General features: G+C 50.1%; 3 protein-coding genes across 5 annotated transcripts; 1 reads left to right on the top strand and 2 right to left on the bottom strand.

The window, feature by feature from the left end:
• Positions 1-4,947: 4,947 nt before the first annotated feature.
• Vgf (VGF nerve growth factor inducible) lies at positions 4,948-8,125 on the top strand. Of its 3 annotated transcripts, none has more exons than XM_004666201.2 (2): positions 4,948-5,135; positions 5,695-8,125. In XM_004666201.2, the coding sequence occupies exon 2, from the start codon at positions 5,715-5,717 to the stop codon at positions 7,590-7,592; it is 1,878 nt and encodes a 625-aa protein (XP_004666258.1). In that variant the 5' UTR covers positions 4,948-5,135; positions 5,695-5,714; the 3' UTR covers positions 7,593-8,125. The 3 variants fall into 3 exon arrangements, with proteins under 3 accessions (XP_004666258.1, XP_045000065.1, XP_045000066.1); XM_045144130.1 differs by having other exon boundaries at positions 4,948-5,208; XM_045144131.1 differs by lacking the exon at positions 4,948-5,135 and adding an exon at positions 5,404-5,543.
• Positions 8,126-9,516: 1,391 nt separating this feature from the next.
• On the bottom strand, positions 9,517-23,057 carry Ap1s1 (adaptor related protein complex 1 subunit sigma 1). Its single transcript, XM_045142529.1, has 5 exons — positions 22,969-23,057; positions 18,809-18,987; positions 17,277-17,385; positions 11,762-11,899; positions 9,517-10,274 (listed from the first exon to the last, which is right to left on the bottom strand). The coding sequence occupies exons 1-5, from the start codon at positions 22,969-22,971 to the stop codon at positions 10,227-10,229; spliced, it is 477 nt and encodes a 158-aa protein (XP_044998464.1). The 5' UTR covers positions 22,972-23,057; the 3' UTR covers positions 9,517-10,226.
• A 26,363-nt stretch (positions 23,058-49,420) lies between these two features.
• Serpine1 (serpin family E member 1) lies at positions 49,421-62,100 on the bottom strand. The gene is made up of 9 exons (XM_004666293.2): positions 62,043-62,100; positions 60,427-60,692; positions 57,831-58,064; positions 55,177-55,371; positions 53,929-54,127; positions 51,623-51,723; positions 51,423-51,509; positions 50,060-50,143; positions 49,421-49,525 (listed from the first exon to the last, which is right to left on the bottom strand). The coding sequence occupies exons 2-9, from the start codon at positions 60,689-60,691 to the stop codon at positions 49,488-49,490; spliced, it is 1,203 nt and encodes a 400-aa protein (XP_004666350.2). The 5' UTR covers position 60,692; positions 62,043-62,100; the 3' UTR covers positions 49,421-49,487.
• Positions 62,101-69,484: the final 7,384 nt, after the last annotated feature.

Raw genomic sequence — 69,484 nt, 5'->3', positions numbered from 1 at the left:
TGGGTGGACAGCGCGTGACAGCAGGAGGAGGAGGTGGTGGAAGGAACCTGGGTACCGCCCCTCTTCTCTTCCCCCCCGCCCCCAAACACACACACACACACACACACACACACACACACACACACACACACACACGGAACGGAGCTCAGGGGAGCCGGAGATTGCGATTCCGAAAAGTAACACAAGGGGGCGCCAGAACGAGCGCGGACGCGGGCGAGGCAGCGCAAGGTGGTTTTCATCCGTGTGAGTGCGCCCTTGGGTATCTTTGTGTGTCTGCGTTTCTGTACATGTATGTGCCAGTCACAGGGGTGCCTGGGAGGGGAAGTATTCGAGACAACATGCCTGGTGCAACCCCTCCCCCCCCCCAGAAACAGGTACCCTCAAGTGGCTTTTTTGATGAGGACGATGTTTATGTTACTGGGTGCGTGTGGATGGGGAAGCAGGAGACTTGTGTGTATGGCCGCGTGTGAGCGGTGCAGATGAGTCTCTGAAACCGCGTCTTGATCTTTGAAGTCGCTTTCCTTGAGGGTTTTTATCTCTCTCTCTCTCTCTCTCACACACACACACACACACTATCTTGCAAAAGGAAGGGGGGTCCCCAATGTAGATCTCTGTCGCCCCACACGCAACACATCCTTGACACAACAAGTATAGGTGGCTGCTAAGTGTGACATTGTGCTTGTCAAGTGGGTGTGTCTGAGTCTTACTGTAACTGCCATAGCGTGTTGTGTGACAGGTGGATTTTTTGGCTGGGGCAGGAATGTGAAAGCACACAATTTCTTTTCTCTTGCTAGGTTCTGTGTGCAACCTTCATGTGTATGTGAGTGTATGTTCCTCTTTCTAGAGCTCTCCAGTAGCTATCTCTCTGTGGGTCTCTCTCATCTCTGTCTCTTTTTTCCTCTTTCCTTTTCTTGGTGACTCATCTTTGCGGCACTGGCCTCCCCCAGCTGCCTGGGTCTCCCCTCCCCCACTCAGAAGTGGGTGTGTATGGGGGGTTCTGACAGAATAGGGCCCTGGGAGTAAGGACCCCTCACTCCCATCATTCATCATTCTGGACCCTCCAAGTACCCCCCCCCAACCTTCTCCCCAGTCCCTTTCCCAGAACTTCCCAGCCCTGGGGTGGCTTGGGGGTTAAGCAACAATGTGTTCTAAACGGGCCATTTCCAAGGGTCCTCAGCACTTTCTTTTCGTTCCAAGTGGAGACCCCTGCCCCTCTCATAAAGCGCCCCCTCTCTGCCTGTCCCCCCCCCCCAAGGCTGACGCAATGAATGGCTGCAGAGGTGAGTCACCAGATGGGGGAGGGGAGCAGAAGAAAGGGACTGGTGAGCTGCGGGGCTGGGGGGGGGCGGCCCAGGGCTCTGCCGCCCTTTCTGGCTCACGTCTTCTCATGAAGTGACCCAATGCCCTACGCCCCCTCCCAGCTTTGCCAACCCTTCAACTCAAATCACAGCTCTGCCAAACCACACCTGCTTCTCCTGCCACTCTCCTAGAGAGTATGGGAGATTTCCAAATAAAGCCCAAGGGGGATGGGTGGGTTGATGCCAGCAACTCAGGGCAAACACCGGGTGTTCACCCTCAGGCCCCCACCCCAGGTCTCTCTCTCTCTCTCTCTCCATGTGGCTCTCTCTCTCCTACCATCACTCTCCTCTCCCCAACCCAGGAGCCTGTCCTTTCCTGTTCCTTCTACATCTTTTCTTGAGTTGAGGCAGCAGGGTCAAGAGATGACTTATGAAGGACATGGGTCATCCCTGGGAAGGGGAATGGCATGTGAGTGAGCTGAGAGGAAACGGAGAGAGAGAGAGAGAGAGAGGAGAGGCTGAAGCAGACCCACAGTCCTAACCCACAAAGACAGAAGGGGTCCAGACCCATGGGATGGAATCACTGTGCGGCTGCTGGTCTTCAGGTGTCCAGGCTCCCATTTTGCCCTACCCCTGTCCCCATGATGACTGAGGCTCTTGGGGTGTGACTTTCTCAGAAATTCCTTGGGCTTTTGTGTATAAGTGGAAGGGTGGGGAGCTGGAGGGGTGATTGAGGAAGAAATGAGGAGTACCCTAAAAACAAGGGGCAAGCAACTAGAACCCGAGGGGTGCCGGTGAGTAGCTCTGATTCTGAGAATTTGTTGCGCAGAGATCTGTAAGTTGACTAGGAAGGGCGCCTGGTCAAGGAAGATCAAGACACATTAGCCAGTTGTGGTGGCACATGCCTTAAATCCCAGCACTCGGGAGGCAGAGGTAGGAGGATCGCCATGAGTTCGAGACCAGCCAGAGACTACATAGTGAACTCCAGGTCAGTCTGAGCTAGAGTGGTGGGGTGGAAACAAAAGGACACATTAGACGTCAGGAAGACCACCCATGTCTGGGAGAAGGCAGGGAAGGACCCAGAGATGCACCACATTGTTGTACAAGTACTGCCAAGCCAAGCACACGCCTGAGAAGTCAGAGCTGGATGCTCGCAAAGACCCTGAACGGACAAGGTGCTGACGCTGATAAGAGATCGCCTGCAAACAGACGCAAAAGCAGTCAAATAGGAAGAGATCTCCTACGTCACTTGGAAACTCTACCGTCCACTCTCAACTTGATTAATTTGCTTCTACCTACTTCCTTTCTCTTCCCTGCTTGCGTCTCTTTAATCTCTGTGCATGCACACACACACACACACACACACACACACACACACACACGGACAGGCACACATGGGTGCCTGTTCGTGGATACAAGCCCACAGGTCCATCTTTTCTCCAGATGTCTGTCTCTCTAAACCTCATGTCATACTTGAACTCTGATCTCCATCAATCAGGCCCCCTTGGCACTGGGGGTACGGGTGGGGGCGGGCTTTACTTTCTCCCCGCTCCCAAGTGCCTTCCCCTCCCCCTTTCCAGATGTCTGAGCCACTGCTCTCTGATTCATCCTCCTCAGAAAGGTAACGTGACCCCCTCTCCATCCCACTGCTCTCAGGAAAGGGAGGTGAGGAGGGGGAAGGGAGCAAAGGGGGCTCTGGAGGTAGGCGCTGGGGGGGGGGGGCTTGGATAAGTGCTGTGTGGGGGAATGTAAGGTGAATTACCTCTGGGGTCTCTAGGCCCCTCTTTCCTCTCCTTTCTTTGAAACCTCTCCTGTCACCTTGGTTAACGTTCTCAGCCCTCATCATTCCTCTTTTAGCCCGCTCCTTCCACCTGCTTCAGTCTTCCCTCCTTCCCTTCCCCTGCCCGCATCTCTTCTTTTTTCCCCCTCTCCATTCCTCCCCACCTCCTTCTCCGCAGCGCAGATGGGTTTTCTTCTGGGAAAGTCAAGCTCCCGATGGAAGGGAGAGAAACCTCAGCTGGTTATAGAGGGGGAAGCACGTGAGCGTGAGTGTGTGGTGTGTGTGTTTAGGGGCTTAAAATGAGGGTCATTTCCAGAATGAGATGAGGAGTCGGGGGGGGGGGTTAGGACTGACTCTCCGCCCCAACAGCTAACCCTATGCTGATTTCCAGAGTGTCAGGGTGCGGGGTGCCCTGCTGTGTTCACGAGCACCCCTGTGTCCGCAGTTCTTGTGTGTCCGGTGTATGTCATTGTCAACCCCCCTTTCCCCCGCCCCCGCACTGATCTCCGCCGGCTCCGCAGCCCCCTCCGGCCTCCCTCCCTCTCCTTCATTCCTGCAGTGTTTTTTTTTCCCTCGGCCACCTTCCCTTCTCCTCTACCCCCTCCCCATTTCCGTCCTCCCCCCCCCCCCGCCCACGTCTGGTCTCCCTTCACCGGACCCGGCTGGCTGATGGCTTCTCTGCGCAATCTATGCGTCATCGCCCCCCACTCCCGGGACCTCTAGCTGTCTGAGCCCCCAGCCCCAACCTCTCTGGCAGGAGATACGGTCCAAAGGTCTGATAGCTGAAAGGGTCCATCTCTGATGCTGCAGCGCCACCCCTCCCATCTCGTTCAGACCTCCCCTTTAAGAGGTAGAGAGAGCTGGAATTGAGTCCCCCCCACCTGCTCAACCCCCTCCCCACCTGGTCTGGTCTCGCCCTCTAAATGTCCTTGGGTGAGGGGAGTCGTGGGGGGGGGGAGAAGGAAAGAAGCTGGAGGACGGTGAGGAGAGATGGATTGAAAAGGGGCACAGCGGGGGACCCCCAACATGCAAGGCCGAGTCAGCTGGGCGGAAGGACAGACACACCTTTTTCTCCAGACACGACCCGGCCGTGAACAGACACGGCCCAGAGGCATACACAGAGCCAATCTTTCCCATTTCTCTTCCGACTGGGACCCTGTCCAATGTGATTACCCGAACCGCAAGATCCACCCATCTGCCGCGGCCCTGAGCGGGCACCCCGAGCAGCAGATCCACCCCTCTATCAGCTTCACGCCGTCCTTGGGCGTGCTCCCCATAAACTGTGCTCTCAGGGTCGGGAGCTGGGCCCCTTCCCCAGCTTCCAAACCCTATCATCCTCCCCCGCCCCCACCTCACTACTGATTTCCTACTGGTGCCCAGTTAGACGCTGGCGGTGCCCCCTTCCAATTCCGCTCAGCAACGCGTGGCTCCGCAGCTCCAAGTTGCATTGTAACTCACCCTCCCGCCTTCCAGCGCCTCGGCACCCACCCTTCCCATTCATCCTCCCATTCATTCATTCATCCTTTTTCTCTGCGTCCCTCCTTCATTCATTCATAGCCCCCTGCCCCGCCCGCCTCAGCATTTCATTCATTCATTCACTCATTCATTCATTTCCCGGAGCTCGGCATAGCGCACGCCCCCCCCCCTCCCGCCGAGGACACCCCCCCTCCTCCTCCCCATTACGCAGGCGCAGGCCGGGGAGAGCCGAGCATCCTCCAATCGCCGGCCGCCCTTCATCCACCCGGCGCCCGCCCGCTTCCCCCATGAATGAACATTGACGTCAATGGGGCGGGGCGATCCCACGTGACCCCCGCGCCGTCCCCTTTATAAGGAGGTGGAGGCGCGGGCGCTGTCCAGCGTGCTGAAGCCGGAGCGAGCGAGCCGCCGGGAGCTGCGCGGACCCAGCTGAGCCCAGCTCGCAGGACGCCAGACCTCGACCGTCGCTCCTACTCCAGCCACCGCTAGCAAGAGCCCAGGCGGACGGGGGGGAGGTCCCGATCTTTCCCCCTGTCCCCACCCTCCCCTCCTCGCTCCACCTCCGGAGTCGTGACAGGCTGGTAAATACTCCGCTGTCTCTCCTTGAAACCTTCAGCAGCCGTGGGTGTGAAGGAGGCTCCTCTCTCCTCCAAGGTGGGGGTGTTGGAAACATAGTGGGGTGCCCCTGGGGAGGGTCCCCGGTAAAGTGCGTGTGTGTCTGTGTCGGCGGGGGGGAGTCGCAGCTTTTTCTCTTGCTGCTGAAGTCGCCCACGCACCATCCGGGAAGTCCTGTAGGGAGGGAGTAGGGATTTTTCTCTCCCCCCTCCCAACGCCCCGCTTATCACTGCCGTTTAGTACGTGGGCGCTGGCTGGGAGATGGCTTAGGGGAAGGGGGTGAGCGAGGGTTGCGGGTGTCCTTTTCCCGTTTACACGGCGACTCCAGAGACCGACACTGATTCCTTGCTCGCTCCTAAGCGTCCCTTCTCTGGGTAAGGTTAGAAGACTGAGGGAAGCCCCAGTTTTCCTGCTTAAAGGTGGGGGAAGGGAATGCAGAAATAGAGGGGGAATTCTTGCAAGAAAAAAATATAGAGGGGACTTCTTAGAGGAATCCCCTTTTCTCTGGTTCCTTCTGTTTTTCAGTTCCTGGCAGCCCCTTGGTCATGAACACCCTCAGGTGGCCGACATCCGTCCTCTTCTGTCTCTTTCTACTGGTCAAGGGGTTAGGAGCAGCACCCCCCGGGCGCCCCGGGGCGCAGCCTCCTCCCCTCAGCTCTGAGCATGAAGAGCCGCTAGCTGGGGATGCAGTGCCCAGGCCAAAGGTGGACAGCGTCCCAGAGATCCGAGCTGCTCGGAATTCCGAGCCGCAGGACCAGGGAGAGCTGTTCCAGGGCGTGGATCCCCGGGCGCTGGCCGCGGTGCTGTTGCAGGCATTGGACCACCCGGCCTCGCCTTCCGCGCCCGCAGGCTCCCAGCAGGGGCCGGCGGAAGAAACCGCCGAAGCTCTGTTGACCGAGTCCGTCCGCAGCCAGACCCACAGCCTCCCGGCGCCTGAGATCCCAGCGCCCGCGGCTCCGCCTCGACCTCAGACTCAGGAGACCGGTCCCGAGCCCGAGGACCGCTCGGAGGAGCTCGAGGCATTGGCATCCCTCCTCCAAGAACTTCGAGATTTCAGCCCGAGCAGCGCCAAGCGCCAGCAAGAGACGGCGGCGGCAGAGACGGAAACCCGCACACACACGCTGACCCGAGTCAATCTGGAGAGCCCCGGGCCCGAGCGCGTGTGGCGCGCATCCTGGGGAGAGTTCCAGGCACGAGTCCCGGAGCGCGCGCCTCTGCCTCCGGGGGCCCCTTCGCAATTCCAAGCGCGCCTGCCCGAGAGCGCACCCCTTCCCGAAACCCATCAGTTCGGGGATGGAGTGTCTTCCCCTAAGACACACTTGGGCGAGACTTTGGCACCCTTATCCAAGGCGTACCAAGCCCTGAGTGTCCCTTTCCCTAAGGGGCGCCGGCCGGAGAGCTCACTTCTGGGCGGCTCCGAGGCGGGGGAACGCCTACTACAGCAAGGGCTGGCGCAGGTCGAGGCTGGGCGGCGGCAGGCCGAGGCTACCCGGCAGGCCGCGGCGCAAGAGGAGAGGTTGGCCGATCTCGCCTCGGACCTGCTGCTCCAGTATTTGCTGCAGGGCGGAGCCCGGCAACGCAGCCTGGGGGGTCGGGGGCTGCCGGAGACGCAGCAGGAGCGAGAGGGCGAGAGGGAGGAGGTGGAGGCGGAGCAGGAGAGACGCGGAGGAGAGGAGAGGGTGGGGGACGAGGATGAGGAGGCGGCGGAGGCGGAGGCAGAGGCGGAGGAGGCGGAGAGGGCGCGGCAGAACGCGCTGCTGTTTGCCGAGGAGGAGGAGGAGGACGGAGAAGCCGGAGCCGAGGACAAGCGCTCCCAGGAGGAGACGCCAGGCCATCGGCGGAAGGATGCCGAAGGGGCCGAGGAGGGCGGGGAGGAGGAGGAGGAGGACAACGATGACGACGACGATGAAGAGATGGACCCGCAGACCATCGATAGCCTCATCGAACTGTCCACCAAACTCCACCTGCCAGCCGACGATGTGGTCAGCATCATCGAAGAGGTGGAGGAGAAACGGAAACGGAAGAAGAACGCCCCTCCCGAGCCGGTGCCACCTCCCCGGGCCGCCCCCGTCCCCACCCACGTCCGCTCCCCGCAGCCCCCACCTCCCGCCCCGGCTCCAGCTCGAGAGGAGCTGCCGGACTGGAACGAAGTGCTCCCGCCCTGGGATCGGGAGGAGAACGAGGTGTTTCCCCCGGGGCCCTATCACCCTTTCCCCAACTACATCCGGCCGCGGACGCTGCAGCCGCCGGCCTCCTCCCGCCGCCGCCACTTCCACCACGCCCTGCCGCCTTCGCGCCACTCTCCGGACCTGGAGGCCCAGGCGCGGCGCGCGCAGGAGGAGGCGGAGGCCGAGGAGCGCCGGCTGCAGGAGCAGGAGGAGCTGGAGAATTACATCGAGCACGTGCTGCTCCGGCGCCCGTGACCCGCCCCCCGCGCGCCCCCCTCCGTGTCGCTCCTCCCCCTCGGTGTTTGCATGCGCCCTGGCTCCGCCCCCTCGGCTGCCGCCCCGCCCTCCCCAACCCCGGGCCGTGGCCGGGACCTGCCAGACTTCTTCCCGGTCCAAAGCCCGAACACCCCCCCCCCCAAAAAAAAAACTCACTCAGTGGGCGACTCGGGGCTGGCCCAGGCGGGCGGGTGGTTTGTACGAGTTCCCTTCCTCTCCCCCACTCGAGGGGACCCCCCCGCCTTCCCTCATCCCCAGCTGGTTTCTTTCGGGATGTCCCCGTCCGAAACGGGATTGTGGGAGGCAGGGGGCTTGCGGGGAAGAAAGCAGTTGTAAGTAAATTGCGTGCAAGTGTGTCTGTCGTCCGACCTTGGGGCCTCCCCGGAGCCTCTTTTCCCTTTCCCCAAAGCGCTGTGAACTCAACCCCTTCTTCCCCTCTCTCTCTCTGTTGTAAATAACCCTCACGGAGGAAATAGTTTTGCTAAGAAATAAAAGTGACTATTTTATTAGGACTTTGTTCTCCTTCATTCACCCGTCCCCTTGGGCCTGCGAGGTCCTTCCCAAGGGGCGGTGAGGGATGCGTCAACCACAATGCCATCGCCTGCTTCTTAGCCCTGGACCAGGGCGAGGAGCGAGTGTGGGCAAGACGGGAAACCATCTTTGGGGACGAGGGGCAATAAGGTTCCACCTTTTAAGAAACCCTACTTTCCACTTCTAGCATTGTGCAAGGAGTTCAAAGTCCTACCTCCCTAGGTCTTGATGAGAGAGTGGAATTTAACAAGAGCCAGGTGTTGGGGAGCAGTCCAACAAGTTTCCACAACTTAAAGCATACATAAGACAGCCCCTCCCTCTGGCACCTGGATGTTTGTTTTTTTTTAAGGGTTTCTGTGTGTGTGTGCGTGTGTGTGTGTGTGTGTGTGTGTGTGTTGGGGGGGGTGCTGTTCACTCAGTGGAGCCAGGCTCCACCTCGCCCATCCCCCCCTTAACTGCTCTCTAAACTTCCAGCAATATGGAAAGGGTTGGCAGCCCTCCAAACACACTGCATTTAGCTCATTTCTCAATCCTTTGAAGAATTAAACAGAAATACCTTTGAACTCACAATCACTTCCCCAAATACAACTAAAACCGAGCAAGTGAAATCTTCCACAAAGAAGTCTTAGAAAATTCTTGTGTCCTCAGGATTTGTCCCTACCTTGGTACAGACGGCAGTCATGGGCATAGTGTGTGTAAATCTGTTGGGGCAAGACTGCCAGGTAAAATACAAGATACATTTTTGTTGTTTTTCAAGGTAGGGCCTCCCTCTAGCCCACAGTGACCTAGAACTCTAGAGTTTCAGGCTGGCCTCGAACTCACACTCCTCCTCCTCTCTCTCTGCCTCCCAAGTGCTGGGATTAAAGGTGTGCGCCACCTCGCCCCGCAAGGATGCTTTTTGATTTTATTTTATTTATTTATTTATTTATTTTTTGGTTTAACACAGTATCTCTAATCTTGTATGGGGTATACTTGGTAAGAGTTCATTGGTTGGAGCTATAGGTATGGTTCAGGGATGGGGGCGCTTTCATACAGGAGGCCCCAGATTCAATCCCTGGCTAGATCACCCTGGAGTTCAAGGTCAGCCTGGTTTAAACAGTGACTTTCAGGGCTCAGAAAAGAGGAGCAGGAGTGGGGAACGGAGGATGTAGCTTAGTTGATTGAACACCTGCCGAGCGGGCAGTCTTGGGTTCCACCCCCAGAATAGCCAATAACAGGAATAATCTCTTGTCTGACGGGCAAATTTACTCAGGGCCCTTTTCTTTTTCGCCCCCTCTTAAGGATGACGCCCGTAGTCCCAGGAGAAGCCATCTGGCAGGGTTCCCTTGGCTTCCAGAACAGTCTTCCTTCATAGAACCACAGGCAAGCCAAGTCCAGAAACACTTTTTTTTCCTTTTATTTCAGAAGAAAGGAAGTAAAGGCAAAATGCTTGGCCCATGCCCCCTCCCCGCCCCCCCCCCCGGAGAGGGGCAGGACTAGGGTCCCAGAAAGCAGGCCCTTCCCCCAACCCTTCCTTCCCTCTAAGTGGCAAGGTTAGAAAAAAATTAACTCCGTGGTTCCTTCCCTGGCTTTCGGCTGGACGCAGGAGCCAAGGAGGAAGTCGGGACCGGAGAGGGAAACGCGCCCCCCCTCCCGGGCAGAGAAACTGCCCTGGCTGGCTAGGGGGAGGGGTGGAGGTAGGTTTTGGGGGCAGAGGGGAAAGAAGAGCCCTGAAAACCTTTTCCCTTTAACCTGACATATTTATATATTTACAGTGATCAACAAGGGGCAGGCGGGGAGGACGGAGACCGACTGGGGCAACCTTGCTTCCCCAAAGGCAGGGAACGCAAGCCAAATAGCACCCCATCCAGGTCACAGTGTCCTGCTCCTAAAACCTCGGGTGGGAAGAGTCGAGGGCGGAGGGAGGGAATGTTTGGAGGGCCAGAGCCCGCAGCTCCCCACAAAGAATGGTGAGGAAAGGCAGCCGGGTCCCATCAAGAGAAGGTCGGGGTGAAGGTGGGGAACGTAAGAGAAGCAGCCACCCGAAGTACTGCCTCTCCCCTGGCACCCCCCTGTCCACAGGGCCCGGCTGGCTGGCGGGGGCTATGCCAGGCCCATCTCCTCCAGGACGCTGCGCGGCGACTCATCCTCCTGAGGCACACAGACAAGGGTGACGCAGAGACACCAGGAGGGGCAGACGGGTGGGCACGAAGACAGTCACGGGGAAAGGAGGCAGAGGCGGGGCGGCACAGAGACACACAGGGTGGGGGGAGAAGCTGCCATGAGCCCAAGGCCGGAGTGCTGCGAGCCGCAGCAGGGTAGCTCTTGGGTCCCCAACATCACCCACACAGCCCACAGTGGCAAGGAGGGGGTGGGTGGGTGGAAGTCAAGTCCCATCACCACCCAAAGCCCAGAGCTAAGGGAGCCAGCCGACACACAGCCTCCGGGGACCGCGAAGCTGAGATGAGGTGGGAGCAGAGGAAAATCTGCTTTCCAGTAGACTGCGGGTGTAGATACTTGGGTACTGCTTTTCCCAGAGGGGAAAGGGGGAGGCAGGAAGAGATCAGCACCAGGCACCCAGGGAGGGTGAGCTGGACTTCAGAGATGAGTCATGAGGGTCTCAGCAGAACACCACTCACGGGGTGGCGCGAGTGTGTGTGTGTGTGTGTGTGTGTGCGTGTGTGTGCGCACACATGCACAAGGACCAGTGGGGTGGTGGGTTCAGATCTCCTATGAGGGTGACTCGCCCTGTGACCCCCATCTCTCCCCTTCCTCAGAGCCAGCTCAGGCCGGCTTCCTCGTCACTGCAGACGCTGCTGACTCATCTCCCTGCACCAAGGCTCAGCCGAAACATGACAAGAGAGGGGGCAGGTAGGAGTGGGGTGACGCTGGGGGTGTCAGAGCACACAGCAGGGACAGCCAACACCCAGAGGCTCTCCATTCCAGTTCCAAATCCCCACAGCTGCTTTGAGCTCCAGAGAAACAGAGGTGGTGTGTGTGTGTGTGTGTTTAAAAAGTAGGGATCAGGGCTGGGGGAGGGGAGGGGTTGCAGCTCAGTGACAGAGTGCTTGCCTGTCATACACAGAAGGATAAAATCATGGAGAGTCAAAAAAAAAAAAACAAAAAAAAAAACCCCAAAAAATAGCCGGGCATGGTGGTGCACACCTTTAATCCTAGTACTCGGGAGGCAGAGGTAGGAGGACTGTCGTGAGTTCGAGGCCAGCCTGATAATAGAGTGAATTCCAGGTCAGCCTGGGCTAGAGTGAGACCCTATCTTGAAAAAAAAAAAAATCTACCATGAGCCCTTCCTCCAATTCTCTGAGCAATTCCTAATGTCAAGAGAAGTGTTACGTCAAAGGAGTTACGGCCAGGATAAGACAGACACCTTGGGTCTTTGGAAGAGAACTTTGAATGAGGGAAGAAGGGATAACTGGTAAATGGAGGCAAGGGGCACCCTCCCTCCCACCTCTCACCCCTAGGGGTCAGGGCTTGAGGGTAGGTCGGAGAGCTGGGCGTGATGGTGGCCAGACGCCGCAAGGAGGGGGCCCCGCTCGGCGGTGACCGGCAGGGTGTCCGGGGAAGGGAGGGTCCCCTTGGCCACAGCACTCTTCCTCCTCCTCACTGTCCCTGGACCGTACCTCCTGCAGCAGGTCTGCCTGTTCAATGGCCTTGAGCACACTCTTCTTGGAGGTGTCCTGGACATCGCCGCCCATCAGGAATTCATCCAGGATGAAGTAGGCCTTCTCAAAGTTGAAAATGATATCCAGCTCACATACCTGGGAAGAAAGGTGGAGAGATGGTTTAGCGGATAAGGTGCTTGCCTGCAAAGCCTAAGGACCCAGGTTCAATTCCCTAGGACCCATGTAAGCCAGATGCACATGGTGGTGCATGTGTCTGCAGTTCATCTGCAGGGGTTGGAAGCCTGGCATGCCTAGTCTCTGTATATGCATCTCTCTCTCTCTCTCTCTCTCTGTGTGTCTCCCTCTCTCTCAAATAAATTAATAAAATATTTAAAAAAAAGAGAAGGTGGTACTGAGGGTCATGGTGCACCCTACTTTCTTATCACCTGATTCTTGCTATAGGTCCTGGACCTTCCCAATCCCCAGGCCTCAGTGATGTGACTTAGATTTTTATTTCCCCAGGCTAGCTTGGAACTCCTGATCATCCTGTCTCAGCCTCCTAAGCACCAAAATTATAGGCATATGCCATTTTGCCCAGACATCTTTCCTTTTTATTTATTTATTTGTTTTTGTGGTAGTATCTTACTGCAGCCCAAGCTGACCTGAAACTCACTCTGTAGCTCTGGGCTGGCTTTGAACTCATAGTGATCCTCCTACTTCTGCCTTTAGAGTACTGGGACTAAGGGCATGCATCACCATGCATGACTTCTTCCTCTTTATTTTATTTATTTGCAAGCAGAGAGCAATAGAGAGAACAGAGACAGAGAGAAATGGGTACACCAGGGCCTCCAGCCACTGCAATCAAACTTCACATGCATGTGCTGCTTTTTTTTTTTTCCTTGTCTTTTTGAGGTAGGGTCTCACTGTTGCTCAGGCTGATCTAGAATTCACTGCGTAATCTCAGGGTGGCCTCAAACTCACGGCGATCTTCCTACCTCTGCCTCCCGAGTGCTGAGATTGAAGGCATGCGCCACCACGCCTGGCTGCATGTGTCCCTTTTTGCATCTGGATTTACATGGTTGCTGGGGAATTGAACCTGGGTGCTGGAGAGATGGTTTAATGGCTAAGGCGCTTGCCAGCAAAGCTAAAAGACCCAGGTTCAATTCCCCAGGACCCACCTGAGCCAGATGCACAACAGGGCACTCGCATCTGGAGTTCGTTTGCAGTGGCTGGAGGCCCTGATGCGACCATATTCTCTCTGTCTCCCTGCCTATTTCTGTATCTCTCTCTCAAATAAATAATTAAAAATAAAATATTTTTTGAAAAAAGAAAGCAGCCGGGCATGGTGGTGCACGCCTTTAATCCCAGCACTCAGGAGGAGGAGGATTGCCAAGAGTTCGAAGCCACCCTGAGACTACATACTGAATTCCAGGTCAGCCTGAGCTACAGTGAGACTCTACCTCAGAAAAAAAAAAAAAAAGAGCCAGGTGTGGTGGTGCGTGCCTTTAATCCAAGCACTCAGCAGGCAGAGTTAGGAGGATTGCTCTGAGTTCAAGGCCACCCTGAGACAACAAAGGGAATGCCAGGTCAGTCTGGGCTAGAGCAGGAGCCTAGCTCAAAAAAATAAAACAAGCAAAAACAGGCCAGGAGTGGTGGCACATGTCTTTAAATCAGCCCTTGGGAGGCAGAGATAGAATCACCATGAGTTCAAGACCACCCTGAGACTACATAGTGAATTTCAGATCAGCCTGGGTTAGAGCGTGACTCTACCTTGAAAAACAACAACAACAAAATCAGTGAGCAGAAAGAGAGAAATAAAATGGGTATGCTAGGAACTTTTGCCACTACAAATTAACTCCAGATGCGTGGCTTTACATGGGTGGTGGGTAAATTGAGCCCACCCAGCAGGTTTTGCAAGCAAGTGCCTTTGACCCACTGAGCCATCTCCCCAGCCCCTCCATCTGATTTATTTCTTTTTCTCTTTCTTTCGTTATTATTGTTAACAAAATATTTTGTATGGACACATCCTGTGTTGGTACCCTCTTTTCCCTCATCCCTGCCCCCTCCTACTCGGGGACCCTCTTCAGCGGTGTTGCAGGTATTCCTCATGGTTTTTTTTTTTTGGAGGGGAGGGCTTTTTAAGAAACGGTCTTGCTCTAGCTCAGGCTGACCTGGAATTCACTGGGTAGTCTCAGGTGGCCTTGAACTCATGGCAATCCTCCTACCTCTGCCTCCCAAGTTTAAAAGTATGTGCCACCACGCCTAGCATTGTGTTTTGTGTGTGTGTTTAGATAGGATCTCACTAGCTCAGGTTGACCTGGAGTTCACTATGTAGTCTGAGGGTGGCCTCAAACTCATGGTGATCCTCCTACCTCTGCCTCCTGAGTGCTGGGATTAAAGGTGTGCGCCACCACAGCCGGCTATTATTTGCTTTTTTTTTTTTTTTTTTTGAGGTAGGCTCTTGCTCTAGTCCAGGCTAACCTGGAATTCACTATGTAGTGTCAGGTTGGCCTTGAACTCACAGTGATCCTCCTACCTCTGCCTCCAGACTGCTGGGGTTAAAGATGCGTGCCACCATGCCTTGTGCCCATCTGTCTCTGATCATGAAGTATTAGTCTGTTGTTTTCCTCCTAATATCATTGTTTCTGCCAGATACTGGTCTGGTCTCCCTCCCCTGTGCTCTGGGGCAAGGAAGGAGAAGTTTCCTTGAGTCCCAGGCTGATCTCTGTCAATCCAGTTCATTGTCCACATCATGAAAGGACTCTCTATGTCTCACTTTCCACATCTGAAAATGATATACCAACACCAACTCACAGAAGAGATGAGCCAAAAAGAGAATCCCAAAGAGGCCAGACCTGGAGGCCTGCTATCCCAAGGAACTTGGGAGGCTGAGGCAAGAAGATTGAAAAATTCAAAGTCGGGGCTGGAGAGATTGCTCAGTGGTTAAAGGCACTTGCTTGCAAAGCCTAAGTGCCCTGGTTTGATTTCCTAGGACCCATATAAAGCCAGATGCACAAGGAGACACATGTATTGGGAGTTCGTTGTAGTGGCTAGAGGCCCTGGCACACCCATTTCCTCCCTCCCTCCCTTCCTCCCCCCCCCACTCTCTTGCAAATAAATTAATTAATTAATTAAATTTTTTTTAAAAGCAAGAAAAACAAAATTCAAAGTTGGCCTAGGTTACAGAGTGAGTTCCAGATAAGCATCAGTGACTTATTTTGAGCCTGGTCTCAAAATCAAAAGTAAAATGAAGAGCTGGGCCATGCAATGCCAAGTATGTGTGAGGCCCTAGGTTCAAGCCCTAACCAAAATACATACATACATACTGACAGACAGACAGGCAGCAGACATAAAACAGAACTCAAAAGGGCTTTGTAAATTGTTAATGGAGGGCTGGAGAGATGGCTTAGCGGTTAAACGCTTGCCTGTGAAGCCTAAGGACCCCGGTTCGAGGCTCGGTTCCCCAGGTCCCACGTTAGCCAGAAGCACAAGGGGGCGCACGCGTCTGGAGTTCGTTTGCAGAGGCTGGAAGCCCTGGCGCGCCCATTCTCTCTCTCGCTCCCTCTATCTGTCTTTCTCTCTGTGTCTGTCGCTCTCAAATAAATAAATAAATAAAAATTTTAAAAAAAATTGTTAATGGAGATAAAATTTACAGAGCTATCCCTATTCTCTATCTAAGATTGGAGCTGTTTCCCAAAGACCAGGTTTATATTCTGGGTAAGTTAATTCAGAATCCTGAGGGATAGGAAGCTGGGTATCATCATTTTTTTTGTGGGTACAGGCCAGAGGGCAACCCCAGTGCCATTTCGTTTCTCAGGAATACCACCTACTTTCTTTTTCTTTTCTTTCTTTTTTTTTTTTTGGTTTTTGGTTTTTTGAGGTAGGGTCTCGCTGAAGCCCAGGCTGACCTGGAATTCAGTATACAGTCTCAGGGGCCTCAAACTCACAGCAATCTTCTTACCTCTGCCTCCCCAGTGCTGGGATTAAAAGCATGCACCATCATACCCAGCCACTTTTTTTTTTTTTTTTTTTGCTTAACAATCACTTCAAAAAATATTTTATTTGTGTGACAGAGAGAGAGAGAGAGAAAGCAGAAAGAAAATGGGTGCACCAAAGCCTCCAGCCACTGTAAACGAACTTTAGATGCATGTGCCACCTTTTGCGTCTGGCTTATGTGGGCCCTGAGAAATAGAACTTGAGCCCTTAGGCTTTGCAGGCAAGTACCTTAACCAGCCCATTTATTTATTTATTTATTTATTTATTTATTATTTATTTTAAGACAGAGAGGGTCTCAGCCTAGTCCAGGCTAATCTAGAACTCACTTTATATCCCAGATTGGCCTTGAACTCCTGGTGCTGCTCTGACCTCAGCCTCCTCAGTCCAAGTGCTGGGTTTATAGGCATGAGCCACTATATCTAGCTTCCACCAACCTGTTCTGGAGATAGGGTCTCTACTGGCCTGGAGCTCACCAAATAGGTGACACTGACTGGCCAGCAAGTCCCAAAGATCCTCCTGTCTCTGCTTACCAGCAACAATGACGAGCCTGTGCCACCAGGCTCAGCATTTGTTGTTGTTGTTGTTGTTTTTGGAGGTAGGGGTCTCACTCTAGCCGAAGCTAGCCTGGAATTCACTATGTAGTCTCAGGGTGGCCTCGAACTCACAGTGATCCTCTTACCTTTGCCTCCCCAGTGCTGGGATTAAAGGCGTGCGTCACCACGCCCGGCAAGGCCCAGCATTTTGACCTGGGTTCTGAGGATTGAACTTGTGTCCTCATGCTTGTGAGGCAAGCATTTTAATGACTGAGCTATCTCCCCAACCCAGTATCACTAATTTTATTTTATTTTACTTTTTGCATGTGTGATATGGTATGTGATGTCTATGCTTATGGAAGTCAGAGAAGAACGTCTTCTTTAATCCCAGCACTTGGGAGATTAAAGAAAGGTCCCCTCCTTTACCAGCCATCTCTGGATTTCCTTGAAACAGAGCTTCTCTCTCAGCCTGGAACCACCAGGGGTCCTCTTCCCACTCCCCCATCCCAACGGGCTGTGTGCATGATCGCGCCCAGCTTTTTACATAGGTGCTTGGAAATGGAGTTTTCTTGGGCTTTCTCAGGCTCTCATGCTTAAGCAAGGGTTTTTTACCCATTGAGCCATCTCTCCAGTCCACTATTAAGAAAAAAAAAAAAAAAAAAAAAAAAACCTCCAGAAGATTCCAACACAAAGCCAAAGTCCGGAACCTCTGACAAAATGAGAACTTAAGTTTCTGTTCTCCTATGGGTAGTGTGAGCTGAGCTCTAGAAGGGGGCGCTGTGCCAAATGCTCCCTTTCCGAGCTCCCCGCTCCAAGCCCCAGCACTGATTAAGGGAAATGGCTAATAGGCTTACGGCTTAAAACGGGAGATTAATTACAGCTCTCCCTGCTCCGGCTTCACCTCTCCCCTAAGACTTCCCGGGCAGAGGCTGGATGAGCCTTCCTTAAGGTTTTGGCAGGAAGCTAGGATGGACGGTAAGGTGAGGCGCAGGGGGAAGACTTACGCTGCCAAAATATTTGTCCAAGAGCTCCACGTATCGGTGGATCAGCTCCAGGGTGATGAGTTCATTGTCCTGGCCTTCGATAGCACAGCAGAAGTAGAGGCTGGCATATCTGAGGAAGGGACATAAGAGACACAGTTAGGAGATCCAGCCTCCCATCAACCCATGAGGGGAGGGCCTGAACGCTAACGGTGCACAGGCAGCGCGCGGCTCCAGGCTGTGCAAGGAGGAACCGGCTCTGCCTCTTAGAACTTCTCGGAAACTTGCAAAGACGAGGACGCATGCGCACTCCACCTTGCCCGCTGACCTTCTTTGTTTGACTCAGCAAAAACCCGAGCCAACTAATTTACCTGAAGAGGGTGTGTGTCTGGAAATGGGGCAAAGGTCTCTGTGGGAGGTGAACGAGACAATGAGGGACATGTCTTGTGGGCAAGATGGAACCTCCAGGGACACAGGAATGTGCATTTTTTTAGTGGGTATGGGCCAGAGGACAGCCCCAGTGTCATTTCTCAAGAATCCCACCCACTTTCTTTTTTTCTCTCTCTCTCTTTCCTTTTTTTTTTTTTTTATTTATTGGTTTTTTTAGTTTTTCAAGGTAGGTTCTCACTCTAGCCCAGGTTAACCTGGAATTCACTCTGTAGTCTCAAGGTGGCCTCGAACTCACAGCGATCCTCCTACCTCTGTCTCCCGAGTGCTGGGATTAAAGGAGTGCGCCACCACGCCCGGCAAGGCCCAACATTTTGACCTGGGTTCTGAGGATTGAATTTGTGTCCTCATGCTTGTGAGGCAAGCATTTGAATGACTGAGCTATCTCCCCAACCCAGTATCACTAAAAAAGTGTTAGGCGTGGGCTGGAGAGATGGCTTAGCGGTTAAGCGCTTGCCTGTGAAGCCTAAGGACCCAGGTTCGAGGCTTGGTTCCCCAGGTCCCACGTTAGCCAGATGCACAAGGGGGCGCACGCGTCTGGAATTCGTTTGCAGAGGCTGGAAACCCTGGCGCGCCCATTCTCTCTCTCTCCCTCTATCTGTCTTTCTCTGTGTGTGTGTCGCTCTCAAATAAGCAAATAAAAAAAAAATTTTTTTTAATTAAAAAAAAAAAAAAGGTGTTAGGCGTTAGCAAAACCAAGAAGGGCACAAGAATCCCTTCAAGAGGAACTTGGAAAGTGGGCTGGAGATATGGCTTACCCGTTAAGGCACTTGCCTGCGAAGCCTAAGGACTCAGGTTCGATTCTCCAGGTCCCATGTAAACCAGATGCACATGGTGGCGCATGCATCTGGAGTTCGTTTGCAGTGGCTACAGGCCCTAGCACGTCCATTCTCTCTGTCCCTCCTCTATGTCCCAAATAAAAATAAATGAAAAAAAAAAATTAAAGAAAAAGAAAAAAAGACAGGAACTTGGAAAGAAAAGGATGGCGACATTCAGTCTTCCTTCCCCTGTCTCCCTGACCTGAGTGACATCAATTTCTTAGCCATTTTAACCCCCGGCAAACTCCAACTCAATGCAGATGTGCCCCAAAAGGAGACGGAAGACACCACCTCTTGTACACAACTTTGAGGTCTCTCCACTCCAGGAAGCTGCACATCTTGGGCTTGCGAGCCAGAACCACCTGCATAAGCTCTCGAACCATCTTCTTCCGCTCTTTGTCTGAGGTGGCCAAGTACCATTTTTGCAGCCGGAGTTTTCCCTGCCGGCTGAACAGCAGCATGAATCGCATCTGGAAGAGAGGAAGGACCCGAGCTGAGGGGCACAGGGTTGGTTCTGAGCCACTTTCCTGTGTAAACACACAGCCCCCAAAATCAGCCTTATTCTTTTCTGCTTTTTTTTTTTTTTTTTTTAAAGGTAAGGTTCTCAGTGTAGCCCAGGCTGACCTGGAATTCACTTTGTAGTCTCAGGGTGGCCTCAAACTCACGGCGATCCTCCTACCTCTGCCTCCCGAGTGCTGGGATTAAAGGCGTGAGCCTCCACGCTTAGCCTATCTACTTCTGAAACAGGGTCACTCATTGGCCTGGAGCTCACCAACTAGACCAGACTGGTTGATCCATGAGGTCCAGGGATGTCCCTGTCTGCCTGCTGGGGTTACAGGAACCTGCAATCCCACTCCCTGACTCTGGGGGTTCATCTCAGGTTCTCATGCTTTTAAGGCAAGCACTCTACTGACTAAGCCTTCTCCCCGGTTATCTTTGCCCCCACCTTTTCTTTCTCTTTCTTTCTTTCTTTCTTTTTTTTTTGAAAACTTTAGATCTGCACTGGAGAGATGGCTCAGCTGTTAAGGCCTAAAACGGCTTGGGTTCGATTCCCCAGCACCCATGTAAAGCCAGATGCACAAAGTGGCGTGTGCCTCTGGAGTTCATTTGCAGTGGCCGGAGGCCCTAGCATTCTCGTTCCCTTTCTCTCTGTCTCTCCTCTCTACCTGAGAATAAATAAATAAAAATATTTAAGAACAAAAACAGCTGGACGTGGTGGCACATGCCTTTAATCCCAGCCCTTGGGAGGCAGAGTAGGAGGATCACCATGAGTTCAAAGCCACCCTGAGACTACATAGTGAATTCCTAGTCAGTCTGGGCTAGATAGAGCCAGACCTTACCTCCTCCAAAATAAATAAATACATAAAAAATAAAAATAAAAGAAACACTCTAGATCGTACTGTCTGTTGGGTAATCCCACTAGCAGGTGATGTTCCTTCTGGGAAAAGTTAGAATTTCTATGCCTGTCACTTGGGTTCAAATCCTTGCTCTACTATTTGAGTAAGGAAGGCCTTTGAGAGAAAATTCTTGTATTCTTTTTTTTGTTTGTTTGTTTTGTTTTTTGAGATAGGGTCCCACTCTAGCGCAGGCTGACCTGGAAGTCATTTTGTATTCTCAGGCTGGCCTCGAACTCACGGCGATCTTCCTACCTCTGCCTCCTGAGTGCTTGGATTAAAGGTGTGTGCCACCATACCCGGCAAGAAAATTCTTTATTGTCTTTGGATCTGTTTACTTACTGGTAAGATGGAAATGATAAAAACCACCTCCCTTACAGAGTTGCTCAAGGAATTAAGTGAATTCATAGATTTGAGCGGGTGGCACACAGGTGCTAAGAACGTATCGTGTGCCGTTATTATTTGCTGAACTCCTGCTTGCTAGCCCTGATTTCTTAGGCCACTTCTTGGATCTAGCAAGGGTTAACAGACAAATTCCTTTAACCACTGGATACCCTCCAGCACCCCAAACCATTTCTTTTTTAAAAAACTTTATTCTATTTTTAAAGTATTTAAAAAATGTTTTTTATTTATTTATTTATTAGAGAGACGGAGAAGAGAGAGAAAGAATGGGCACACCAGGGCATCTAGCCACTGCAAACAAACTTCATGGGCAAGTGATACCATGTCCATCTGGCTTACATGGGTTCTGGGGAGTCAAACCTAGGTTCTTAGGTTTCACAGGCAAGTGCCTTAACTGCTAAGCCATCTCTCCAGACCCCCTCCCCATTTTTTTTTTTTTTTTTTTTTTTGGTTTGGTTTTTCGAGGTAGAGTCTTACTCTAGTCCAGACGGACCTGGAATTCACTATGTAGTCTCAGGGTGGCCTTGAACTCACAGCGATTCTCCTACCTCTGCCTCCCCAGTGCTGGGATCAAAGGCATGCGACACCACACCTGGCTCTCTAGCCTTTTTCTTTTCTTTTTTAAAAAATATTTTATATTTATTTATTTATTTGAGAGAGAGAGAATGGGCACACCAGGGCCTCCAGCTGCTGCAAATGAACTCCAGATGCATGCGCCACCTTGTGCATTTGGCTTACGTGGGTCCTGGGGAATCAAACCTGGGTCCTTTGGCTTTGCAGGCAAGCACTATAACCGTTGTTAAGCCATCCCTCCATCCCTTTTAAAGTAGTTTTATTTATTTATTTGCCAGGAGAGAGAAAGAAAGAGACAGAGAGAGAGGGAGTAAGGGATGGAGGGAGAATGAAAATGGACATGCCAGGGCTTCTAGCCATTGCCAGATTCATGCAGTACCCTGTGTATCTGGCTTGCATAAGGTACTGGTGAATCAAACTTGGGTCCTTTGGCTTTGCAGGCAAGCACCTTAACTGCTAACCCATCTCGTCAATCCCTAACTCTGCTTTCTTAGGGCAGCAAAACACTTAAAGCTATTCTACTTCTCTTCTCCGGCCCTTCTTCGATCTACCACTGGGTTGAAATTGGGCGCTTTGTCTCAGATACCTAAGTTCTACCCTCCATCCTAGCTATAAACCCTCACTGATGTCAAACGACAGTCCTGAATCCAGGGATCCCTTCTTTTATTAGGTAAACACATCCAAACCACACATGGCATTTGGATACTCAAATTCTACCCTTCTTTCTTCTTAGCCAGCCTTACACTATTCATTTGGTCCATATGGCATGTCTGTGTCGTTTTGTATTCCCCCCCCCCCCCCCCGAGTTAATGTCTCACACTAGCCCAGGCCGACCTGGAATTCACTATGTAGTCTCAGGGTGGCCTTGAACTCAGGGCAATCCTCCTACCTCTGCTGGAATTAAAGGCTGTGCCACCACGCCGTTTTTGGTTTTTTTTTTTTTTTTGAGACAGGGTCTCAAGTAGCCCAAGCTAGCCTCCTGATCCTACTGCTTCCACCTAAGTGCCAGGATTACAGCTGTGTACTCCCAGCCCCCTGCGCTGTATTTTCCTTAACTCCCCAGCCCCCCTTGAGGGTGTTTCCCACTGAGATTCCATCCCAACACACCAGGTGACCAGTCTCTCTCCCAGCCCCTCACTGAAGACACGGCCACCCCAGGGTGGCTCTCCTAGGGAGTGTGAACAGAGCCCTTACTGTCCCCAGTTTCCCTGGTCCAGGAGCCACATCCTGAACTCATTTCATTTCCCAGGCACTGTCCTCTCCGGGGCTGGGCTCTGTGGGTGTGTGTAACAGTTCCAGTTTAGCAGGCTCAATCAAGATCGGGGTTCAGTACTTTTTTTTTGTGGGTTTTTTTTTTTTTTTTTTTTTGGAACTTAGAGGGTCTTAATCAAGAAGGGAGCCGGAGCCTGAGACAAGGGAGTAGAAGGCCTGGGTCCCGGACAGGGAAGGGGCGAAGGCAAGCGCTAAAAGACCACCAGGAGTCAGGGAGCCCCCGAGCCTGGCTCCTCCCCCCCCCCCCCACAAACGACAGCCAACTCTGCAGCCCACAAGCGCCGGTGCCCAACCTCAGCTGCACCCAGGAACCCAGGCAGGAGGATCGCGCCGCAGACCCGGAAGCTGTCCCCTCCCACCCAGCGCTCCAGCTCACGCGTGGGCCCCAGGGGAAGAGGGAGCCGGGGGCCCGCGAGCTCCGCCGACCCTCTCCCGCCACCCCCCACCCACCCAGCCCGTCCTTCTCCTCCTCCCCGGGCTTCCTGGAGACAGCGATCGGGGGGGTTCCTAGGACCGAGCCCCGAGCCCTTCTCCCGGGATCGGGACGGTGCCGCCACCCACCCACCCCCGCCAGCCCCCTCTCGCCCCCCAACGCGCCCCCCGCTTTCTCGTGCCACCTCCAGCGCTCCCTCCCGAGGCCGGCTCGCCCACCAGCCCAGGGACGGTGAACCCTCCAGAGGACCGCAGGGAAGACCGAGCGATTCCCATCCAGGGCGGACCCCCCCCTCCACCTCCCCTTCCCCGATGACCCCCCGCAGGTGCAGCCCACGCCCCTCGGGTCCCCCTCCCCTCCCTCTTCGCACAGCCTACCATCCTGCAGCCTCCGGCTCGGCGCGTCCCTCCCCGGCCACCGTAGAAGCCAGTTCCACTCCCTTTCTTATCCTTTCTCTGCTTTTCCCTCCCTCCCGGTGGAAGCCACGCCCCCCGCCCCGCCTCCCCCTCCCCCTCCCCCTCCCCCATCCGCTCCTCCGCGGACGACGCACCGCGCAGGCGTCGAAGCTGCCGGGCGCGGAGGGTGGGGGGCCCGAGGCCGAGAAGCGGGAGCCATGGCAACCAGGTCCTTGACTTCAGCTTTTGAGAAGTCCGGTTGTCATGGTAACGGGGCTGTCTTTGTGGGTTGGCTTGCAGGATGGGGTGCGGGAGAGGGCGACGAGGTCCTCGTGCTTTGGAGGCTTGGAAGCGAGGGGTGGGGGGCGAAGGGCTGAAAGGCGGATGTGGACGGTCGGAGGTGTTTCTGTGCATGCGGGGGGCTCACTAATGGAAGGGAATTTGGGCGGTCGGGAAGAAAGCAAGGTGAGAATGAGATGTAGGAAAGGAGGAATGTGGAAAGTAGGAATGAAAAGGGTAGAGGTGGGGAGTGGGAGGGAAGCACAGGACTCAAGGCTGGGTATGAGGGTGCATGCCTGTAATCCCAGCACTTGGGAGGTGGAGACAGGAGACTCAGGAGTTCGAGGCCGGCCTCAGCTACATACCGAGTTCCAAGTCAGCATGGGCTACATGGGGCACACACACACACACACACACACTAACAATCAAACCAATGAACAGAAAAGCAACAAAAGAGAAAGGATAGGACTTGAGCATTTACTGAGAGCTTGCTAGGTAGACACACCACTTTAAAAAAAAAACCTTTATTTTTATTTATTTGTTTGTTTGTTTGAGAGAGAAAGAAGCAGATAGAGAGAAAGAATGGGTGTGCCAGGGCTTCCTGCCACTGTAAACATGGGTTCTGGAGAGTCAAACCTAGGTCCTTAGGTTTCGCGGGCAAGCACCTTAGTGGCTAAGCTCTCTTTTCTTTTTAAAATTTGTTTTAAAACTATTATATTTGTTTGAAAGAGAGAGAATGGACACACCAGAGCCTTCAGCCACTGCAAAGAACTCCAGACACATGTGCATCTGATTTATGTGGGTCCTGGGGAATCGAACCTCCGTCTTTTGACTTTGCAGGCAACTGCCTTAACTGCTAAGCCATTTCTCCAGTCCCGACTAAGCTATCTCTCCAGCCCCACAACACTTCTTAAAGTAAGCAATAGAAAAGGGAATGTAAGGAAAAGAGGATGGACCATATATATTAAAGCAAAGGGGAGAGAAATAAAGAAAATCTTTTTTTTTTTTTTTTTTTTGGTTTTCCTAGGTAGGGTCTCACTCTAGCTCACGCTGACCTGGAATTCACAAGGTAGTCGTCTCAGGGTGGCCTTGAACTCATGGTGATCCTCCCACCTCTGCCCCCCCAAGTGCTGGGATTAAAGTCATGCTCTATCACACCCAGCTTATATTTTTAAATTTTTTTTGTTTTGTTTTTCAAGGTAGGGTCTCACTCTAGCTCAGGCTGACCTGACCTGGAATTCACTATGAAGTTTCAGGGTGGTCTTGAACTCACAGCGATCCTCCTACCTTTGTCTCCCGAGTGCTGGGATTAAAGGCTTGTGCCACCTTGCCCGGCTTATATTTAAATTTTTTAAAAATTAAAAAATACATAAAACATATTAGACAGCCCATAAAAGCAGGGCGTGGTGGGGCACACCTTCAGTCCTGGCATAGGAGGTGAGAGGATCAAGGGCTCAAGGCCAGTTCCAGGCTGTGTGGCTTGGGCACTGGAAGCAGTGTCATTCATATGTACAATTTTTCCATAGCTGTGTACCACACCTTTAATCTCAGCATGTGGGAGGTTGAAGTAGGAGGATCACCATGAGTTTGAGGCCAGCCTGGGACTACAGAGTAAGTGTCAGGTCAGCCTGGGCTAGAGTGAGATGCTAACACACACACACACACACACACACACACACACACACACACACAGGCAGGTGTGGGGCTGTACATCTATAGTACTAATATTTGGGAGGTGGATGGAGGCAGGAACATCAGGAGTTCAAGGTGATCCTCAGCTACATAGTGAGTTGAATCCAGCCTGGGCTACATGAAACCCTGTTTTGAAAACCAAGACCAAACTAAAGTAAACCAACCAAATAGTAAAAGAAAGACATCTTAGTACTCATGGCTGTTCTTTCCCTCTCTCAACTTCTTTTATTTTTTTTTTTAATTCTGTGTTCACTTATTTTCTTTTTTATGGTTTTATTTATTCACAAGAGAGAATGGGAGAGAGAGAGAGAGAGAACGAGCATGCCAGGCACCTCTAGCCACCACAAACAAACTCCAGACACATGCACCACCTTGTGTATCTGGTTTACGCGGGTTCTGCAGAATTGGACCTGGGCCCTTAGACTTTGCAGGCAAGTGCCTTAACCACTAAGCTGTCTGTCCAGCTCCTCTTTGTTGTTTTGAAGCAGGGTCTTACTCTAGCTTAGGCTGACCTGCAACTCACTCTGTAGCCCAGGCTGGCCTTGAACTCCTACCTCAGTCTCCCCGATGCTGGGGTTAAAGATGTATGCCACCACACTGGGCTCATGGCCCGTTCTCCTCTGTCTCTACCTTCTGCTAACTAATGGCCTAGTATAAGGTATACAGCCCATACAAATAGGATATCTTGCCACTGGCATAGTTGGTTGAATTTCCTTGGCATTATTTAATAAGATTAATATGGAGTCAGGTGTGGTGTCCCATTGCCTGTAAGCCTCACCTATAATCTTGGCACTCAGGAGGTAGAGTTCGATACCAGCATCAGGGGCTGGAGAGATGGCTTAGCAGTTAAGGTACTTGCCTGCAATACCAAAGGACCCAGGTTTGATTTTGATTCTCCAGGATCCATGCAAGCCAGAATCACAAGGGTGTGTGCTTCTGGAGTTCACTTGCAGTTGCCGGAGGCCCTGACATGCCCATTCTCTCCCTCTCTCTCTCTCACCCACCCTCTTTCTCTCAAATAAATAAATAAAACAGTTAAAGATATTGTGGTGGTTTGAATTAGGTGACTCTCATAAACTAAGGTATTCTGGATGCTAGGTTTCCCAGCTGATGGAGATTTGGGAATTAATGCCTCCTGGAGTGAGTGTGTTGTTGGGGGCTGGCTTATGGGTGTTATAGCCAGTTTCCCCTTGCTAATGTTTGGCATACTCTCCTGTTGCTGTTGTCCACCTTATGTTGGCCAGGGAGTGATGTCCACCCTCTGCTCATGCCATCGTTTCCCCCTGCCATCGTGAAGCTTCCCCTTGAGCCTGTAAGCCAGAATAAACCTCTTTTTTCCCAGAAGCTTCTCTTGGTTGGGTGATTTCTACCAGCAGTGCAAACCTGACTGCAACAGATACATGCACACACAACCTTGTCTTTTGTTTGTTGGAAGTAGAGTCTCGTTCTAGCCCAGGCTGGCCTAGAATTCATGTGTATATGTGGACATCAGGGATCTTTCTTAATTGTCTGTACTTTATTTTACTACGGCAGTATTATTTGAACCCAGAGCTCTCTGATTCAGCTAGTTCAGCAAGGAAGAGTGCCGTGGGCTGGAAAGATGGCTTAGTGGTAAGGCACTAGCCTGCAAAGCCTAAGGACCCAGGTTCGATTCCCCAGTACCCATGTAAACCAGCTGCACAAGGTGGTGCATGCATCTTGAATTCATTTGCAGTGGCTGGAAGGTGTGGTGCACCCATTTTCTCTTTCTATCTTCCTCTTCCTCTCTCTCAAACAAGTAAATGAGAAGAAAGAGGAAGGAAGGAAAGAAGGAAAGAAGGCAGGCTGGTTGCACACACCTTAAATCCCAGCACTCGGGAGGGAGAGGTGGGAGGATCACTATGAGTTCAAGCCCACCCTGAGAGTACAGAGTGACTTCTAGGTAGAGTGAGACCCTACCTTGATTAAAAACAAACAAACAAACAAGCAAACAAACAAAAAAAAAAAACAAGGAAGGAAGGAAGGTTTAAACAGAAGAATTCAAGTGGCTGGGACTTGGAAAACAGCGGACTACATTTCTCCTCTGTTAGTGAAAGATGAATGTAGAGCCATGGGCGAGTTCATTACTGTTGGTACATGGGGAAATCTTCTTGTCTTGGCGCAGTGGACAGCAGGGAGCCATTCTGGCCATCTCAGCTGGTGAACCACTTGATATAAAACGGTATTAAGAGCATTAGTCATAGCTGGGCTTGGGGCATGCAAGCCCATGATCCCAGTGCTTGGGAGGTGGAGGCAGGAGGATCTCTTCACAGTCATAATTAGCTATATAGCAAGTTTGAGGCCAGCTTGTACTACATGAGACCCTGTCTTAAAATTAAAAAAACAAACAAACAAACAAAAAAAAAAAACAGGGAGAGTGTTGTCAAATGCCAGCTTCCTGGCAAGACATAGATGTTCTATTCTCTCTGTCTGTCTGTCTCTCTCTTTTTAAAGGTGTGTGCACCACATCTGGCCTTATTTTTAAAAATATTTATTTATTTTGAGAGGGAGAAGGAGGGAGGGAGAGAAAGAGAGAGAATGGGTGTGCCAGGGCCTCTAGCCACTGCAAACAAACTCCAGACACATGCACTACATGTATCTGGCTTACGTGGGTATTGGGGAATCGAACCTGGGTCCTTAGGCTTCACAGGTAAGCGCCTTACTACTAAGCCATCTTTCCAAGCCTCAGGATGTTGCATTTTCCATCCCACAGCAGTGGCAATAGATCTGCACAAGAGCAGGCCCTTCATCCTCTTGTCATGGGGTGTACTGGAGCTCAAAGTTCCACTCTTCCCTGGGGGTTTATACACAAGCAATGGTTGATGGGAGATGGAGAGACATTTTCTTCAACGGTGTAGCCACCAGTAAGGTGTCCATGCTCTGATAAAAAATAAAAAATCCCTAATGAGCCAGGTGTGTTGGCACATACCTTTAATCCCAGCACTGGGGAGGCAGAGGTAGGAGGATTGCTGTGAGTTCAAAGCCACCCTGAGACTCCATAGTGAATTCCAGGTCAGCCTGGACTAGAATGAGACCCTGCCTCAAAAACAAAACAAAAACTTAATGAAATTCACTGTGTCAAAAGCAACAGGAACAACAACAACAACAACAAAAAGAAAATGTAAAAGAGCTGGGCATGCTAATGCTTGCCTTTAATCCCAGCACTCTGGAGGCAGAGATAAGAGGATTGCCATGAGTTCAAGGACACCCTGAGACTTCAAAGTGAATTCTATATCAGATTGGATGAGAAATGAGGCCCTACCTTGAAAAACAAAAGATGTGAAAGGAGCAAGATGGGAATATAAGGGGACCCATGTAGGGAGGAGGGGACAAGAGAGGGTAACAGGAGAATAATATAATACATTATGTACTTGTATGAAAATGTTATGACACCTATCATTATATTATTGTGTATAATTAACATATGTTAATAAAACATTGAAAAAACAACAAAACTGCCACAAAACATTATCCATATACTAATACATAGGACAATTTTGAAAGAAATAAAAAAGGGGGAGGCCCAGTCATGGTGGCACACACCTTTAAGCCCAGCACTCGGGAGGCAGAGGTAGGAGGATCGCCCTGAGTTGGAGGCCACCCTGAGACTACAGAGTGAATTCCAGGTCAGCCTGGGCTAGAGCGAGACCCTATATTTAAAAAAAAAAAAAAAAAAGGGTGGGCTAGCTCGAAGATCACACAAGAAGCAATGTGGGGGAGTCCCGGCACAGAGGTGGCAGGAGAGGGATATTCAGAGAACTAACCAATTGAAGTTGGTAATTCATCCAAGTAGAGAAGAAGGAAATGAAAAGGTGACCCTAGGGACTGGAGAGATGGCTTAGTGGTTAAGGCACTTGCTGGCAAAGTCAAAAGACCCTGGTTCAATTTCCCAGTGCCCCATGTAAAGCTGGATGCACAAAGTGGCGCTTGCATCTGGAGTTCCTTTGCAGTGGCTAGAGGCCCTGGTGTGCACATTCTCTTTCTATCTGCCTCTGTCTCTCAAATAAATAAATAAATAATAAATATTTTTTGTTTTTTCGAGGTAGGGTCTCACTGTAGCCCAGGCTGACCTGGAATTCACTATGGAGTCTCAGGGTGGCCTCCAACTCAGGGCGATCCTCCTACCTCTGCCTCCCAAGTGCTGGGATTAAAGGCGTGCACCACCACAACCAGCTTAAATAAATTTTTTTTTTTTTTTTGAAGTAGGGTCTCACTGTAGCTCAGGCTGACCTGGAATTCACTCTGTAGTCTCAGGGTGGCCTCAAACTCATGGTGATCCACCTACCTCTGTCTCCCGAGTGCTGGGATTTAAGGTGTGCGCCACCATGCCTGGCACCTTTTGAAAAAAATATATTTATTGCTGGGCATGGTGGCGTACGCCTTTAATCCCAGCACTCGGGAGACAGAGGTAGGTGGATCTCCATGAGTTCAAGACCACCCTGAGACAACAGTGAATTCTAGGTCAGCCTGAGCTAGACTGAGATCCTACCTGGAAAAACAAACAAAAACAACAACAACAAAGTGACCCTAAATGATGAGTGATACTTCTCTCTCTCTCTTTCTCCCTCTCTTTATTTTGAGGCAGGGTCTCACTTTAGCCCAGGCTGACCTGGAATTCACTATGGAATATCAGGGTGGCTTCAAACTCATGGCGATCCTTCTACTTCTGCCTCCTGAGTGCTGGGATTAAAGGCATGCGCTACCACATCTGGCCGCCTTTTTCTTTCTCCTTCCTTTCTTTCTTTCTTTCTTTCTTTCTTTCTTTCTTTCTTTCTTTCTTTCTTTCTTTCTTTCTTTCCGTCCTTCCGTCCTTCCTTCCTTCCTTCCTTCCTTCCTTCCTTCCTTCTTTCTTTCTTTCTTTCTTTCTTTCTTTCTTTCTTTCTTTCTTTCTTTCTTCTGTTTCTTTTCTTTCTTTTTTTGAGATAGGATCTAATATAGCCCAGCCTGGCCTTGAATTTAATAGAAGATGATCTTGAATTCCTAATCCTCCTGGCCCCACTTCCCAAGGGCTGGGATTACACGAATGTACCACCACATCCCATTTTTCCAGGTGCTAGGGATGGAAACCTTGCTAAGCAAACATTCTACCACTGAGCTACATTCTTCACCCAACTCCTTTTGGAACATTCTTCAAATGAGTTTTCTCAGTCCATTTAGACTGCTATAATAACATGCTTCGCACTGAGTAATTTATAAACAACTTTTTTTTTTCTTTTGAGATATGGTCTGGTCTCAAACTCTCTATGGAGTTGAGGATGATCTTGAACTCCCAAACTTCCTACTTCTGCCTCCCAAAGTGCTGGATTTAAAGGCATGCACGACCATGGCTGGCTGACAACAGAAGTCTATTTCTCAAGTTCCTAGAGGCTGAGAAGTTCGTGATCAAAGAACCAGTAACTCTGGCACCTGATGGCTGCTCCCAATGGCTACTGCTGAGTTCTCCAAAAGGGATGAAGACCACGGCTGCGCATAGTGGAAAAGACCAAAGGGCAGACAGAAGCAGGGAGCATGAACCAACTCCACGAAGTCCTTTAGCATACGGAATCCCACCTGAGAGGATCCCCCAGTTACTTCCCAAAGACCTCTTAAGTTCATTTCATTGAGGGTTAAATTTCAACATGAGGGCTGACGAGATGGTTCAGCAGTTAAAGCCCTTGCCTGCAAAGCCTAACGACCCGAGTTCTGTTCCCCAGGACCCACATAAAGCAGATGAACAAATGGGCGCGTGCATCTGGAGTGTGTTTGCAACGGCTGGAAGCTCTGGTGCAGGTATTCTTTCTGACTCTCTTTTCTCTGTCTCTCTCTGTTTACAAATAATAAATATTTTAAAAAAGAAGCTGGACGTGGTGGCACAAACCTTTAATCCCAGCACCTGGGGTGGGGGGAGTAGAGGTAGGAGGATCGCCATGAGTTCAAGGCCACCCTGAGACTACATAGTGAATTCCATGTCAGCCTGGGCTAGAGCAAGACCCTACCTCAGAAAAAAAAAAAAAAATTAACATGAATTTTGAAAAGAACATCATTCAACGCATAGCAGTAGTTCATAGTTCCCTAATAATGTGATTTGCATCTGTTAAGAATATTTAAAAATAGGGCTGGAGAGATGGCTTAGCGGTTAAGCGCTTGCCTGTGAAGCCTAAGGACCCCGGTTCGAGGCTCGGTTCCCCAGGTCCCACGTTAGCCAGATGCACAAGGGGGCGCACGCGTCTGGAGTTCATTTGCAGAGGCTGGAAGCCCTGGCATGCCCATTCTCTCTCCCTCTATCTGTCTTTCTCTCTGTGTCTATCGCTCTCAAATAAATAAATTAATTAATTTTAAAAAAAGAATATTTAAAAATTATTTCTTGGGGGCTGGAGAGATGGCTTAGCAGTTAAGGCGCTTGCCTGCAAAGCCAAAGGACCTTGGTTCGATTCCCCTGGACCCACTTTAGCCAGATGCACAAGGTGGCACATGCATCTGGAGTTCCTTTGCAGTGGCTGGAAGCCCTCACAAGCCCATTCTCTCTCTCTCTCAAGTAAATAAGTAAATAAAAATAAAATAATTTATCAGGAGCCAGGCGTGGTAGCACATGACTTTAATCCCAGCACTTGGGAGGCAGAGGTAGGACGATCACCATGAGTTCGAGGCCACCCTGAGACTACATAGTGAATTCTATCCTGGGCTAGAGTGAGACCCTACCTCAAGTCTCCCTCCCCCCAAATATTTCTGTGTGTGTGTGAGTGTGTGTGTGTGTGTGTGTGTGTGCGTGTGCGTGCCATGGCGTGCAAGGGGGAGGCCAGAGAACAACCTCGAGGTGTCCGTCCTTGCCGTGAACTTTGTTTGAATCAGGCTTTGTCTTGTTTTGTCACCTGCCAGGCTAGCTGGCCCCTGGGCTTCAGGAGTCTCCTGACTGCCTCTCCCTCCACCCCCCGTTGCTGCAGGCACACTGGGATTATAGACGTGTGTGCCACTTGCATCTGGCTTTGCATGGGTGTTGGGATCTGAACTCTGGTGATAAGACTTATGCTGCAAACATTTTTAACCATTGAGCTATCTCCCCAGCCCTGTTCTTTTTATTTTCTTTCCTCCTTCCTTCCTTCCTTCCTTCCTTCCTTCCTTCCTTCCCTCCCTCCTTCCCTCCTTCCCTCCTTCCCTCCTTCCCTCCCTCCCTCCCTCCCTCCCTCCCTCCCTCCCTCCCTCCCTCCCTCCCTCCCTCCCTCCTTTCTTTCTTTCTTTCTTTATTTATTTATTTATTTATTTATTTATTTCAAGACAGGCTCTCATGTATCCCAGGCTGGCTTCAAACTTACTAAGCAGCTGAGGTGACCCTAAACTCCGGATCCTCTTGCTGACACCTCCCAAGTGCTTGGATAACAAGCATGTGGCACCATGCCCAGCTTGGGTTTTCTTTTTGTTTGTTTTTTTTTTTAGGGTCCTAAAAAGCCAGCCCAAAGCTGGATTCTAACTCACTATATAGTCCAGGTTGGAAACAGAGTCTCATTATGCCCTAGGCTGACCTTAAATTCACAATCCCCCTGTCTCAGCCTCCTGAATGCTGGCATTACGGGCCTGCACCACCACCCCTGGATCAGCATGGACCTTTCTGCTGGGCTCTGCTCACCATGCATCTGCCTGGACTTTGGTCTAGGAGGGAATGAAGTGGTGGAAGGAAGGTAAGACTATGGCGGAGACCCAAAGGGTGAAGCTCCCTGGGTGGCCGTGAACCCTGTGTCCTCTGCCCAGTGAGGGGACATGGAGGGAGCACGGTTGTGCTGGGGCATTGCTCCTAGTATGGGACTTGGTTCTCTTGCTATCCTAGTATTTCTCTGAACTCCTTAAGGCTCCTCTGTGCTTCACTTCGAGTTGGTTTCTGTTTGTGTCACTGAGAGCTGCCTGGTAAATTTCCTCATCATGTGGCATTCTCCACTGACTCCCATATGTGACTCAGCCTCATCTGGCTTTCGAGCTCCTGTGGGATGCATGGAGAGTGTCACATCCATCTTTCATTTCTTCCCATCATCCAGCCCAGAATAACTTCACTGATGGTCCACGTAGATGACAATTGTAACAGCCTGAGTGTGTGTCGTCCTGTCCCCCATCACCAGTTTCTTTATTTATTTTTGAGACAGAGAGGGAGAGAGAGAGAAGGAGAGAATGGGTGTGCCAGGGCCTCCAGCCACTGCAAACGATCTCCAAATGCATGTGCCACCATGTGCATCTGGCTTATGTGGGACCTGGAGAATTGAACCTGGGTCCTTAGGCTTTGCAGGCAAGTGCCTTAACAACTAAGCCATCACTCCAGCTCCCCCCCAACAGTTTCTATGTTGGAACCTTAATTCCTCAATTGACAGTGTTGGGAGATGGAGCCTTTAAGAGATGATTGATGTTATGCTTTGAATCTGAAATGTCCCTTACATGTTTATTATTTTTTTAAATATTTTATTTATTTATGAGAGAGAGGGAGAGAATGGGCACTCCAGGGCTTCTAGCCACTCCAGACTCATGCGCCACTTTGTGCATCTGGCTTTAAGTGGGTACTTGGGAAATCAAACTCAGGCCATCAGGCTTTGCAAACAAGCGTCTTTAGCCACCAAGCCATCTCTCCACAGCACATGCATGCGTTTTCAGTCCTTTCCCCATCTGTGGAGCCATTTTGGAGGCCGGAGAGCCTTTAGGAGGTGGGGCCTGGCTGGTGGGAGTGGATCTCTGGGCGCGAGACTTTGAGGGCTCTACTGGCCCTTGGTTCAGATGGGAACCACGTGAACGGTCACCATGTCACACTCCCACCGCTTTGCGTGGAGCCTTTGCACCTGTCTTGCCCAGGAGGACGGGCTGAAAGCACGGCTCAGAACAGCGCAGTATCCCCGGGTGGTTTTTGTTGATTGTTAACGTGCTGGACTGAGAACCGCCAGGGACATGTCTGAGAGGCCGTTTCTAGATTGGGTTGACTGAGCTGGGAAGACCCACCCTTTTTTATAATTTCTTTTTTGTTCATTTATTTATTTATTTATTTAGTTGAGAGTGACAGAGAAAGGGGCAGAGAAAGAGAGAGAGAGAGAGAGAGACAGACAGACAGACAGACCGACAGAGAGAGAATGGGCACACCAGGGCCTCCATCCACTGGAAACAAACTGCAGACACGTGTGCCCCTTGTGCATCTGGCTAACGTGAGTCCTGGGGAATTGAGCCTTGAACCGGGGTCCTTAAGCTTCACAGACAAGTGCTGAACCACTAAGCCATCTCTCCAGCCCAGGAAGACCCACTCTTAAGTACAGGCCATACCATTTCCTGTGCTGCTGTCCTGGACTGACTAAAAAGGGAAAGAGCCAACCAAACACCAGCAATTCACACGTGCTCCACTGTGCCCAACTCATGTGGTGCCGAGGTCTGAACGAACCCAGGGCTTTGTGCATGCGAGCAAGCTCTGCACCAGCTGGGCTGCATCCCCAGCTCTGTGCCTGGTTTTCACATGAATTCATGTCACATTGAATGGCTTCAAATGGAACAGGAGTTTGGCTGAAACCACAGCTGGTTTGCTCCAGAGAAGAGCATCCCTCCAAGTGCAGTGGCACATGCCTTTAATCCCAGCACTCGGGAGGCAGAGGTGGGAGGATCACTGTGAGTTCAAGGCCACCCTGAGACTACAGAGTGAATTCCAGGTCAGCTTGGGCTAGAGTGAGACCCTACCTCAGCTGGGCATGGTGGCTCACACCTTTAATCCCAGCTCTCAGGAGACAGAGGTAGGAGGATCGCCATGAGTTCAAAGACAGCCTGAGACTACATAGTGAGTTCTAGGTTAGCCCAGGCTGGAACGAGACACTTCCTTGAAAAACAAGTCAGGTGTGGTGGCACAGCCTTTAATCCCAGCATTTGGGAAGCAGAGGTAGGAGGATCACTGTGAGTTCAAGGCTAACCTGAGACTAATTCCGGGTTAGCCTGGGCTAGAGCAAGACCCTACCTTGAAAAGACAAAAGAATTTTCATTTTTGGCTGAAGGCTGGGGAAATGGTTCAGTGGGCAAAGTGATTGTCGTGTAAGCATGAGGACCTAAGTTTTATATCCCAGAACCATGTAACAACTGGGAGCCATGACAAGCTTCAGTTATTCCAGTATGGGGGAGGCATGGATGAGAGGCTCCCTGGAGTTTTCACTTAGCTGCTCTAACCAAGTCAGTGAGCTCCAGGTTCAGTGAAAGACCCTGTCACAAAACAAGGTTTATATTGCTGAAGACTCCACATGCTTGGGCTGCAAGGTCACTGAGAAATCCTGCTGGAGCTGAGATAAAAATCTCCTCTGTGTAGACCAGCTGTCAGAGCGCTGGAAAAAGCTATGCTGCATGCAGCTCCATGGAGAGAGAGAAATCACCAGTGGAGATAAACAACAGTGGACACTTCAAGCCTTAAGTTTGGCCGGCCAGCCAAATGAGCCAACGGGTGCAATGACGGCACATCTGTTATGGGGGAAACCAACCGCTCTAATTGGACTGGAAGCCTACTTCCCAGGAGGGAATATGTCCCTGATACTGAAAACCTATGACAAGGAAGTCATGAGCCCTAGTCATGCAGCACCTGCTGCTGTCTGGCTGGATGTATATACTGTGCTCACCAAACTGCCCAGTAAGCACTTCTCTTAATGCTCATACCCTTATATTAATTCTACTCTCACTTTTGGTAGAGAACTTTCTCTTTTCAGATGGTAGTGGCCTTGGGATGATTCAGAAGGCATCATGGTGCTAGGAAGAAGTGACAGGAGTGCTCAGCACTGAAACATCTCTATCACACCTTCCAAGGCTTAGGGTCCATTGTGAAAGAGGTGGTGGGAAGAATGTAAGAGCCAAAGGAAGGATCAGACTCTGTGGTAGTTTGAATAGACAGCCTCCAATATATCAATGCTTTTGTTTGTTTGTTTTGTTTTTCAAGGTAGATTTCACTCTAGCCCAGGCTGACCTGGAATTCACTATGTAGTTTCAGGGTGGCCTTGAACTCATGGCAATCCTCCTACCTCTGCCTCCTGAGTGCTGGAATTAAAGGCGTGCGCCACCATGCCTGGCCTATATATCAGTGTTTTATTACAGTTTGTAATTTAGGTATGTAGCCACCTGGCTGGAGGTGTCGCTGGGCTGGATCCAGCCCCAAGGTGTGGTGATGGTTTTGAAATTCCAATCTAAAGATATGCAAAGTGTGCCATGTGGCTTTTGGTTTTTTTCTTGGGGCCTCTCTTTCTCTTCCTCTCCCTCCCTCTCTCTCTCTCTCTCTCTCTCTCTCTCTCTCTCTCTTTTCTTGGTCCTGTGAAGGCAGGCCAGCTTCTTCTGCCATTATGGAACTTTCCATTATGGATCTGTAAGTTTCAATAAATATTCCTTCCTCTATAACTATGCCTGGTCTGGAAGTTCATCTCAGCAAACCTAAAGCTGTGTTCTAAAGACTCCTTACAATGCGCTCTTCCAGACACAAAATGGCCTGGATATCCATGACCGTGCCATGTCTGGCACTTCCTACACAAGCCCAGTATAATAGGAGGAAAAGATGATGACATCAAAATAAAAGAGAGACTGATTGAGAGGGGGAGGGGATATGATGGAGAGTGGAGTTCTGAAGGGGGAAGTGAGGGGGAGAGAATTATCATGGTTCATTATAATTATGGAATTTGTCAATAATAAAAAATAAAAAAATAAGGTTTAGAGCCATTGAGGAAGGCATCCAACATCCATCTCTACTCTCTACATGCATGCATGTGCAAACATACCCATACACATGTGTTCCCATATATACACAAACACATGCACACACTACATACATACACATGTGTGGGAATGAATAGCTATGGGAAAACTTCTTAGGGATCTTATAAATTATTATTTTTTCCAGTACTAGGGCAGATTGAACCTGAGGCTTTGTGCTTGCTAAGCAAGTGCTCTCTACTACTGAGGTCTACCACTCCATCGCATTAAGTGTACAAACTTGGTTTTTTTTGAGGTAGGGTCTCACTCTAGCCAAAACTAACCTGGAATTCACTATATAGTCTCAGGGTGGCCTTGAACTCATGGTGATCCACCTACCTCTCCTTCCCAAGTGCTGGGATTAAAGGCATACACCACTATGCCCAGTTAAATTATTTTTAAATTATTATTATTATTGTTGTTGTTTTGAGGTAGAGTCTCACTGTAGCCCAGGCTGACCTGGAATTCATTATGCAATCTCAGGGTGGCCTCGAATTCATGGCAATCCTCCTACCTCCTGAGTTCTGGGATTAAAGGTGTGTGCCACCACGCCCGGCTCATATTTCCATTTAAAAAATATTTTGGTTTTATTTATTTGAGAGAGAGAAAGAGGCAGAGAGAAAGAGTGAGAGAGACACAGAGAGAGAAGGAATGGGCATACCAAGGCCTCCAGCTGCTGTAAATGAACTCCAGATGCATGTGCATCTGGTTTATGTGGGTCCTGGAGAATTGAATCTGGGTCTTTTGGCTTTGTAGGCAAGTGCCTTAACTGCTAAGCCATCTCTCCAGCCCTATTTTTATTTTTATTATTTATTGTAAAAATATTTTATTTGTTTATTTATGAGAGAGAAAGAGACAGACAGAAAGAGAGAACGGGCACAGCAGGGCCTCTAGCCACTTCCTACAAACTCCAGACACATGTGCTCCCTTGTGCATATGGCTTAGTGGGTCCTGGGGAATTGAACCTGGGTCCTTAGGCATCACAGGCAAGTGTTTTAATAGCTAAGCCATCTCTCCAGACCTCAGTATTTTTACTTCTTGTTTGGAAGCAGAGAGAGATATGTTGGACATGCCAGGGTCTCCCACCATTGCATACGAACTCCAGACACATGTGCCACTCTGCGCAGCTGGTTTTCCATAGATACTGGAGAATAAAATCTAGGCTGTGAGGCTTGCAAGCAAATGCCCTTAACTACTGAGCCATCTGTCCAGCCCACAAATAACTTTTCTTTAAAAATTTTTTTTACTAACAACTTTCATAATTGTAGACAATAACCCATGTTAATTCCCTCCCCCCACTTTCCCCTTTGAAATTCCACACTCCATCATATTCCCTCCCCCTCTCAATCAATCTCTCTTTTATTTTGATGTCATCATCTTTTCCTCCTATTATGGTAGTCTTGTGTAGGTAGTGTCAGGCACTGTGAGGTCATGAATATCCAGACCATTTTGTGTCTGGAAGAGCACTTTGTAAGAAGTCCTACCCTTCCATTGGCTCTTACATTCTTTCTGCCACCTCTTCTACAATGGACCCCGAGTCTTGGAAGGTGTGATAGAGAGATTTCAGTGCTGAGCACTCCTCTGTCACTTCCTCTCGATACCATGGTGCTTTCTGAGTTATTCCCAAGGTCACTGCCATCTGAAAAGAGAAGCTTATCTAGCCAAAAGTGAGCATAGCATTAATATATGGACATGAACATTAAGAGAAGTGCTTACTGGGCAGTTTGGTGAGCATCGTATATACATTTAGCCAGACACCAGGAGAAGTTATACTCCTGAGGCTAATGACTACCCCTGTTGTAGGTTTTCAGTATCAGGCATACCTCCCGTGGAGTGGGCATCCAGGCCAATTAGAGAGTGGTCAGTCTCCCCCATAACAGACATGCCACTATTGTACCCATTGACTCATTTGGCCTGGTTGGCCAAATATAAAGCCTGCATTGTCCACTGTAGAGTGTCTCCAGTGGTGATTTCTCTCTCTCCCATTGAACTGCATGCAGTGTGGCTTTTCCCAGCTTTCTATCAGCTGGTCTACATGGAGGAGGTGATCAGCTCATTTCCAGCAGGATTTCTCAGTGGCCTTGCAGCCCAAGTATGTGGAGTCTTCAGCAATAGGGTCTTACCATCGATTCCTGGTGGGAAACCAAGAGCCTCAGCAATGGCTTGTAATGTTTTGGGGGTATCAGTGACCTCCCTGGCCAACAGCTCACTGGAATGTATTCCATCCCTGGCACTGAAAATTTTCTAGTAACAATCTATGTCCCATTGTCCAAAGAAGTAGGTTTCCATATGACTTATATATATCCTTTTCAATTTTGATTAGCCCTCCCTCCACCATTCCTTTACTCAATCTCTTCCCCTGACCTCACTTAGGCCTTTTCACCCCCATTAATCTGTTCTTACATATATACCTGTATATACATATGTATATGTACTTATATATACTACACTACCATCCTATTAAGTCCCTCCCTCCCTTTCTATTCCCTTTATATCCCCTTTCCAGCTTACTGGCCTCTGCTACTGAGTTTTATTCCTACTCACACAGAAGTCCAGTCATTTGTAGCTAGGATCCACATCTGAGAGAGAACATGCAATGTTTGGCTTTCTGGGCTTGGGTTACCTCACTAAGTGTAATCACAAACATCTTTTCTAAGAATATTTCCCCCCTCCCTCCCTCCCTCCCTCTCTCCCTCCCTCCCTCTCTCCCTCCCTCCCTCCCTCCCTCCCTCCCTCCCTCCCTCCCTCCCTTCCTCCCTTCCTCCCTCCCTTTTTCGAGGTAAGATCTCTCTCCAGCCCAGGATGACCTAGAGCTCATTGTCGTCCCAGGTTAGCCTTGAGCTCACGGTGATCCTCCTTCCTCTGCTTCTCTACTGTTGGAATTAAAGGCGTGCGCCATCCCACCCGGCTGTCTGAGATATATTTCTGTGAGGTGCTTCTTCTGTTAAGTTCCCAAGTTAAACTTATGTTCTGAGGTTAATTTAGGAGCATGTAATCAGCCTGTTTAGGACAATATAACCAGATTTCTTCCACCTTAGATCGCCTAGGCTCTGACAAGCAGATGTCCAGTATTGACAAGGAATATCGGATCTGCTCCTGTGACCTTTGTTTTATCTCCCCCGTGACCCACTTGTGCTCTTGGCCCAGAGCAACACGTGCATGTGTGAAATATGCATGAGTTGAAAGCAACAGACCTTAAAAGCAGCAAATTGCTCACAAGAATGTTGAAAGCAACAAATGGGTTTATAATGGTAACATCTGTGAATGGTAAATGGTGTGTTTGTGGGTGTGGGTGTGGGTGTGTTTGTGTGTGGGTGTGCTCTCACATGTGTGCATTTGTTCTGGGTCCACAGAGTTCACCAGTCCTGGTCTTAGGTACCTCCTTTGGGCAAATGATCAAGGAATTTTTAGGGGTCAAAGTTTCTTATCTCTTACTTATTGCTGACTCTTCATTCAACTTGCTCACATATTGCTGTTTTTGCTGTGCAATAAAAACACCAGATGAGGGCTGGAGTGATGGCTTAGTGGTTAAGGGCCTTGCTTGTGGAGCCTAAGAACCCATGTTCGACTCTCCAGTTCCCAGTAAACCAGACCCACAAAGTGACCCAAGTGCGCAAGGTCACACATGCACACAAGGTGGCGCACCCATCTGGAGTTTGATTGCAGTGGCTTAGAGGCCCTGGCTTGCCAGTTCTCTCTGTCTCTCTGTCTTGCATAAAAAAGGCCAGTCTGTTGGGCTTGCCTCAAAACAAAAACAAAATAACAACAACAGCAACAAAACCTACCAGATGAAGCCACCCCTTTAATTCCAGCAGTGGGGAGGCAGAGGTAAAAGGATCCCTGTGAGTTCAAGGTCTCCCTGAGACTACACAGTGACTTCCAGGTCAGCCTGGGCTACAGCGAGACCCTACCCCCCAAAACCAAAACAAAAACCCAACAACCAAACGTCGGATGAGCACTTGCTTCAGAAGCAGCAGCTGCAGGAGCAGCAGCAGAAGTAGTGGGTTCACTAAATGACCCCAAGAGTCAGCATCTTTATTCCAGGGCATGACTGCAACTGGACACACACACACACACACACACACACACACACACACACACGATACCTGAGTCAAGCATGTAGCACACAGTCATCCCAGCACTGGAGAGACACAGGTAGGAGTTCAAGGCCACCCTGAGACGACATAGTGAATTCCAGGTAAGCCTGAGCTAGAGTGAGACCCTACCTCAAAAAAACAAAAGGAAAAAAAAAAAAAAAAGACTGGCCTGGACTACATAGTGAGATTGTTTCAAAAAGAAACTTTTTTTTTTTTTTTCTGTAGCCGGGCGTGGTGGCGCACGCCTTTAATCCCAGCAGTCGGGAGGCAGAGGTAGGAGGATGGCCTTGAGTTCAAGGCCACCCTGAGACTCCATAGTGAATTTTTTTTCTTTTGTGCTATACACCTGCAATCCCAGCACTCAGGAGACTGGGGCAGTGGGATTGTGAGTTTAAGGCCAACTCGGACCACACAATGAAGTCTGTTTCAAAAGAGACGAGGAACAAGGCCGAGAAGAAAGGACGTGGCCGCGCGGCAGCGCAGGCGGGCTGGAAGCTCACGCCAGGTGGCGCTGTTCTCGCCTTTGCTCAGAGAAGCTTCTTTTGTGCAGTTGGCAGCGGCGACTGGGGGCGACTCAAAGCTTGTCCAGGCGCTTAGAACAAGTGACTGTTGAGCCCGCAGTGCCAAGCGAGGGGGCCTGTGCATCTCCTTCACGGCTCAGGGAGCCGAAGAACGTAAGCGCGGGGCTGGAGAGATGGCGTAGCGGTTAAGGCACTTGCGTGTGAAGCCTAAGGACCCAAGTTCGATTCTCCAGACCCCACGTAAGCCAGATGCACATGGCAGAGCACGCGTCTGGAGTTCGTTTGCTGTGGCTAGAGGCCCTGGCGTGTGCCCATCCTCACTCTCTCGCTCTCCCTCTCTCTGTCTCTAATAAATAAATTAATTAAATTAAGCGATAAAAGGATAATTGCATTCATTAAAAAAAAGAGAACCTGGGCTGGAGAGATGGCTTAGCGGTTAAGCGCTTGCCTGTGAAGCCTAAGGACCCCGGTTCGAGGCTCGGTTCCCCAGGGCCCATGTTAGCCAGATGCACAAGGGGGCGCATGCGTCTGGAGTTCGTCTGCAGTGGCTGGAAGCCCTGGCGCGGCCGTTCTCAATCTCTGGCTCTCTCTCTCTGTCTCTTTCTCTCTCTGTCTGTCACTCTCAAATAAATAAATAAATAATGAACAAAAAAAATTAAAAAAAAAAAAAGAGAACGTAAGTGCCAGAGGATGGGGAGGCGTGCTGTGGAATGCTTTCTTCGGGTCATGAATGGCCAGTGTGCTTATCTCCTAGTGACTGTGGCTCCTTGCACAAGACTTTCAAGTTTGAGCCCATCAACATTCTATCAGGGATGGCGGAGAAGGAAATGAGCCACATCCATCCCTCTCTGAGAAGACATTTTCTTCAGTGATGTAGCCACTGGTAAGTTACATGTACTTTGGTAAATAATTCCCCCCCACCCCATGGTGATTGCAGGCAATCCTAATTAAATTTAGTGGGTCATAAACACATGACAGAAAAAAAAAAAGACATCAAAGTAGAAAAGGGACTAATGTGGGGAGAGAGGACAAAAGAAGATAACAGGAGGGGCTCATTATCAAAATAGATTATCTACATGTATAAAAACTGTGAGCAAATAGGACTGGAGAGATGGCTTAGTGGTTAAGGTACTTGCCTGAGAAACCTAAGGACCTAGTTTCCATTCCCCAGGACCTATGTAAGGCAGCCGCACAGAGCGGTGCATGTGTCTGGAGTTTCTTTGCTGTGGCTGGAGGCCCTGGTATGCCCATCCTCATTCTCATTGTCTCTCTCTCTTTCTCTCTGGTAAGGTAGATAAATAAAATTTAAAGAAATCTAAAAATTGTTAAGAAATAATGAAATTTTAAAATATTTTTTAACAACTTCCATGATTGTAAACAATATCCCATGGAAATGCCCTCCCTCCCCCACTTTCCCCTCTGAAATTCCATTCTCCATCATAGCCCCTCCCCCCTCAATCAGTCTCTCTTTTATTTTGATGTCATGATCTTTTCCTCCTCTAATGATGGTCTTGTGTAGGTAGTGTCAGGCTCTGTGAGGTCATAGATATCCAGGCCATTTTGTGTCTTGGGGGAGCATGTTGTAAGGAGTCCTACCCTTCCTTTGGCTCTTACATTCTCTCTGCCACCTCTTCCACAATGGACCCTGAGCCTAGGAAGATGTGATAGAGATATTTCAGTGCTGAGCATTCCTGTCATTTCTTCCCAGCACCATGATGACTTCTGAGTCATCCCAAGGCCACTGCCATTTGAAAAGAGATGATTCTCTACCAAAAGTGAGAGTAGCATTAATATAAGGGTATGAACATTAAGAGAAGTGCTTACTGGGCAGTTTGATGAGCATAGTATATACATTCAGCTAGACAGCAGCAGACGTTACACCCCTAGGGCTCATGACTACACTTGTTCAAAAATAATAAAAAAAATTTAAGCCAGGAATGGTGGTGCATGTCTTTAATTCCAGCACTTGGGAAGCAGATGTCATGAGTTCGAGGTCATCCTGAAACTACATAGTGAATTCCAGGTCAGTCTGAGCTAGAGTGAGACCCTACCTGGAAAACAAAAACAAACAAACAAAAAGAAATAATATATATATATATTTTTAATTTGGAAAGCAGGTCATATCTTTTTTAACAGATTTCTTCTGTATAGAGTCTTTTTACCATGGAGGGATTTCCTCAATGTCCACCCATGAGCAGATCAACAATTCCACCGTGTGAGGTTTATAAGAAATCTGTGGCAATGGAGGCCAGAGGCAGATCTTGCTAGGTTTTCATCTCTAAAGAAGTAGACAAAGGAACAAAATCTTTGAAAGGCCAAGGAAAGGGGCCGAGGAAAAGTCAAATCAGGCGGGCAAGCATCCCACTGTGAGGGCACCATGTAGCCTCGTTGCCATCTTTGTCCTGATGATATCTGAGGAGAGCCAGGAGCCTGGTAAATGGGGCAGCTCCTTGCAAACACATCCTCTGTGGCAAGGGGATCTTTTGAAGAGTCCTTTTCTCTTGAGCCTTCTCAGCATGTGTGGAGAGTTTTTGAACTGTATACTGCAAAATTAGGGCTCACTTGTCCTGCTTTTTTTTTCTCCCCCAAGCATTTTGTTCAGTTTCTTTAAGTGTCTAAGAAAATCTCTTATAAATGGGTCACTCTTCAACTGTCAGCCCAAGACCTGGAATTGGTCATATTTTCAGGGTATAAAGAGGATATATCTGGGTCCCAGTGTCCTTGAATTCTTGGACTTTGTCTTCAGGACCCTAGCTATTTATCTCTGAGCCCAGAGGGGGTCCTATAGAAGAGCATAAGGCAGGAAGAATAAAATTTTAGCAACAGCTGGAGTTTCAGGTGCAAATCCTAGTGTGAAGCCATCTTGTGAGTCAGCTGAGGCCGTATTCAGTATTTGTATCTTGAAGCTAAGCTAGCCCAAAGCAGGCCCAGTTGTTTTATTTGTTTGGTTTTAGTTGTTGCTCTGCAGTGCTAAGGATTGAGCCTAGGGCCTCATATGATGTAGGCTAGTCTTCTACCACTGAGCCACGTCCAACTCCCTCGCTGGGGGATTCTAGACAGGAGCTCTACTGCTAAGCTACATCTATAGACCTATAGTTTTATTTTATTTTGGGTATTGTTTTTCCATTTTGACACTTTCATAATATATATAAAATATCTTTTGAGAGCTGGAGAGATGGCTTGGTGGTTAAGGCACTTGCCTGAGAAGCCTAAGGACCCATGCTCAACTCTCCAGATCCCATGTAAGCCAGATGTACAAAGGTGAGGCAAGCGCAAGGTTGCACATGTCCACCAGGTGGCGCAAATGTCTGGAGTTCAATTGCTGTGGCTGAGGCCCTGGCGTGACAATTCTCTCTTTCTCCGGATGTCTCTCTCACTCACTCTTTAAAATGAAAAAATAGTTTGACCTATGTACCTCAGTTACTCTTTCTTATCTCTTCCTCACTAAACCCCATCTTACTTTCGTGTGTTTTTTTCTTTTTACCCATTCAGTTAAATTAGGGTTGCCTGCATGATCATGGACAGAAGATTATTTACCATGAAATGAGAAACTTACCAAGGACTATACCACAATGTCTATTTTTTTTTTCATTTTAATAAAGTTAGTTTGGGCCTGGAGAGATGGCTTAGCAGTTAAGGCACTTGCCAATGAAGTCTAAGGACCCAGGCTTGATTCCCCAATTCCTATGTAAGACAAATGTACATGGTGGCACATGTGTCTGCTTTGTTTGCAGTGCCTAGAGGCCCTGGCATGTCCATTCCCTCTCTGTCTCCCTCTCTCTCAAATAAATAAATTATAAAAAATATTTTTTTAAAAATTAGTTTCAATTAATGAACAGATCTAACTGGGAAGTGTGTCCTCTTCCAAAAGCCTTAAAAATACCAAAGAGAATCAGGGTTGAGACTCAGTGGTAGAGCTCCTGCCTAGAATCCCCCAGTGTGGGTTTGCTGGTTCAGTGGTATAGTGCTTGCCTACAATTACCCAGTAAGGGGCTGGGGGCTTGGCTCAGTGGTCCTGCCTAGAATCCTCCAGTGAGGGGCTGGAGGCTTGGCTCAGTGGTAGAGCTCCTGCCTAGAATCCTCCAGTGAGGGGCTGGAGGCTTGGCTCAGTGGTAGAGCTCCTGCCTAGAATCCCCAGTGAGGGGCTGGGGGCGTGGCTCAGTGGTAGAGCTCCTGCCTAGAATCCCCAGTGAGGGGCTGGGGGCGTGGCTCAGTGGTAGAGCTCCTGCCTAGAATCCCCCAGTGAGGGGCTGGGGGCGTGGTTCAGTGGCAGAGCTCCTGTCTAGAATCCCCCAGTGTGGGGCTGGGGGCGTGGTTCAGTGGCAGAGCTCCTGCCTAGAATCCCCCAGTGAGGGGCTGGGGGCGTGGTTCAGTGGCAGAGCTCCTGCCTAGAATCCCCCAGTGAGGGGCTGGGGGCGTGGCTCAGTGGTAGAGCTCCTGCCTGGAATCCCCCAGTGAGGGGCTGGGGGCGTGGTTCAGTGGTAGAGCTCCTGCCTGGAATCCCCCAGTGAGGGGCTGGGGGCGTGGCTCAGTGGTAGAGCTCCTGCCTGGAATCCCCCAGTGAGGGGCTGGGGGCGTGGTTCAGTGGTAGAGCTCCTACCTGGAATCCCCCAGTGAGGGGCTGGGGTGTGGCTCAGTGGTAGAGCTCCTGCCTGGAATCCCTCAGTGAGGGGCTGGGGGCGTGGCTCAGTGGTAGAGCTCCTGCCTAGAATCCCCCAGTGAGGGGCTGGGGGCGTGGCTCAGTGGTAGAGCTCCTGCCTAGAATCCCCCAGTGAGGGGCTGGGGGCGTGGCTCAGTGGTAGAGCTCCTGCCTAGAATCCCCAGTGAGGGGCTGGGGGCGTGGCTCAGTGGTAGAGCTCCTGCCTGGAATCCCTCAGTGTGGGTATGGTGGTTCAGTGGTAAAGTGCTTGTCTACAATTACTCAGTGAGGGGCTGGGGGCTGTGCCTCAGTGGCAGAGCACTTGTCCAGCGTGATTAACACCCTGTGGTTGAATCCCTAGCACTGTACAAGAAAGTTAAATAATATAACTCCAAAATGCCAAAACTGGTGGAAGAGTGCAAAAGGCTTTTAAGGAAGCTGTTTTCAGGAGGCTATTAAGGGTATATTTTTAACAAAGGAGGCTTGTTTTCTGGGAACCTGATGTCTAAATGGAGCTGGGGAAGGTCACCCGCGCACAGGGACTTGAGTGAATGCATGTTCTGTTACAGACCAGGAAGGGGTGACTCCCAGTGAGGGTCAAGTTGAAAGCGAGCGTATTGGTTAGACTCGCTGGGCAACCCCAGGTGGAGGAGGTGCAAACCTGATCTGGGACTGGAGGCCCTGGGGAGCTGGGGTAGGAGAGGGGGGACTAGGGGAAAGCAATGATACAAACAGACTGGAATATCCACAGGGGTAGTGATAGTGGTTAGGATTTGCAGGATCTCCCTCCCTCTCCCCTCACCTTTTTTTTCCCCCTTCCGCTTCCTCCTCCTCTCTTCTTTGAGTCAGGGTATCCTTTCCTCCTCCATTTCTTTGAGACTGGGTGTCATGTAGCAAGGCTGGCCTCAAACTCAGTCTGTTAGCCTGGGATGGCCTGAAGCTCCTGACCCTCCTGCCGTTACCTCCCGGGTGCTGAGACGATAGCCTTGTACCACCATGCCCGACTCTTGTCTGAGGCGTGGCTTTTTACTGTGTAGCAAAGGGCCGGACTCAAGCCAGTTCTCCTGCCTCAACTTCCTGAGTGCTGAGATGACAGACATATGCCACCATTCTTTCCCCTTTCCTTGGCTTCTCGTTCCTTTCCTTCTCCTTCCCCTTTCCATTTCTCTCTCTCTCTCTTTCTCTGATGGAGTTGAAACTCAGGGCCTTGTGCAAGCTAGCCAAGGGCTCTACCGCTGACCTGTGTCCCCTGGCTCTATTTTTCTTTTCTTTCTTTTATTTATTTATTTATCTGAGAGAAAGAGGGAGAGAGAGAGAGAGAGAGAGCGTGAGAGAAAGGGAGAGAGACTGGGTGTGTCAGGGCCTTCAGCCACTGCAAACGAACTCCAGATGCATGCGCCACCTGGCTTATGTGGGTCCCGGGGAAGCGACCTTCGCCCTTGCCCTGTTTTTAAAACCATTTTTGTGGAGGCATGGTGCGAGGGAGTGAATTAAAATCCTCACGCATGCTAAGCACATACTCCGTCATTCAGTCCCAAGCCCCGGCCTTCGTTTTCCTTTATGGGGACGGTCCCCAGGGGAAGTCTGAGCCCCGCACAGCTCGTCCTTGAAACCTGGTTGCAGGGCTGCGGTGATCTGGACTCCCCCATGGCAGGTCGACACACTTGGGCCTGTCGCTGGACATGTCATCAAGCTCCTTGTCCCTTGAGAGGTCCACGAACCAACCCGAGTGTTTGTTGTCTTATCACCGAGACCAGTGCGTGTGTGCAGCCTCACCTATCCTAGAACCCAAAATTCTCCTGCTTCTGCCTCCCAAGTGCCAGGGTTCTAGTCGTTTGTCACCACCCCGTGCACCCCACAATGTCTTGGGTTTACATACCATGGGAAACATAGAGGTCAAAGGCGAGGAGTTGTTTTTTTTTTTTAAAACATATTATTTTATCTTAGGTAATTATTTTTAAAAACCATTTTTACTTAGTTATATATCAAAAGTGAAAAAGCACACATCATCAACACAATTTCAAGAATGTTTGCCCCCACATCTGGGGACTACCCCCACCCCTGCGGGTACGAGGCGTGTGGCTGTCACTGTTCAGTGCATAATGAGAAAAGGAAAGGGAAAATGAGGATGTTTTTCATTGGAGACCACGGAGGGGCGAGGAGTGGGTCTCTATGAGATTACATTCACCTCACGCCCATGTGCAATTCTTCAATAAACCGCTTTTCCTTTCCCACCCCCAGCTAAGAGGCTTTCGGGAAGGTTATCTAACTGAGGTGGTTGACTTGGAACTGGCTGTCTTTTCCATTCTCGCCCCCCCCCCCCCACGTGTCCACTGCTCACACACAGCAGCCGGAAATGACACATTGGAGTGAGTCACCAGTGCGGCTCTGAGTCAGGCTGTAATTGGAGAAAGTTCTGCTCGTTAGGTCACGTAGCCCCTTTTGCCTTGCTGCTCCTGAACATATTGGAGCAAAGAAAAAAAAAACCTCTAAAAACCACTTTGTCCTCTCTCAAGTTCCTGTCCTCACTACCCCATCTTTTTTTGGTCTCCAACTTGGACTGCCAAGGATCACCTTGGCAGAGTCCCTAATTCCATTAAGAAAGAAGAGCCACAAGGCTCAGACGCCACCAGGTGGCGGTATGTTGGCCCATCACCCTCCGGCTGCCCAGAGCGGGCAGGCCAGTGGCTTGTGGAACTCCTGAGATGCAGACAGACCACACGGGGACACCGCGTGACACTTTACATAATGCCTTTCCCTCAACACTCCTTCATCTATCTCTCCAACAAGCACACGGGGCGAGGGGTGTGATAAATACCCAAGCATACCCCTGGCATCTTCACCTTCTCCACCAGGAGATTGGGGGGAGGGGAGTGCCAGGCACACATCTGACCCTTCTTCCACTCTTCCTGCAAAAATAAACACTTTAAAAAAAATAATAAAGTTTATGGGAAGCAACAACTTGCTTCTATGAGTAAACAAGTCACCTACACTCCAAGATGCGTACGCACACGGTTTCAGGGGAGGGCCAGGAGGAGATGAGGGAAAACCGACCCTGGGTAAGCAGTTGATCCATCATTGGGCCACCTCGTGAGCTTGGGGTGGACCTTGACATAGGAGATAGTTCCTTCCATTGGCCCGCTGCCAACTTCCCTAACAGTGGCAGGCGTTACAAGAGTGGTAATGGCAAGACTGGCATGCCAGTGGTTTCTATGAGGCAGGCCAATGCTCCCGGAAGCCCAGAGCTTCCATCTTGTCAAGGCTTCGTTGGAATGAGACTGGACAACTGAATGGGAGGATGGGAGCTCCATGGGGTTCTGCAGTCTGGGTTCGAGACCTTCATGCCAAGAGGTCCCCAGAGAGGGGGGGTTAGAGTCCTGAGGTGTTATGTAGGAGGCTGGTTGGAAAGGTTTACCATTGGTGAGTTGGGAAAGGTAAAGTTCTCTCTCCTGAAACAGCCATTAAAAAAAAAAAAAAAAAAGAAGATATTCCTTCGGAGTTTCTTCTCCTTCTATCCATGTCCAGTTTTGTCCCAGATGAAGGCTTCTTTCCCCCGGGTCAAGGCTCCATCACTTGGCCCATGAAAAGAGCTGTCCCTGAGGGTAGAAGGACCAGGAGTTGAGTGGACTGAGATGTGAGGCAAACTGTCTGGAGTCACAGCTGCTGAAGGGACAGAGTTAGGAGGGGAGTCCCAACACTGTGTGGTCTATGACAGAGTGCTGATAACAGAAGTGAACTGAGTTCTAGAATCTTTGCTCAGGGGACTTGAGAGGAATCTAAATCTGTGGACTGGAGCATAATAATTACAAGCATGGTGTTGGTGGTGGTGGTGGTGGGGATGCTGGACAGATGGCTTAGCAGTTAAGGTGCTTGCCTGCAAAGCTTAAGGACCCATGTTCGACTCTCGAGATCCTCTGTACGCCAGACGCACAAAGGTTAAGCAAGTGCAAGGTTGTACATGCCCACTAGGTGGCGCAAGCGTCTAGAGTTTGATTGCAATGGTTGAGGCCCTGGTGTGCCAATTCTCTGTGTGTATGTCTCTGTCTCTCTCTAAAATTAATAATAATAATAATAATAATAATAAAAACACGGTGGTGGGAGAGTGGAACATTGTGAGATTCTGGACTTACTTGTGGGGTTGTGCCAGACCACAAAGAGGAAGGGTCGGTCCATAATGATCTCCTCAGGGGCCATGCGCGCTGAGACGAGAATGGCTGGAAGAGAAGGGATGATTTCTTAGGATAGTGAGCAGAATGTTGACATTGGTTCTTGAATCGAATCGATCCCAGGAGATCTAGTGACACCAGTCTTTCATCTGGTGGCAGCACTGGGAGGTGATATTCAGGTGGCTGTTTTTCCCCTGGTTACTGGGGGTATTGAACACAGGGCCTTGAACATGCTAAGCAAGCACTGCATTCTTGAGTCACTTCACTGGGGGATTCCAGGCAGGAGCTCTACCCAGTGAGCCACGCCCCCAGCCCCTCACTGGGGGATTCTAGGCAGGAGCTCTACCACTGAGCCACGCCCCAGCCCCTCACTGGGGATTCTAGGCAGGAGCTCTACCACTGAGCCACACCCCCAGCCCCTCACTGGGGGATTCTAGGCAGGAGCTCTACCACTGAGCCACGCCCCAGCCCCTCACTGGGGGATTCTAGGCAGGAGCTCTACCACTGAGCCACGCCCCAGCCCCTCACTGGGGGATTCTAGGCAGGAGCTCTACCACTGAACCACGCCCCAGCCCCTCACTGGGGATTCTAGGCAGGAGCTCTACCACTGAGCCACACCCCAGCCCCTCACTGGGGGATTCTAGGCAGGAGCTCTACCACTGAGCCACACCCCCAGCCCCTCACTGGGGATTCTAGGCAGGAGCTCTACCACTGAGCCACGCCCCCAGCCCCTCACGGGGGCGGGGGGGTGGATTCTAGGCAGGAGCTCTACCAACAAGCCATACCCCCATATTTTCAAAACTGATTCTTGCTATTAGCCCAGACTGGCCTCAAACGTGCCATTCACCTGTCTCCTCTCCCAAGTGCTGGGATTACAGGCATGTGCCACTAGGCCTGGCTTCAGTTGGCTTATTTTTATTCTTTTGAAGATGGTCCACATAAGTTTAGGGACATCCTCTGAGATCAGTCTTCTCCAGGACTTGAGCAATATCTATCAGTGGTAGCTCACACATACACGTTCAGAGTGTATTGACGAGCATATTATGTAAGTTAGCTCCTCACTGTGGAAACTACTCAAGCTTGTCCTTTGAGGGCTTTTCAACATCCAGGGACTTTAGGAGCCACAGATGAGGGAACAGGGTCCCAGGGGAGGTGCAATGCTGAGAAACAGGCAGGGAAGGGTGACGGGGTGCGCTCTGAGAGGACAGGCCTCTACGCAGCAGGACAGAGGGGTCTGTTCTGAGCTACGTACGTTTCCTGCACAATGACCGAAGGGCCAGGTGGTACCAGGGCCGAGACGGTGGGCCCTCACCTGAGCCAGACTCACCTGTGGAGGAAGATGCCACCGTGCCGCTCTCGTTCACCTCAATCTTTACTTTTTGCAGTGCTTGTGACACGTAGAGCTGCTCTTCCACTGAAACAGAAGGACACGGGGACAGATCAGCCACCGCTCTCAGAGAACATCATTTGTCCTCCCTGGGCTCCTTGTCCCACAGAAGTAAAATGGCAGGAGGGAATATCTCTCACCGGAAAGACTTGTGAAGTCGGCCTGCTCTGGGCGGAACATGTCTGTCATGCCCAAGTTCTCCAGGGGTTTCCTGAGGTCAACTTCAGTCTCTAGAGAGAACCTGTAGACAATAGCAAGGGATAGCTCAAACTCAGCCCCTTCTTGCTAGCAAAACCGGCCTCTCCCAGTCTCCTCCCGGGTATCCCAAGAATAGACGAGCAGGGTAGAAACTGATATGAGGTCTGCTGTGTGTTTTGTGTGACATTTATTTATTTATGAGAGAGCGAGAGAGTGACAGAAAGAGAGAGAGCGAGGGAGGGAGAGAAAGGGAAAGAGAATGGGCACATCAGAGCCTCCAGCCATTGCAAATGAATTCCAGACCTATGTGCCACCTTGTATATCTGGCTTTAGGTGGATTGGGGTTTTAAGTAGCTCAGGCTATCCTTGAACTCACTATGTAGCTGAGGATGACCTTGTACTTTTGACCCTCCTGCCTGCACCTCCCAATGCTGGGGACAACAGGCATGTACCACCATGTCTGGTCCTTCCTTCCTTCCTTCCTTCCTTCCTTCCTTCCTTCCTTCCTTCCTTCCTTCCTTCCTTCCCTCTCTTTATGTTTCTCTTTTTTAGGGTCTGTTTGCAAAGTCTTTTCTCCTTGCTAGCGGCTTCTAATGTTAATGTGCATCCATTTTCAATCTCTCCACCCCCTCGAAACTGTGACTAATTACTTTCCTCAAATAAGGCATTAGTTTAAGCATACTTTTATTCAGTCTGACTGGAGGGAGGGTGCAAGGTTAAATTCTCCTGCAAGGATGTTTAAACAAAAATGTAGTCTGTCGATTATTGTGTTTCTGGGCGACCCCCTCTGCTTCCCACCAGGGCACCCCTCATTAACTTGGCTTAATGAGAGAGAAAAAGAGAGTCTGAGCACATTAGCTCACCAACTAAATTGTCCTCTGTTTCTCCAAGCCCGGCATTATAGCATCTGGAAGCTTAGGGTTAGCCCGGTGGGAGGCTCCCTGTAATTCCGGAATTACCCAGCCCTCAGTCTTCTCCACCCCTTTTGATTCTGCCAAAGGATTTGGGGGAAAATCTGTTTTGTTTTGTTCTTTTGAACTCCAGCCAGAAGCTGTAGCTCTGGCTGCCCCATCTCGGAAATGATTTCTTTCATTCCACTGTTTGGATGTTGAGGCGAGGAGTTGGGGAGGGACTGCGAGGCATTCAAAAACACATATAGGATGATTTAGGGTCCCCCTCACTCCCGTTATCTCCAGTTTATGAGGTGCACATTCATACAGGTGTGGGGGCATGTGTATGTGCAGACACATATGCACATGTGTGTGTCTGGAGGCCAGAGGTTGATATCAGATGTCTTCCTAATTCATTCTCCATTTTATTATTATTATTATTATTTTTCGAGGTAGGGGTCTCACTCTAGCCCAGGCTGACCTGGAATTCGCCACGTAGTCTCAGGGTGGCCTCAAACTCATGGCGATCCTCCTACCTCTGCCTCCCGAGTGCTGGGATTAAAGGCGTGCGCCACCACGCCTGGCTTTCCATTTTATTTTTGAGACAGCGTCTTGCACTGAACCCAGAGCTCACTGATTCAGCTACACTAGGCAGCCAGCAAGCCCTGGGGATCCCCTTGCACTGAGATTACAAGTGAGCACCTAGCTTTTCTGTGGGTTTTGAAGATAGGTCCTCACACTTATACAGCAAGCATCTTACTGACTGAGCCATTTCCCTGTCCCTGTTCTTTCTTTCTTTTTCTTTCTTTCTTTTTTTTTTAAGGTAAGGTCTCGCTCTAGCCCAGGCTGATCTGGAATTCAGTATGTAGTCTCAGGGTGGCCTTGAACACACGGTGATCCTCTCCTGCCTCTGCCTCCCGAGTGCTGGGATTAAAGGCATGCTTTTTTTTTTTTTTTTTTGACACGGGGTCTCATGTAGCCCTTGCTGGCCTTGAACTCACTGTCCTCAGCCAATCAAGTGCCAGAAACGCAGGCTTATACTACCACACCCTGCTTTTAGCTGGCTCTTACTGGATACCCTAGGGACCATGTGAGGGGATGTGCTCTGCAAAATCTGTCCCCTTCATGCCTGCAGAAACAGGCAGAAGAACGGTGGTGTAAGAAAGCAGAATCCCGCCCAGGCTGCAATGTTTCCCATCAGCCTCCCACACGTGTTTCTTTCCTGCAGGCATCAGGGATCTGCGAGAGTCCACCCGGGGCCGGCAATGTTAGGGATCGGGACACAGGCATGGTGCTGGGTGGGTGGTGTCAGGATTAGGGTATTATTAGCAAGTGGGACCGGCTCAGGGGTGGCTTACTTGGGCAGAACCAGGAGGCGGGGCAGCCGGGTCATGTTGCCTTTCCAGTGGTTGATGAGCTTCGCATCCAGGATGTTGGTGATGGCTGAGAGAGGCACCTCTTTTTCATAGGGAGCGGCAATGAACATGCTGAGGGTCTCCCCGTGGTAGGGTAGCTCCAGGATGTCATAGTAGTGGCCATCGGGGGTGGTGAACTCAGCTGCGAAGATACCAAGATGGAGCCTTAGAAATGGCCCCCAGCTGCACCTAACTTTTCACGGGGTTCTCTTGTCTTCTGCACTCTTTCTGGAACTCAAGCTCTCTATTCTAGCTTTTAGGGTTTTGTTTTCCCACTGTACCCCATTCAATTTTTTTTTTTTTTTTTTTTACATTTCTTTGAGACTTCGTCTCATGTAACCCAGGCTGCTCTTGAATTTGCTATATAGCCGGGATGGCCATGGACTACTGATGTTCCTGCCTCTGTCTTCTAAGTGCTGAAATTACAGGTGCCACCACTGTACCCGGTTCATGCAGCGCTCGGGATTAAACCCAGGGCGTTCTGCATGCTAGATAAGCATTTGACCAACTGAGCCACATTCCTAGCTTTTTTTTTTTTTTTTTTTAATTTGAGAGCGACAGACACAGAGAGAAAGACAGATAGAGGGAGAGAGAGAGAATGGGCGTGCCAGGGCTTCCAGCCGCTGCAAACGAACTCCAGACGCGTGCGCCCCCTTGTGCATCTGGCTAGCGTGGGACCTGGGGAACCGAGCCTTGAACCGGGGTCCTTAGGCTTCACAGGCAAGCGCTTAACCGCTAAGCCATCTCTCCAGCCCATCATCCCTAGCTTTTGATGTCTTTTGTCACCCCTGACCTTCAGTCTCCTCTCCCTGCCCTCAGCTACCAGTTCATTCCCATTCCCATCCCCTTAATCTTAATTTCCACACAGCCTCTCCCCGCCCACTCCTCCCCCAGCAAGATTGGTTGGTTATCATAGTAGAAACTTATAGCAAGGACAGACAGGGTCAAGTGGTTGGTCAGATGTGGATCCGGGGAAAAAGTCTGGATTATAACTTCATTTAACACGAGAGAAAATTAATTTCTTCCACTCTCATTCTTCCAGGATCCGCCCCCCCCCCCCCAATGTGGAAATTCTTTGCAATAACTGAGGCGGAATCTAGGGGAGACAGTTTCCCTACTCTGAGGACGGCATCTTGGGCGCTCCCTGGGTCTGTAGTTGTGAGATGGGGGGAACACAGGTCTTGGACTCACTGTAGTTGAATTTGTTGGTCTGAGTCATCATGAGGACAGAGACGGTGCTACCATCAGACTTGTGGAAGAGACGATGGTGGGTGCCTGCCGCTGGGAAGGGCGTCTTCCACTGACCATTGAAGTAAAGGGCATTTACCAGCAAGAGACGTGTCAGCTGGTTCACAGCCCCTTCGCCAAGTAGGTCACTGATCATACCTATGAGACAGCCAGGGGATTAAAGAAGTTAGCCTGTTTTTTGTAAGCATCTTATTTGAGTCCCTTCAATTCCTAGGCCCCAAGCGCATGTATGTTGAAGACATCCAAAGGTCAGGTTAAATGAATCCATTAGTTAAATACAATTTGCACCACACTTTTTGTTTGTTTATTTCTCTCTTGTTCTTCCTTTTTTTTTTTCCTTCAAGGTAGGGTCTCACTCTAGCCCAGGCTGAAACTCATTCACTATATAGTCTCAGGGTGGCCTCAAACTCACAGTGATTCTCCTACCTCTGCCTCCCAGGTCTGTGCCCGCCACTGTTGGCTCTTGTGCTTTCTTTGGCCCTCTCTTCATGCCTCTTGTCTGTCTTCCTTCCTTCCATTGCATTTAGACACATGGTCTTGCTTTGTAGCCCTGGAATTCACCATGGCGCTCTCAACGGTGTTACACGGATAGCAATCCTCTTGCCTCAGCCTCCCAAGTGCTGGGATTACATCACACTTTCTTGGCTCTGGGTTCCAGTCTGGAGTTAGAGTTGGCAACTTATTTTTACCCCTTCTGTTGTTGCCTTATAAACTGTAATCTTTCTATTTATTTATTTGTGTGTGTGTGTGTGTGTGTGTGTATGGGCACACAGGTGTCACATATACACCACTTTGCATCCAGCTTTATGTGAGTGAGAGAATTGGGGCCAGGCAGACTCACAGACAAGCCAGTGCCTTCAGCTGCTGAGCCATCTCCTTAACCCCTCTGAACTGTGATCTGGAAGGTTTGCGTGTCAGTTACTGCGCTGCAGTTCTTGTTAAGATGGAAGGAATGACTTTCTTGATGGTTTGTTTGTTTGCTTTGAGCCATGTTTCCTCTGTGGCCCAGGCCAGTTTTGAACTCCTCAGTCCAAGTGATCTTGCTGCCGTACTCTCCTGGGTAGCTGGGGCTTACAGGCATGCTGGACCGTACCTGACTTGAATTGGATTTCTCTTTCTTTTTCTGTTTATTGGAATTTAACTCAGGTCCTTATTGCATGTTAGACAAGTGAGCTACATCCACAGCCTGAGTTTATTATTTATTTATTTTTTTGTTTTTTCGAGGTAAGGTCTTGGTCTAGCCCAGGCTCACCTGGAATTCACTATGTAGTCTCAGGGTGGCCTTGAACTCTTGATGATCCTCCTTCCTTTGCCTGCTGAGTGTAAGGATTAAAGGCGTGCATCACCACCACCCAGCTTTATTTTTATTTTTGAGACATGATCTTGCTATATTGCCTAGGCTGGTTTTGAACTCATGATCCTCCCATCTCCACCATAAGAGTGCTGGAATTATAGCCATGCGCCACTATACCTGGCTCTGAATTACTTCATGAAAAAGCCTGATTAAGAAAAACATTGTGGGCCGGGTGTGGTGGCGCACACCTTTAATCCCAGCACTTGGGAGGCAGAGGTAGGAGGATTGCCATGAGCTCGAGGCCACCCTGAGACTACATAGTGAATTCCAGGTCAGCCTGGGCTAGAGTGAGACCCTACCTCAAAAAAAAAAAAAAAAAAAAATCAAAAAAGAAAAGAAAAGAAAAGAAAAACATTGTGGGGTTGGGTCATAGCTCCGTAGTAAAGAAAATAAAAAGGCAAAAGATACATATTAGCTATGATACCTCAGTTCTTTAAGCTCTCACTTCTGTCTGCAGAGTAGAGAATACCAAAAGGGAGAGTTCAGGTAGAGCAGGTTTGTTTCCAAATTCCTTGTCCCCCCCCACCACCCCTTTTTTTTTAAAGAGAGAGAGACAGAGAATTGTACCAGAGCCTTAGCAACTGCAGTAGAACTCCAGACGCTTGCGCCACCTAGTGGGCATGCGTGACCCTGCACTTGCCTCACCTTTGTGCACCTGGCTTACGTGGGACCTGGAGAGTCAAACATGGATCCTTAGGCTTTGCAGGCAAGTGCCTTAACCACTAAGCCATCTCTCTAGCCTCTGGTCACCTTAAACTTTTTTTTATTAGTTGGATGTGGTGGCACATGCCTTTAGTCCCAGCACTTGGAAGGCCAAGGTAGGAAGATTGCTGTGTTTGAGGCCAGCCTAAGACTACCTAGTGAATTCCAGATCAGCCTGACCTAGAGTGAGACCCTACCTCAAGCTCCCTGAAAAGGATACACATGTGTATGTGTATGATCACAGGTGTCTATATGCATGTGTGTGGGCCGATGCACATATGTTCCTATGTGTGTGGATGCCTGAGGTTGGCATTAAGTGTCTTCCTCAGTCACTCTGTGCTTCATTTTTGTGAGACAGTGTCTCTCACTGAGCCTGGAACTCTCCGATTGGGCTACACTAGCCAGCAAGCCCCGAGATTCCTCCCATTTCCACCACCCTGGCACTGCCATGCTGAGCTTTTATGCGGGTGCGGAGAACTCAGGTCCTCATGTTTTTGTGTGGGCAAGCATTTTGCCCGCCTCCCCCGGGGCCCCTGCCCACCTTTCGTGTGCCGCTCCACCCAGTCATTGATGATGAATCTGGCTCGGTCCGCCTCGGAGAAGTCCACCTGCTTGACCGTGCTCCGGAAGAGCCTGAAGAAGTGGGGCATGAAGCCCGGGGCCAGGCTCACGTCCCGCTGGACGAAGATGGCATCCGTGGTGCTGATCTCGTCCTTGTTCCACGGCCCCATAAGCGCCTTGTGCAGCCGGCGGAGGGCGAGGGCGGTGCCCTTCTCTGTGCAGAGATAAGAGGGGCGAGGGACATCAGGCTCCTGTTGAGTCAAGGGCTCCCAGCTGAGCCCCTTCCACCCAGGAGCACTCGAACCCCAGAGTGATGGGGTTCCTCCACCTTCCTTACATTCTTTCTTATGGATGCATGTGTGTGTGTGTTTGGTTTTGTAAATTTTTATTTTCACGTGTGTATGCGTGCGTGCATGGGTGAACCAGAGTCCTTTGTCCCTGCAAATGAACATGCTTGACTCACTCCTGGCTTGCTTCCAGCTTATGTGGGTAGATTGGGAATTGAACCGGGGCTGGCAGACTTTGCAAGCAAGCTCCTTTACCTGCGGAGCCACTTCCCAGCCCTTGTATGCGTGGATGTTTATGCGTGGCGGTGCATGTGTCTATGAGTATGCTCATGCGAATAGAGGCCAGAGGACAACCTTGGGTGTCATTCCTTAGGAAGGCTGTCCCTCTTTTTTTTTTTTTGAGGTAGGGTCTCACTCTAGCTTAGGCTGACCTGGAATTCACTATGTAGTCTCAGAGTGGCCTCGAACTCATGGCGATCCTCCTACCTCTGCCTCCCGAGTGCTGGGATTAAAGACGTGCGCCACCATGCCCAGCTCTGTCCCTCATATTTCTGACTCAAGGTCTCTCATTGGCCTGAAGTTCATCAATTAGATTAGACCAGCTGATCAGCAAGCTCTAAGGATCCACCTGACTATCTCCCCCGTGCTGGGAATACAATTGCATGCCGCCATGGCTGACATTTTTTTTTTTTTTTTTTTAGTTTTTCGAGGTAGGGTCTCACTCTAGCTCAGGCTGACCTGGAATTCACTATGTAGTCGCAGGGTGGCCTCGAACTCATGTGATCCTCCTACCTCTGCCTCCCAAGTGCTGGGATTAAAGGTGTGTGTCACCACACCCAACTCATGGCTGACATTTTTTTACATGGACTTTAGGGATTAAACTCAGGTCCTTGTGCTTGCAAGGCAAGGCTTTATTGACTGAGCTATCTCCTTTATGTTTGTTTGGTTGGTCTTGTTTTGAGATAAAGTCTCATCTTGTAGCCCGGGTTGGCTTGGAAACTTCAGCTGTCCTTTCATCTCAGCCTCTCTGGTGTTGGGAGTCCGGGCATGTACCACCACACCTGGCTCTCAAACCTGGAATCGTCTCTACATCTTCCTTCTCCTTTCTTTACAAGTCTCAGGTCCTAACCTTTCCTGTGGACTACTATAGCCTTCTCTGTTCTTAAATTATAAACTCTAGTTCTCTTTTTCTTTGCTTTTTTTCTGGTTTTTCGAGGTAGGGTCTTGCTCTAGCCCAGGCTGACCTGAATTCACTACGTAGTCTCAGGGTGGCCTCGAATTCATGGCAATCTTCCTACTTCTACCTCCCGAGTGCTAGGATTAAAGGCATGTGCCACCACGCCTGGCTTTAGTTTTCTTTTTGAGACAGAATCTCACATTATAGCCCAGGCTGGTTTGCCTCAGCCTCTACATGCTGGGATTATAGACATGAACCACCATGCTTGGGTAATTTGCTCTTACAATAATCACCCTGACAAACACTTCCCACTCATAATTCCATTAAGTTACACAGACATTATGACTGGACTTGGTTAAACTGGAGGCAAGCCTTTCCCTAAGTGTGGTAGACATTTGTAATCATCCCTGTTTTATAGATGAGGACACTGCAGTTTAGAAGAGTGAAGGTCACAATTGTTGTTTGAGGCAGGGACTTATATAGCCCATGCTGGCCTCAGCTCTACTATGTGGCTGAGAATGACCTTGAACTTCTGATCTTCCTGTCTCCACTTCCCATGTGCTGGGATTTCAGGGTTATGTGGTGCTCAAATACAGGGTTTTGTGGATGCCAGCCAGCATTCTATCAGCTGAGCTACATCCTCAGCCCTGAGGTTAGTCACATTATTCATAAGTGGTACATCCGGGCTAGAGAGATGGCTTGGCAGTTGTCTGCCAAGCCTAAGGACCCACGCTTGACTGTCTGGATCCCGCATAAGCCAGACGCACAAAGGTGAGGCAAGTGCAGTGTCGCACATGCCCAGTAGGTGGCGCAAGCGTCTGGAGTTCGATTGCAGTGGCTGGGGTTCTGGTACACCTCTCTCTCTAAAAATAAAATAATTTTTTAAAAAAGAAAAAGTAAGTGGTACCTCCACTGACTGGTATACTCTGGGCAATCTAAGCCAAGTGACCCAGGGTGTGGCGGGCAGATGACGGGCAGCCCCTGCATGGCAGATGCTATGATTGGACTTAGCTAAACTGGAGGCAAACCTTTCCCCCCAGCTTCCGATTCTTTGGCCTTTGATGTATGAGGACCTCCTGATTCCCCCGCTCCCGCTCCGCCCCGTCTCTCACCATCGATTTTGAATCCCATGGCCTCTTGGATCTGCTTCCGTGTCTCTCCTGCCGTGGTCAGCTGCAGCATGGCTAGTACCGAGGACACCCCGTAGGGGGAGAAGATGACATTGCGGTCCTTGGAGGCCTGCGCCACCTGCTGGAACACTCTCACGCCAAAGTCTGTGGCCAGCTGGGCTGTCTGGAACTCTCCCCGGAGCAAGGTGGACCCTTCGCTGAAAACGAGGGCCAGGACCAGGCAGGCGAGGGCTGGAGACATCCGCATCCTAGGACAAGTGGAAGAGGGTCGGATGAGGGGATGGTTCCAGAAGTCTGTCCAGTGAGGGATATGACATCCTTGTCACGGGCCAGGCTCCCTTTGTTTGTGGATGGCAGGTGACAGATGAGCCAGTCAAGCCCAGGTTCATGAAGAGACCATGATGCAATTGGATGTTGAGCCTGTCCTATTCTGCCTCCAACTGGTTTTATTTGTTATTATTATTGTTGTTATTATTATTATTTTGGCTTTTTAAGGTAGGGTCTCACTCTAGCTCAGGCTGACCTGGAATTCGCTGTGTCATCTCAGGGTGGCCTCGAACTCACAGCGATCCTCCTACCTCTGCCTCCCAAGTCCTGGGATTAAAGGCGTGTGCCACCACATCTGTCCCTTGTTTTATTTTATTTATTAGAGAAAGAGGGGCAGAGAGAGGAGAGGAGAGAAGGAGAGAGAGAGACAGAGACAGAGACGGAGAGGGAGAGAGAGCATGCTAGGGCTTCCAGCCACTACAAACTGAACTTCAGATGCATGTGCCACCTTGTGCATCTGGCTTTATGTGGCTACTGGGGAATCAAACCTAGGTGCTCTGGCTCTGTGGTAAAGCATCTTAACTGCTAAGCCATTCCTCCAGACCTCCAACTGGTTTTCATTCTTTTCCTTTCCTTCTCTTCCTCCTCCTTCTTTCTTGACACAGTCTCTTGTAGCCCATGCTAGCTACCTCCTGCCTCAACCTCCCAACTGGTAGGATTTTAGACATGGGTCATTACTCCCAGATTCTCATTCTTTTTTTTTTTTTTTTTTTTTTAAGAGGTTGGATCCCACTATAGCCCAGGCTGACCTGGGATTCACTATGTAGTCTCAGGGTGGCCTCGTACTCACGGTGATCCTCCTGTCTCTGCCTCCCGAGTGAGTGCTGGGATTAAAGGCGTGCACCACCATGCCCCGGCTAGGGAGGAAAGCCTTAAACTCTATTTCGCCTATAATTCCGACTTAGAAAGTACCCCTGTGTATCTAGCTCTCTTCCCCTCCAGGCTGCAGAAAGGCTACATGACAATGGCATCTTTGATTCACAAGATGTTTTTCCATCCTTTTTTTTTTAATCACCGTTCCTTAAGTATGGTTTCGTCTAAGTTAACAGCATGACAGTTCCCTTTCCCCAAGTTGGAGAAGGAGGACAAGGACGGAGAGCATCCACGCCCTTGTTTCTGGAAGAAGGAGCTGCCCTGGGGTCCCTGCTGAGATACGGTGGGCTCAAGGCTTCAGGGTTCAGGCCAAGAGTGAAAGAAAGCAGAGGGAAAATGGGAGGAGGGGATGCTAGAAAGGCAAGTTCCCATCCTTAAAGAGTTTGCCATCCTCCTACCTGAAGTTCTCAAAGGAGCCTTGTGGCCTGCTCGTTGGTCTTGCCCGGTGACGGCTGCTCGCTGGGCGCTGTGTGGCTCTCCTCTGCAGACCTCCTGGCCTGGAAGCCAGCTGTGCCGCTCTGGGGACAGCCGCTTCCTTTTATACCAGATGAAAGCAGGAAACAGATGAACTCATGTCCCCGCCCCACCCACTTTCTAGCTCTGGAAATCTGTCTGGGCTGCACTGTCCCCCCCCCACCCCCCGCCCCCCGCCCTCTATCTCCCTCTGGCGGAATCACTGGGGCGTGTGTGTGTGTGTGTGTGTGTGTGTGCGCGTGTGTGTGTGCGTGTGTGTGTGTGCGCGCGCGTGCTGCTCTGTGCGTGTGTACGTGTACAAGAGGGCACAGGACAACTGATCAAACCTTGATTGCTTCACCCCCTGGACCTGGCTTGATTTGTTTGGTCAGTTTGACGTCTGGCAGCGACGCGTGGTGTGCGGGGTGTTCGGGACTCCCTGCCCCGGTGCTTATCTTGCAAAAAGCCAGAAGACTCCTTTTGCCTACGGGCCACAGAGAAGCTAACGATCCTTAACCACTTTCTTCTGCCCATGCTGCCTACCCTGGGTGTACCCTGGGCCAGTCTCCAAGAAAAAAAAAACAAACAAACAAAGCCTAGCCCTCCTTCCTCTGGGTGTCAGCCCAATGGCCAGAAGGTATGCAATATGCCCTGCAATTGTGTCTGAGTTCTGATGGTCTTGGACTGGAGCCCGACAGAGAACTCACTCCAGGTCCCGGCCTCCTCCCCGCCATGTACTTCACCCCGCTTTTGGATTATGATGATGATGATGATGCGTGGCTGACTCCCTCACGTGTCCAGACTGTGTCCGTGCCCCCCACCCACCACCACACACAGGGCTCTTCCTTGTGTCAACAGCCCTGTCTGTCTGGGGTTTGAGGTGTGCTGGGTGGGGTGCTGGTGGCTGGAAGGAACCGGAGGGTTACCAAGAAAAGCCTTGGTCAAGGTATGAGGAAGGCAGTGAGGAAGTTTCATTTCTTGGAGCTGCCTAAGTGATTGACAGGGAAAGCTTATGCCTGTTTTTAAATTTTATTTTTATTTATTTATTTGACAAAGAGAAAGAAGCAGAGAGAGAGAGACAGAGAGAGAGAGAGAGAGAGAATTGGCACGCCAGGGCCTCCAAGCCACTGCAAATGAACTCTATATGCATGCGCCACCTTGTGCATCTGGCTTATGTGGAATTGAACCTGGGTCCTTTGGCTTTTCAGGCAAGTGCCTTAACCACTAAGCCATCCCTTATGACTTTTTTTTTTTTTTTTTTTAAAGATAATGTCACTCTAAGTAGCCTGGTTCTATGTAGGCTGGCTAGCCTGGAACAAGCTGTGTAGACCACAAACACCACGTAGGCCAAGTGGTACCTGAACTCTGCCTCCCAAGTGGTGGGCTTACAACCATGAGCCCCACACGTGGATTCCTGGAGGCTCAACTCAGGCCCACCAGAATTGTTAGGGCCAGGGACAGAAGAGAGAAGGGGTGACTGATGAATCCTTCTTTTTTCTTTCTTTTAGTATTATTTCTTTGAGAAGAGACAGAGAGAAAGAGGCAGACAGAGAGAGTGAGTATGGGCACGCCAGGGCTTCCTGCCACTTCAAACAAACTCGAGACATATGCACTACTTAGCGCATCTGGCTTTACATGGGTACTGGGGAATTGAAATCGGGCCGTCAGGCTTTGCAAGCAAGCTCCTTTAACCATTGACCCATCTCCCAAGCTCCTGTTTTTTTTTTTTTTTTTTTTTTTTTGAGGTAGGGTCTCACTCTAGCTCAGGCTGACCTGGAATTCACTATGGAGTCTCAGGATGGCCTCAAACTCACAGCAATCCTCCTACTTCTGCCTCTGGAGTGCTGGGATTAAAGGCGTGCACCACCACGCCCAGCTTTATTTTTCTTCTTGAGACAGACTCATGTAGCCCAGGCTGGCCTTGAACTTGAACTGTAAACATCGGATCCTTCTGAATGCTGGGGGTCCAGGCTTGCACCAGTCTACTCAGTTTCAGTTTATGCAGTGTTGGGGAATCAAACCCGGGGCTCCGTGCATGCTAGGCAAGCACTCTACCCACTAATCCACATTTCCAGCTGACTAATGAGCTCTTTAGGAAGTTTATAGGGTGAACCTTAGCTAGCATTGAGCACACAGAAGGACCAGGCTGGTGCCTTTGGGGTTCAGACAGGCCCTTGACCATATAGTTTTGAGGTGGTGGATGGAGGGATAACTAGGGGAGGCCAGAGCAATCCTGTAATTGGGGTTGGGAGCTCTTTACCTGGGAATCCACACACCATCATCTTTTCTATAGGTGATGGGGTTTCGTTGGTGGTATCCATGGAGACAGCTGACAAGCGAGTCATAGGAAGCTTAAGTGGGTGTTAGGGCCGGGATATGTGTTTTGGATTTTCAGTAAACAGATACCCAGGGCAACCCGGGCTGCGCAGCTTTCCTATCTCGACCCTGCCTCCGGCTTTGTCTTTCCTGCCACTGGGGGGGGGGGGGAGGGCGGGGGCGGGGGGGGGCCGATGGAGAAAAGAGGGCAAACCTCTTTCTGGAAAGTTCGCCTCACAAGAGCCAGTAGGGAGACGTTCCTGCTCATCTGCCTCTTGATTATTTATGTCTTTTTCCTCTTCTCATTTGTGGATTGGAAACCCCAAGCAAGGATGGTGAGCTGGAAGGAAGAACTGTTTAAAAAAAAAAAAAAGTATAGGGCTGGAGAGATGGCTTAGTGGTTAAGCGCTTGCCTGTGAAGCCTAAGGACCCCGGTTCGAGGCTCGGTTCCCCAGGTCCCACGTTAGCCAGATGCACAAGGGGGCGCACGCGTCTGGAGTTCGTTTGCAGTGGCTGGAAGCCCTGGCACGCCCATTCTCTCTCTCTCCCTCTATCTGTCTTTCTCTCTGTGTCTGTCGCTCTCAAATAAATAAATAAAAAATGAACAAAAAAAAATTTAAAAAAAAGTATATATTATTTATTTGTTTATTTGAGAGAGAGAGAATGGGTGCAACAGGGCCTCCAGCCCCTGCGAACGAACTCCAGACACATGTGCCCCCTTGTGCATCTGGCTTACGTGGATCCTGGGGAATTGAACCTGGGTCCTTTGGCTTTGCAAGCAAGTGCCTTAACTGCTAAACTATCTCTCTTGGCTGGGCAGCTGCTTTTAACTTGTCCAAGGGAGAAGACACAGGATAACTTCAACCCCTCATCTTTTTTTTTTATTTTACTTTGTTTTTGGCACTCTCTCAGTCTAGCTTAAACTCAGACTTAGAATTCACTCTGTATCCCAGGCTGACCTCGAACTCACAGCCTTCCTGCCTCAGCCTCCTGAGTGCTGGGACTAAAGGGGTGTGCCATCACACCTGGATCATCTTTTTCACCTGTTTTTATTTGCACATGCACTATTGTGTGTGTGTGTGTGTGTGTGTGTGTGTGTGTGACTGGCTTGACGTAGGTACCATGGAATTGAACCCAGGTCAGCAGGCTTTGTTAGCAAGCATATTTAACCACTAACAATTTCCTGCCCTCAACCTTTTTTTTTTTTTTTTTGAGGTAGGCTCTCACTCTAGCCCAGGCTGACCTGGAATTCACTATGGAGTCTCAGGGTGATCCTCCTACAGCGACCACTCTCATATGGACTTAATGTCCTGACGGCATCCCTTTCTGGAGCTCAGGAGTGTTGGGTTGATGCTGTACATCACTGTTGGGGTGAGAATGAGTCATGCACTTTACTCTGGGGATGGAAAGGGTTGGCTTATGAAAAAAGGCCTTCCTTTCCTCCTCCCTTCATTTTCTTCTCCTTCTTATTTTTCTTTTTTTTTTTTTAATTTTTATTTATTTATTTGAGAGCGACAGACACAGAGAGAAAGGCAGAGAGAGGGAGAGAGACAGAATGGGCGCGCCAGGGCTTCCAGCCTCTGCAAACGAACTCCAGACACGTGCGCCCCCTTGTGCATCTGGCTAACGTGGGACCTGGGGAACCGAGCCTCGAACCGGGGTCCTTAGGCTTCACAGGCAAGCACCTAACCGCTAAGCCATCTCTCCAGCCCTTATTTTTCTTTTTTATCCTCCCTCTTCTCTATTCTTTCTCCCCCTCCCTCCTCCTGTCTCTCCCTTCCTCCTTCTCTCTCCCCCACACCTCTCTTTCCCTCCCTCTTCATGTGCCACTGTGTGCATCTAACTTTACATGGGTACTGGGGAATCAAACCCAGGCTGTTAAGCTTTGCAACCAAGTGCCTGTAACCACTGAGCCATTCCTCTAGACCCTTTTCTGTTTTTTATTTTAAGCAAGTACCTTTAATCTCTGAACTGTCCCTCCAGCCTCCTTTTCTGTTTTTAAATTTTTTTGTTTATTTATATTAATTTATTTGAAAGTGACAGAGAGAGAGAGAGAGAGAGAGAGAGAGAGAATGGGTGCGCCAGGGTCTCCAGCCACTGCAAACAAAGTCAGATGCGTGCGCCCCCTTGTGCATTTGGCTAACGTGGGTCCTGGGGAATCGAGCCTCAAACTGGGGTCCTTAGACTTCACAAGCAAGCGCTTAACCACTAAGCCATCTCTCCAGCCCTCCTTTTCTGTTTAAGATAGGTTTTCACTGTATAGCTCAAGCTGGTCTTGAACTCCTGGTTTTCCTGCCTCAGTACAGGGTTTACAGGTATGTGGCACCACACCAGACATCCCCTGGAGATTTCTTCTAAACTGGAGAGAACTTGTGGGCATCTGGCAAGTAGGGTGTTAAAAACTGAGCCCAAAGCCAGGCATGGTGGTGCATGCCTTTCATCCCAGCACTCGGGAGGCAGAGGTAGGATGATCGTGGCAAATTCGAGGCCACCCTGAGACTACATAGTTAATTCCAGGTCAGCCTGAGCTAGAGTGAGACCGTACCTCGAAAAACAAAACAAACAAACAAAAATTCTGAGCCCAAACTTAGCAAAATGGGGTCTCATGTTGCATTTTTTTTTTTAACTTGAGAAGGAATAGCCCAGATGGCTTGGAATTACTTGGAGTATTATTCTTAATTTTTTTGGGGGGGGGTTCAAGGTATGGTCTCGTTCTAGTTCAGGCTGACCTGGAATTCACTATTAGTCTCAGGGTGGCCTCAAACTCATGGCAATTCTCCTACCTCTGCCTCCCGAGTGCTGGGAGTATGCCCACACGGCTCTATTATTATTATTTTAAATAGTTCATTTTTATTTGTTTATTACAGTCAGAGAGAGAGAGAGAAAATCGATGGTCCAGGGCTTCTAGCCCCTGCAAACAAACTCCAGACACATGCGCCACTATGAGCTTCTGGCTTATGTGGGACTTGGAGAATCGAACCTGGGTCCTTCGGCTTTGCAGGCCTACACCTTAATTGCTAAGCCATCTTTTCAGCCCTATTGTTATTATTTTTAAAGCAGGGTCTCATGTAGCCTAGGCTAGCATCTAACTGGCTGTGTATCTGAGGATGACTTTGAACTTCTGATCTTCCTGTCTCTACCTCCTAAGTGCTGGGATTACAGTTGTGGGCTACCAAGTTTTGTTAATTCAGTACTGGGGATTAAGCCCAGGGCTTTGTGCGTGCTAGACAAACACCCTACCTACCAAGTGAGTTCTATCACCACTTCAGAACCCAGTGTTTTTTGTTTTTTTTTAATTACAGTATTTATTTATTTACGAGAGAGAGAGAGAGAGAGAGAATGGTCACGCCAGGGCCTCTAGCCATTGCAGACAAACTCCAGATGCAGGCGCCACCATGTGCATCTGGCTAATATGGGCACTGGGGAATCGAATGTAGGTCCTTAGGCTTGGCCGGCAGGTGCCTTAACCACTAAGCTATCTCTCCAGCCCCAGAACCCCATCTTGACTGTGGTCTCTCTCTCTCTCCTCTGCACATACATGGCCTTGTCGATTCTTGGACATGGGGAAGAGCCGATCACACCACACATAGCATCAGCTTCCTGCAGACGGGGGTGGGGGAGGCATGCCGTGCTCCCCAAGACCTCTTAGAAGCACCCTTCTCAGAACGTAAGCTGACTCACGAAGTCACCACTTTCCCTTTCCCAAACCATGTTGACATCTTCTTCAAGCTTTGGATCTTTTGTGAAGTGGGTGGGGGAGGGGGAGATGCAAATGGACAGAAGGAGAAAAGTCCCTGCTGTCGAAATCACTAAATCCTTGATTTCCGGAGGGTCAGAGATAAGAGAGTGAGTTATAGGACTGTTGATTTCTGGGGGAAGTTCCAGTCCTAGCCAACTGGGAAAGATGTCTCCATCTGGTCCCTCAGCAGGTGGTTCATACTGGGGCGGACTCATGTTTTCCGGGACTGTCCTGTCCCACACCTACCCTCACGTAGGCACCAGCTCCACTGGAGCCCTGGCTCTTCCTCACCCTTTGACCTCTTGCCCTCATGCCCTTTTGCCCTCTTCTCTGCTTCTGTCTTTTTATTTTTTCCCCCCGAGGTAGGATTTCACTCTAGCCCAGGCTGACCTGTAATTCACTACGTATCCCGAGGGGCTGGTCTCGAACTCATGCCGATCCTCCTTCCCTTGACTCCCAAGTGCTGGCATTAAAGGCATGTGCCACCATGCCTGGCTTCGCTTCTGTCTTATCCCTGCCCCCCTCCCCCATCCAGCTCTCTTGCTGTTTTTCCTTTGTCATCCAAGACCCTCTACTTCTCACTTCCTCCTGCATGGTTTTATCTCCCATTTCTTTCCCTTAGTCTCTTCTTCTCTCCCAAAGGAGATTGCTCCTCATTCTCCCACTGTCTGACTCAATCCCTCTTTCCTTCTCTTCTGCCTTCCAGAATCCCTTTTACAGGCAGATTCAGCTCCCAGGCCCTTCCTGTGGGAAGAGGGCTCAGCCTCCCGTCCATTACGCAGGCTTCTTGGAATGCCGAGCCTGGCCCCCCATGCTCGGTGACTTCACTGGGAGAGCTGGGGGTGGGAGAAGACAAGATCTCCGCTAACTCACGGCACTATTTCTGGCCTGGTGGCTTTCCAAACAACATGGAACCAAAAATATCCCGCATTTGGGCTGGGCTCTCATTGTCCTTTCTAGGAGTGAGCTGAGCCAAGCGGCCTGGGCCCAGGCTGGTTCATTTAGAACCGTGGCTGCGTCTCAGCCTGTCTGGGGGCTCCGTGCCTGACTTCCGACTTCGTAGATCCTTTCCCTTCTGCCCTCTTTAGCTTGTGGCCAGCCCCTGTCCCCTATAGTGTAGCTGTATTTGAGACTTTGTTTTTTCAAGGTAGGGTCTCCATCTAGCCCAGGCTGACCTGGAATTCACTATGTAGTCTCAGGGTGGCTTCGTACTCATGGGGATCCTCCTACCTCTGCCTCCAGAGTGCTGGGATTAAAGGCGTGCACCACCACACCTGGCTGAGATTGATTTTTATACCAGATATAAAACCATGGATTAATCCCTAGCACTAT

The sequence above is a fragment of the Jaculus jaculus genome, chromosome 2, assembly GCF_020740685.1.
Source record: "Jaculus jaculus isolate mJacJac1 chromosome 2, mJacJac1.mat.Y.cur, whole genome shotgun sequence".
NCBI lineage: Eukaryota > Metazoa > Chordata > Mammalia > Rodentia > Dipodidae > Jaculus > Jaculus jaculus.
Note: the sequence above shows the minus strand (reverse complement) of the source record. Positions and strands in the feature narration are given on the sequence as shown.

Coding starts and splice junctions, on each gene's coding strand:
- Vgf (XM_004666201.2), top strand. CDS start 5,715: ATGAACACCCTCAGGTGGCCGACATCCGTCCTCTTCTGTCTCTTTCTA.
- Ap1s1 (XM_045142529.1), bottom strand. Junction 17,386..18,808: donor CTCAAAGTTGTGTACAAGAG/GTGGTGTCTTCC, acceptor TCCCTTCCTCAG/ATATGCCAGCCTCTACTTCT. Junction 11,900..17,276: donor TGGACAAATATTTTGGCAGC/GTAAGTCTTCCC, acceptor CTTTCTTCCCAG/GTATGTGAGCTGGATATCAT.
- Serpine1 (XM_004666293.2), bottom strand. CDS start 60,691: ATGCGGATGTCTCCAGCCCTCGCCTGCCTGGTCCTGGCCCTCGTTTTC. Junction 55,372..57,830: donor GGTGGAGCGGCACACGAAAG/GTGGGCAGGGGC, acceptor GCTGTCTCATAG/GTATGATCAGTGACCTACTT. Junction 49,526..50,059: donor GGTCTGGCACAACCCCACAA/GTAAGTCCAGAA, acceptor TTCTACCCTCAG/GGACAGCTCTTTTCATGGGC.